Source organism: Chanodichthys erythropterus, chromosome 6, assembly GCF_024489055.1.
Source record: "Chanodichthys erythropterus isolate Z2021 chromosome 6, ASM2448905v1, whole genome shotgun sequence".
Taxonomy (NCBI): Eukaryota; Metazoa; Chordata; class Actinopteri; order Cypriniformes; family Xenocyprididae; genus Chanodichthys; species Chanodichthys erythropterus.
Window position 1 is genome coordinate 31,249,708 of NC_090226.1, and position 70,620 is coordinate 31,320,327.

General features: G+C 39.4%; 6 protein-coding genes across 7 annotated transcripts in view; 4 read left to right on the plus strand and 2 right to left on the minus strand.

The window, feature by feature from the left end:
• LOC137021744 (inter-alpha-trypsin inhibitor heavy chain H3-like) overlaps positions 1-6,988 on the plus strand; it is a 25,190-nt gene extending 18,202 nt beyond the window's left edge. Inside the window, exons 19-22 of the mRNA XM_067388610.1 lie at positions 3,861-4,062; positions 4,567-4,739; positions 5,863-5,974; positions 6,058-6,988. Of these exons, the coding sequence (XP_067244711.1) occupies positions 3,861-4,062; positions 4,567-4,739; positions 5,863-5,974; positions 6,058-6,196 (626 nt within the window). The 3' untranslated portion in view covers positions 6,197-6,988. The remainder of the gene's footprint in view (positions 1-3,860; positions 4,063-4,566; positions 4,740-5,862; positions 5,975-6,057) is intronic.
• Positions 6,989-9,225: 2,237 nt separating this feature from the next.
• On the plus strand, positions 9,226-32,518 carry LOC137021745 (inter-alpha-trypsin inhibitor heavy chain H3-like). The gene is made up of 22 exons (XM_067388611.1): positions 9,226-9,343; positions 9,536-9,568; positions 10,536-10,559; positions 11,897-12,051; positions 12,193-12,297; positions 12,380-12,542; positions 13,155-13,265; positions 13,407-13,535; positions 16,568-16,684; positions 16,779-16,947; positions 18,612-18,737; positions 18,976-19,157; positions 26,046-26,234; positions 26,749-26,888; positions 27,058-27,215; positions 27,376-27,402; positions 27,637-27,693; positions 27,791-27,904; positions 29,095-29,296; positions 29,801-29,973; positions 31,396-31,507; positions 31,593-32,518. The coding sequence occupies exons 1-22, from the start codon at positions 9,248-9,250 to the stop codon at positions 31,729-31,731; spliced, it is 2,721 nt and encodes a 906-aa protein (XP_067244712.1). The 5' UTR covers positions 9,226-9,247; the 3' UTR covers positions 31,732-32,518.
• Positions 32,519-35,313: 2,795 nt separating this feature from the next.
• dnajc16l (DnaJ (Hsp40) homolog, subfamily C, member 16 like) lies at positions 35,314-48,198 on the plus strand. Of its 2 annotated transcripts, XM_067388612.1 has the most exons (16): positions 35,314-35,426; positions 36,088-36,286; positions 36,478-36,544; positions 38,139-38,460; positions 38,812-38,996; positions 39,721-39,825; positions 39,909-40,067; positions 40,177-40,307; positions 40,399-40,576; positions 40,664-40,846; positions 41,013-41,089; positions 42,928-43,008; positions 43,100-43,189; positions 43,323-43,493; positions 45,795-45,848; positions 46,993-48,198. In XM_067388612.1, the coding sequence occupies exons 2-16, from the start codon at positions 36,111-36,113 to the stop codon at positions 47,435-47,437; spliced, it is 2,424 nt and encodes an 807-aa protein (XP_067244713.1). In that variant the 5' UTR covers positions 35,314-35,426; positions 36,088-36,110; the 3' UTR covers positions 47,438-48,198. The 2 variants fall into 2 exon arrangements, with proteins under 2 accessions (XP_067244713.1, XP_067244715.1); XM_067388614.1 differs by lacking the exon at positions 45,795-45,848.
• A 187-nt stretch (positions 48,199-48,385) lies between these two features.
• On the minus strand, positions 48,386-52,464 carry cdab (cytidine deaminase b). Its single transcript, XM_067388615.1, has 4 exons — positions 52,237-52,464; positions 48,958-49,069; positions 48,768-48,825; positions 48,386-48,678 (listed from the first exon to the last, which is right to left on the minus strand). Exons 1-4 carry the CDS (start codon positions 52,406-52,408, stop codon positions 48,541-48,543), a joined length of 480 nt encoding a protein of 159 aa, XP_067244716.1. The 5' UTR covers positions 52,409-52,464; the 3' UTR covers positions 48,386-48,540.
• A 627-nt stretch (positions 52,465-53,091) lies between these two features.
• On the minus strand, positions 53,092-58,428 carry si:dkey-33m11.8 (trypsin-3). Its single transcript, XM_067387490.1, has 5 exons — positions 58,377-58,428; positions 58,052-58,202; positions 57,783-57,924; positions 53,392-53,646; positions 53,092-53,247 (listed from the first exon to the last, which is right to left on the minus strand). The coding sequence occupies exons 1-5, from the start codon at positions 58,426-58,428 to the stop codon at positions 53,092-53,094; spliced, it is 756 nt and encodes a 251-aa protein (XP_067243591.1).
• A 5,546-nt stretch (positions 58,429-63,974) lies between these two features.
• si:dkey-33m11.7 (trypsin) lies at positions 63,975-69,985 on the plus strand. Its single transcript, XM_067387560.1, has 5 exons — positions 63,975-64,023; positions 65,134-65,293; positions 66,422-66,563; positions 69,441-69,707; positions 69,791-69,985. The coding sequence occupies exons 1-5, from the start codon at positions 63,975-63,977 to the stop codon at positions 69,983-69,985; spliced, it is 813 nt and encodes a 270-aa protein (XP_067243661.1).
• Positions 69,986-70,620: the final 635 nt, after the last annotated feature.

Here is a 70,620-nt window from a genome sequence, read left to right on the forward strand (position 1 = left end):
TCCGCTACCCGCTTCCCCTCGTCCCAGCGGCCCTGGAACACTGTGTTCACTAAGCTGGACCTCCGCAGCGCGTACAACCTCATCCGGATACGCGAGGGGGACGTGTGGAAGACCGCCTTTGTCACGCCCACCGACACTACGAGTATCTTGTCATGCCGTATGGCCTGGTCAACGCCCCCTCCGTATTCCAGGACTTTATACACGAGGTGCTCCGGGAGTTTCTACACAAGTTCGTTCTGGTATATATTGATGACATCCTCATCTACTCCCGGAGCTTGGCCGAACATCGCCACCACGTTGCGGAGGTCCTCCAACGCTTACGGCAATTCCACCTCTTCCTCAAAGCTGAAAAGTGCTCCTTTCACCAGCCCTCTGTCCAGTTCCTGGGGTACGTAATAGATCATAGTGGCATCCGGATGGACGAGGGGAAGGTCTCCGCTATTCAGTCCTGGCCCATTCCATCTTCAATCAAAGAACTCCAACACTTCCTAGGTTTCTCCAACTTCTACCGCCGGTTTATCAAGAACTACAGCACCATCGTCAGTCCATTAACCAACCTACTCTGTAATCAGCCCAAGTCTCTGTCCTGGTCCCAACAAGCCACCAACGCCTTCGAGACCCTGAAAAGAGCCTTCACTACCGCTCCCCTCCTCGTCCACCCCGATCCAGAACTCCCATTTGTCGTGGAAGTGGACGCCTCCACCACCGGAGTGGGAGCGGTCCTCTCGCAGCAGCAGGGGACACCAAGTAGGCTCCATCCATGCGCCTTCTTCTCCCGCAAGCTCAACCCGGCGGAGGTCAACTACGACATCGGTGACCGCGAACTCCTGGCCGTCAAGCTTGCCTTCGAGGAGTGGAGGCATTGGTTGGAGGGGGCTACTCATCCTTTCCAAGTCCTCACTGATCATAAGAACCTTGAATATCTGAAGGCTGCCAAGAGACTCAACCCGCGCCAAGCTCGCTGGGCCATGTTTTTCTCAAGGTTTAATTTCTCTATCTCCTACCGTCCTGGTTCAAAAAATACCAAAGCCGACGCCCTGTCTCGCCTCCATTCTCCTGATGAAAAGCCTGAAGATCCTGAAACAATCCTGCCGGAGTCCATCTTCGTGAACCCCATCCAGTGGTCCGAAGAAACCATTCCCTCCTCCAATGCCTCCACACGCACTCCGCCGGGTTGCCCCCAAGGCTTGCAATACATCACACGGGCACGTCGCACTCCACTCCTGCACAATACCCACTCTTCACTTGGCACTGGTCACCCGGGGGTCAATGAGACCCTCTCATTGCTCAAACAACGCTTCTGGTGGCCCAACATGGCCAACGATGTCAGAAGGTACGTGCAGGGCTGCAGGGAGTGCGCCATCTCCAAGAGCCCACGCCATCTTCCCACCGGCAAGCTCCTACCTCTGCCCGTTCCTGAGAGACCCTGGTCACACCTGGGAGTGGACTTCATCACAGATCTCCCTGAGTCTGACGGTAACACATGCATCCTGGTGGTGGTAGACCGCTTCTCGAAGTCCTGCCGTCTGATACCCCTGGAGGGTCTACCTACCGCTATGGCAACTGTTGAGTTAATGTTTAATCATGTCTTTCGTCATTATGGAATACCTGAAGATATAGTCTCCGACAGAGGACCCCAATTCGTCTCCCATGTCTGGAAAGCCTTCTTCTCACTCCTGGGTGTGACCGTCAGCCTGTCATCGGGATACCATCCTCAGTCGAACGGGCAGACGGAACGCAAGATCCAGGAGATAGGCCGCTTCCTGCGTACCTTCAGTCACGGCCACCAGAACTCCTGGAACCAGTACCTGGGTTGGGCCGAGTACGCATACAACTCCCTCCGCCAAGCCACAACTGGACTGACACCCTTCCAGTGCGTACTCGGCTACCAACCCCCACTGTTCCCCTGGGATGGGGAACCTTCCAACGTCCCTGCAGTCGACTACTGGTTCCGGGAGAGCGAGAGGGTTTGGGACTCAGCTCATCACCAACTGCAGAGAGCCCTGCGCAGACGCAAGGCGACAGCCGACCTTCGGCGCTCCGAAGCTCCAGTATACCAACCGGGGCAGAAGGTCTGGCTGTCCACCAGGGACATCAGGATGCGTCTGCCCTGCAAGAAGCTGAGTCCCCGCTTCATTGGCCCGTTCACCATCATCCGGCAGATCAACCCCGTCACCTACCGTCTTCAACTCCCAGCACAGTATAGTCAATCACCCAGACAGACCTGACCCACGCCCTAGAGGAAGACCACCACGACGTCGGGGTCCGTGGCCCTGAGGAGCGGGCCGTGGGAGGGGGGGTACTGTCACAGACACGTCAGGTTCCACCTCACTCCCTTACCCACGCACTCAATCAATCACCAGCTTACTGATCACCGCCACCTGAAGCTCATCAGCACCACAATCAGCACCAGCATAAAGACACCACACTCACACACTCACTGTCCGGTCTCGTTTGCACTACCTCAAATGTATGCTTACCTTAAGGACTTCCAACGCCATATCTACCTGCTCCAGACGTCTCCTCCAGCTCCCTTGTCTCCTGCTCCTCGTGTGTACTTACCTGCTTGTGTGTGTGAGTGTCTCCGCCTGCTCCTTCCTTCATCTGCATCTACAAGACATAATCAGGACAGTATTATATTCTCTTCATCTCTCATCTTCCCATTATCGGCTTATCATCACCCAGTGCTCTGCTAATTGTGAAATAAACTTACCTGGATTGATATTATCTCTGCCTCCGTGTCTCTGTTGTAACACTTACATTATCCCAAATGTTTCCAACAATGTTTATATCCAGAGAAATCAGCTATTTTATCCAGTGTAACATCCCTTCTCATTGCGTCGCCTGTCAATGACATCATATCCGTGTTACCCTCGATTTCCAGTTTTACTTCCATAGAAACCATGGAAACACCAAAGACGCTTTAATATATTGTGTTTTATTAGAAAGGTGAGCAACTGTTTGGATACCTTTATCGGCAGAAAACCAATCATTGTTATATAGTTCAACATGGTTAGTCTTATTGTTTGAATTTCTTGTTTTCGTTATTTACCGCGAGTCACATGTTTGTACCTTGCATCAAGTGGCTAACAGCATAATCAGATTGAGCTTTATTTATAGTAACAGTAATACAACATTTTCTCCACCATATGTTTTAAAAAGATTTGCATGCCGTTTAGCAACACAAGTCATCCAGGTTTTATTAATATGATATTCTAATATCAATCTCTACAGAATACATCAGTAATACCCCCTTGTGACTTTTTAAAAGCTTTTACTTGTTAAACTCAAAACCTTGTTGCAAAATCTAGTGAGAAGCGTTCAAAAGTTCTGTGTTATAAACCACAGATGTCAGAGAATGAATTTCAAGCACTTTAAGGATTTGCACACGCTTCACTCTTTTCCTAGCACTTCAAAGCTCTAAATATTGTCCAATTTAAATGTTATTTTTAATGTGATAATCAAAAACATTATTTGTTCATCATTCAAAGATTGTCTTCTTTTGTAAAACTTAAATTTGGTGGCAAACAAACACTTTGAAAAGACACTTTTAAAAAAGACATGAAATTACCATTATAGCCAGTAGATGGTGGCAGAGGAGTACTTACTGCACTTCCATCACCATTAGGCTAGGGCAAACAAAGTGCACAAATTTATGTTAAAATATTTATTATATGACGTTATATGAAACTTCAAAAAGTTTACAGGCTTTGGACAATAAATAAGAGGCTTAAGCTCCCCAAAGTAGCTACTCACCAATGATAGTTTACAAGAAGACAATACATCTGTTGTTATCTTCTGAGCTATTCTGAAGTTGAACTTTTTAGTGTTTCTTTATTTGGTTCCTTGGTGCTCCACAGGTATTGTGGTCAATGGCCAAACCATTGGCGATAAGAAGGTCATCCCTGGGGAAAAAGTAAACACCTATTTTGGGCGCTTTGGAATCATTCACGAGAAGTTTGGTATCAGATTGATGGTGAGCACAAAAGAGATCTCAGTATCTGATGAGGGAAAACAAGCAAAATTCTTCTGGACTGATACTGCCACGGTTAAAGGGCCCAAGTAAGATCCAGGATCTTCAACGCTTCTCAATCGAATGGCAGCATCCTAGTAAGGCTGCGTATCTCAGCTGTCATCAAGCTCAGTTAAAGAATTTGAAGGACCCTTAGAAGGCAGCCTTCGTTTTGCGTCCTTCATTCAGCTCATTTTTGAAGGATGCATCAAGTGTATCCTTCACGTACTTAAATCACCCACAATCCTTTGCACACATATTTTAATAGTATTTTCGTGCCATGCCTGTGGGGGGTAGAAACATGTGTGGTAGACTTACTTGACCATCTCATTCTAGTGTTTAATGCTGAGGAGGACTCTAGTCTACAAGTCTCCAAAGGACTGGACTAGGAAGGATACAGCCTCACTAGGATACATCTTTCCGTTTGAGAAGCACACATCATCTTTTCATTTCATTCATGTCAAGTCATTGTGAGCTTACTAAAATGTCTACTCTTCAAAAGGAGTTGGGGAAAGACTAATCCTCCTGACACAATTTTGTCTTTCTTTCTCCAGCATGGATCTGCAGGTGATCAAAGATCGCAGTTTAACAGTGACTTTGAGGAACTCAGTCAAGTTTCTTATTATCCTGCACAAAGTCTGGCAGAAGCACCCGTATCATCAAGACTACCTCGGGTTCTACACCTTGGACAGTCACCTCTTTTCAAGCAATGTCCACGGCCTGCTTGGTAAAACATCTAAAGAACTTACTACAATAAGAAAGAAAGAAAGAAAGAAAGAAAGAAAGAAAGAAAGAAAGAAAGAAAGAAAGAAAGAAAGAAAGAAAGAAAGAAAGAAAGAAAGAAAGAAAGAAAGAAAGAAAGAAAGAAAGAAAGAAAGAAAGAAAGAAAGAAAGAAAGAAAAGATAAGGCACTAATAGTGGAAGTGGAAGATTTTGGAAGATTTAAATATATTGTGTCACAATATATCGCAATACAAAAATGCAATGAACATGGTGACAAAACGCGCTCTGTAGAGCAGTTTGTTCGTTTAGGGTTACTGTAGAAACATGCCAGCACAAAATGACAACTTGACATGGAGGGGACCTGTGGTGTATGGTGTATACCTTATTCTAAGGTAATAAATACATAATGGTACGTTATGTAAGGTTTTTATACACCACTCAAAACATATTAGGGGTGCAACTATTCAGTCATGAGCAATGAGTGATTTCCTTGTCTTTTGTTGTTTGATTAACATTAAAAAACACATTCAGACAGCAGGAATATTAGGCTTCTGTCACTTTAAGATATAATGCATGGATACAGTACACTGATACTGAACACATGTGTTCTTTCTCGAGCGTTTAAGTTCACTTAAGACATAACCGACTATACTTGCTGGGATACTCACCAAGAATGGCATGTAGACATAATTCTGTGCGAATTTGTCCATTCAAGAACAAGACTTGAAAGAGACCTCAATATTTGGGCGCTGTACATGTGCTTCCACGTACTTCAGATGAGAGCTCAAATCTACTTGCGCAAGGTCTCTCTCGTGCCTTGCACTCGATGTTTAAATTGGCAAGGCTTAAATGAGTTTAGTTTAAACACAGATAGCAACGTGTGCTGTTCAGGTCTCACCTGTGCTCGTGCGCTATCAACACCCGGTAATGACGGTATAAATGACTGGTCATAGAGCATACGGCATTCGCATTGAATACGACACTCGCATTGGTAACCAACATTATTCCACAAATGCTGTCAACTAAGCTTAACTTCTACTAAGTCCGAAACATACCTTTCTATAGTGCATTATCAAGCAACACAGTCTGTGACAGCTGCACTCTGATCTGTGTTCACGGCTCTTTAGGTCAGTTCTACCACGGATTGGAGTTTGAAGTGAGTGAACCGTTTCCAGGAAAGGATCCAAACAAACCAGATGCCATCATGTTTGTGAAGGGACGAGTGCTTGTAGTTACCAGGTGAATTTAAGACACTGTAGTTTCCACATGCATTGAACATGGAAGGGTCGATGTTATTACACTGCATTATTCTGTGTCAACAGGGGTTGGCAGAGAGATTTCAGACAAGATGTGAAGAACGGAGAACAAGTGCCCTGTTGGTTCATTCACAATAACGGCACCGGACTTCTTGACGGAGTTCACTCAGACTATATCGTCTCTGGCCTCTTCAAGACAATCTAACAATGAGCCTCCAAACCAGACAAAACGATGATTAACAACCGTTACCAAACAGATGATTTAAGAGCTCAAAATATGAACATGTCATCATCAAAATTATCAGGCCATCAGCCTTTAAATGTAACGTTAACAGATAATTTGTACTTGAAACTAGTGTATCAAAATATTGATTTTTCAATATACATCTGTAATGAAATACTCATAAATACTCATTTTTGATACACTAATACTGCCAGGTGAGCTTTCTCACTCTTTCTTCTCTCGGACAGCAAGTTGATACACATTGCAGTGTGTGTATTTTAAAGGACAAGTTTGCCGATTTTCATTCAGCTTTGTAGCAAAATCCATCTCTGCATGTGCTGTGAGTTTAACAAGAGTTTGGGATATTTCACTTTTCTATTTTCACTTTGGCATTATTTCCAATATTTTGTGTTGATTTGTATTGTATCGAAGTTAGAAATTCCAGTACCATTACAACACTGAAATATGAAAATAAAAGATTGAAATGTAAACACGTGTGAAATTTACTGCACATTAAAGTGCCCCTATCATGCTTTTTTGAATATTACCTTTTATGCAGTATGTAATACAGCAATGTAAAAGTTCTGCAAAGTTTCAAATATCAAAGTGACAAATAAAGTCTCCTAAAAGAAAAAAATCAAATCGAAACTAGAAAAAGTATTCCCTACGCTGTTTACGTTGTAGACGCAGTGCAGCGCTTCCAGGTTCTACGTCAGAACGCCGATTCATTATTGGCCGGCTCCTGCGCCAGCATCACATGCATGCGCCGAGGTGCTCATGTGAACAGTGTCGGCCAATAATGAGCTGGCATTCTGACGTACAACATGGAAGCGCTTCAATGCATCTACAACTAGGGTTGGGTACCGAATTATGTACTTTTAAGGGCACCGTCCGAATTATGTCAGTACTACCGAGTACCGATTCACATTAAATCAGGTATTCTCGGTACCTGAGAACACAAGAGGTATGTTAGAGAAAGAGAGAGAGAGACATGCGACTCCCCCCCAGCAACACAGGGCAATGGCTAAATGTTCTGAAGTGTGGTTATAATTCAAAAAACTATATGCAAACTGAGACAACGCAATTTGCATTATGTCCATAAAAACTTGAAATCCAGTCTGTATATGATCTATGATCCGCGTTGTGAGCATTGTTAATCTCATCGCGGCATTCCGCTCAGAAACCGCTGTCATGCGCACTCCGCATGTTGTTATTACATAATATCACAGTCATATTTCCATGCGTTGTTAGTGAAACTCCAGCTCTGACAGCATCATGGGGAAAATAAAACAACATTTTTGTGCTACTGTGCTGAGGAAACATACGGCACGTGTCTGGACGCAATGAACAGCAGAGGTGAAGAACAGCGCAAGAAACGGTCTTTCATGACATTTGAATTCTTCCCTGTTATGCGATCTCATGCAAACTACAGTGCACACATAACAGTTTATTTTGTCTGGTTTGTAAAATTTCTAAATAAATAAAAATGTTGAAATTGAGCTTATTTTTTTTCACTGAAATAAATACTTAAATATTGAGTTCTGAGAAAAGGTACCGTTGGGTACCGGCACCGAATTTCAGGTACAGATACTGGTACCAGTATCGATTCAAATGTGAATGGTACCCAACCCTATCTACAACAGAAACAGCATATGAGAATGACAGGAAAGAGAAGAAATTGTTGAACAAGGTATTTTTGTTTTATTTTTGCGCACAAAAGGTATTCTCGTCGCTTCATAACATTAAAGGTTAAACCACTGCAGTCACGTGGACTATTTTAACGATGACTTTACTACCTTCTGGGTCTTGAAAGTGGTAATTAAATTGCTATGGAGGAGTTGGAGAGCTCTCAGATTTCATCAAAAATATCTTAATTTGTGTTCTGAAGATGAATGAAGGTCTTACGGGTTTGGAATGACATAATTAATGACAGAAATTTCATTTTTGGAGGAAATAACCTTTTAAGAGAACACCAACATGGCCATTAACTCTAAAGTGATGACTTCACTGTGCAAACGATCCAAAAATAGTTGGCACGGGGCAACAAATGGCTGAAAAAGCAAGAAATTTTGAAAAGATTTAGCTGGGAGAACATCTACCAACTAATTAAGTTAATTGATATCAGATCTATTACATGATTAGCTATAAAAAGGATGTCTTAGAGAGGCAGAGTCTCTCAGAAATAAAGATGGGCAAAGCTGTGAAAGTGATTGTGGAATACTTCCAGAAAGCACTGTCGGTAAACACAATCCGCCGTGCCATCTGCAAATGCCAACTAAAGCTCTATCATGCAAAAAGGAAGCCATGTGTGAATATGGTCCAGAAGTGCCGTCGTGTCCTGTGGGCAAAGTCTCATTTAAAATGGACTGTTTCAAAGTGGAAAAGTGTTCTATGGTCAGACGAGTCCAAATTTGACATTCTTGTTTGAAATCACGCAGGCCGTGTCCTCTGGGCTAAAGAGGAGGGAGGCTTCCAGCGTTTCATCAGTGTTCAGTTCAAAAGCCAGCATCTCTGATGGTATCGGGATGCATAAGTGCAATTGGTATGGGCAGCTTGCATGTTTTGGAAGGCACTATGAATGCTGAAAGATATATAAAGGTTTTAGAGCATCATTAAATGAAAAATACATCAAAGACGACCACAAACTCTTCAGCAGCTGGAAACCTATATCAGGCAAGAATGGGACCAGACCTCAAATTTGAAACAAGCTCATTTTGTGCATAAAATTATACAATTTCTCAGTTTAAACATTTGTTATGTTATCTATGTTCTATTAAGAATAAAATATTGGCTCATGTAATTTGAAAGTCTTTTAGTTGTCATTTTATTTAAATTTAAAAAATGTCCCAACTTTTCCCGAATTCGGGTTGTAATACAAAAATACCATATGATCAATACTGCACTCAATTCAAGAATTTAGGGACAAAGATCACAACTTCCCCACTCCCACTCAGCTATTTGCTCTGGTACAAAACATACACAAGGGTTCAAAGTGTTTAAAAGTCCTGAATGCGATTGAGCAGACGGTGCACCATGTATGCAGGGTGGATATTTTGTGTGTTTGTGTGCGTATGTTTTACTTCAGGGTCTTCTGAGACGCTGGTCATCACAAAGGGCACTGAGCAATGGGTAGGTCTGCTTTTGTTAACCTAATGTATGTTTTGTTGCACTAATGAAGTGCCTTATAATCATTAACACGTTGGCGATGATCAAAAACATTCTACAGTATGTCTTCAAAATCAATACAGTATCAAATATGGGAAAACAGTTCAGCCATCATAGTTTATCTGTGCAGTAATGCATCCACTTATTCCCCTCTAGGACAGCGAAACCAGCATGACCAGGCTCTTAAAGGTATTGCAATGATGTTGCTACAAGACAAGTCTACTATGCCAATACATTACATATACAACAGTGGTTCTCAACCAGGAGGCTGGGGACAACTGGAAGGCCTCAGCAATCTTCATTTCAATTCATTACATTTCATTTCAAATATATATTCAATCATGACAAGTATCAGAATTGTTTTAGTATGTTAATGGATATGGATATTTGGTCTGCTACATACATTGCTGCCATTGCTGCTACAGAGCAAATACAGACACGCTGCTTTGTACATGTAAGATATGCTGCTGCTGCATGAATAGGCATACATAAATCCTATAGCAGATATAGATGGAGCTGGGGCAGGTCAAGGTTTTCAGAGAAACTCTTTGGCCAGCTTACAGCAACACTAAACCAAAATGTTGAGCAAGCGATGGCTGCAGAATCAGCAGACACCAATAAGCTGGTTCCAAGTAATAAATGATGTGACTGCTAGCAGATTGCATGTAAAAGACCTATCAGACTGCGCCCTCTAGAGTTTCATGACTAGATATAAAAAATAATTAAAATTTTACTGAAAAGCTAAAAACTCAAAAAATGAATCAAGATGTAAATTGAAATATTATTTTACACTATTTTTCATTAAAAAAAAAACACACACACACACCAAGTTAGAATCTTATAGAAATCACAAAATGTTTAATGTAAAATATCAACAATGTCAGTTTCTGATCAAAAACAAGCAGCACTGAGATAATTACAGCAGAAATACCAGATGAAATATCCAAGCCAATAATGAAAAGCCTATTAGTAAAAAAGTTTGAGAACCATTGATGTGCAGTATTGATGTTACAGTAAGAATTAGGAAGGAGCCAAATAATTCACAATACATGATGTAGGCTGTTTTTTGTGTTTAGCTTGACTATATAAATATTTTACAACTACACACTGTATATTGTTGCCATACAAAATAAATTTTCCAATTGCCTCCTAACAGAAACGAAGTGTGAGCAGTGCTGAGGTGGGAACTTTTCATTATATCTCACACAAGTTTGTCAAGATTTTGAAATGAGAAGTTAATGAGTTACCATTAACTGATCTGACTCTTAAAAAAATACTTTTGTTGGCTAATAATACAGTTAATTTATATATATTTAAAGAATTACATTTTATAACATGGTATTTAATTAATTTATTATTTAAACATTTAAATATATTTCAGTCATTAAAGGGTTAGTTCACCCAAAAATGAAAAAATTGTTCACCCTCATGTCGTTCCAAACAGACTTTTGTTCATCTTCTGAACACAAATAAAGATATTTAAATGAAATCTGAGAGATTTCTGTCCCTCCATTGACAGTCTACGCAACTACCACTTTGACGCTTCAAAAAGTTCATAAAGAGAATGTAAAACTAATCCATATGAATGGAGATGTCTTCAAATTTTCTGAAGAGACTTGGTCACTTTTTATGATCAACAGATTGGATTTAGGCTTTTATTCACAAATAAACATTGATCAGCAAAAATGAACAGAAGCTCAACCACACATACTTGATGTGCGAGAATAACCTTGAGAACAAACCTCATTGGTTCTCGCATGTCAAGCAAGCATTCTTGAGCTTCTGTTTACCACAACTGATGTGTGAGCTGATGAATGTTTATATGCAAATAAAAGCCTAAATTAAATCTGTTCAGCTTATAAAGCGATTGTGTCTCCTCAGAAAATTTGGTCTAAAACACTCAATTCATAATTGACAATATTTTTATTGACTTTCTGAAGCGTCAAAGTGGTAGTTGTGTGGACTGTCAAAGAAGAGACAGAAATCTTTCAATTTTATTAAAAATGTTTTCATTTGTGTTACAAAGATGAATAAAAGTCTTATGGCTATGGAACGACATGAGGGTGAGTAAATGATGATAGCATTTTCTTTTTTGGGTGAGCTAACCCTTTAATATCACTGTGTCCATGTTTCTGCATGCAATTTTACTGTGGTTATTCATAATATTTGACTTGAATAAAATTCATTTACAATAAAGGTCATATTTTGTAGTGTAGCTGACACTGACATCAACAAGCTCAACCTTTGTCCTGAAATGACCACAGTCTAAATAAATAATCGCGGTTGCAACATATGTTTGCAGTTCTGTGATTTGTGGAGTTCAGCTAAATTTTGGAAAGGTTTTTTAAAAAGGACTCCTTAAACTATTCAGAAATAAAATAATTTTGTTGTAAAAGGAAGTTTAAATATCAGTTGCCAAGCAATGTACAGGAAAGATAAGTGACATTGTTGAAATGACAAAGTATATCACTCTTTCTTTTAATGCATTTTTATTCTTCGTATTTATATTCTTTTCAGATAGAGATACAGAGCGTGAAGGTGGACTGTAAGGTGACATCACGTTTCGCCCACACTGTCATGACCACGAAAGCTGTCAATAAGGCCAAAATCTCAAAGGAAGTGTCTTTTGAGGTGGAGTTACCAAAGACCTCCTTCATCACCAACTTCAGCATGTCAGTCTTTTCCCATTTGATTTAGTTAAAAATCCGAGGAACTCAGAATGAGCCAAAAGATCTGCTGCATTACAGTTTTATACATGTTTGCATTTTGAAAAATTATTGCTACATTATTGCTATCATTTTTGGGATTTTCAGGGAGATTGATGGCAAGACATATACAGGTGTGGTGAAGGAAAAAGAGAAGGCCAAGCAGCAGTATGAGAAGGCTGTGTCATCTGGTCAGACTGCTGGTTTAGTCAAGTGAGAAGAAGAAAACAGAAAGTCAATCTGAACTTGCTTGTTGCTCACATAATTCTAACTAACTGGTGTTCTGGTATTGCAGGGCTTCAGGTAGAAAAATGGAGAAGTTTTCTGTTTCGGTGAACGTCGCAGCAGACAGCAGTGTCACATTTATTCTCACCCATGAGGAACTTCTTCAGCGACAGTTTGGCAAATATGAGCTCATGATCAGAGTCAAACCCAAACAGCTGGTCCAGCACTTTGAGGTTCATTATTAACTAACTGCAGCACATTTTAAAACATAATTTGAGGAGCCACATAGTATACTTTTAATAAATTACTTAGTAAGTGAACTGGTGGTATTTTAAAAGTAAAAATGTAAAATCAAAATCTTGATGTTGAAAAACTTTGAAAAAATGTTGAATGTTCATGGCCATGTTACTTGGCATTTACCTGCCTACAAATATGATTACATAGATCTATTATGCATGGTATTGTCTGCCAATCTAACAATCTAAAACATCTTATGATTAACAAAAGCTAATAAATGCTGTAAAATTGTTCATGTTAGGTAATAAAAATGTTCATGTTAGTTCACAGTTAACTAATGTTAACAAATACAACTTTTGATTTTAAAAATGTATTAGTAAATGCTGAGATTTACATTAAGATTAATAAATGATTGTTCGTTGTTAGTTCATGTTAACAAATGTAGTTAACTAGAGTTACAAATAAAACCTTACTATAAAATGTTACCAGAATTTTAGTAGTAATATTTCCTCTCTTAATATGAACACCTGGCATTTGACTAAATTCATATTATGTAATTAATTAAATGCAAACATAAATGAGTAATCAGTCCTCTCTCTCATTCACAGATTGTGGCAGATATCTATGAGCCTCAGGGAATTGCATTTGTGGACGCCTATGGTACATTCATGACCAACGAGCTGCTCCCTCTAGTGGAGAAAACTGTAACTGATAAGAAGGTGACTATTCAAAGATTTTCAGTGGAGGGATGCCACATAGCATAAAGCATAATACTAATAAAATAATACTAAAAGAATCTCTATTAGACAATAATAATGGTAGTAATAATAATAATTATATAAATTTTAATCTTTGTTCAGGCCCATGTGTCTTTCTCTCCAACACTGGATCAACAGAGAAAATGCTCCGAGTGCGACGGCACACTCATTGATGGAGATTTCTTCATTAAGTATGATGTCAAACGTCCTCATGACATTGGTGACATTCAGGTCAGATATCTTTTTTCAAGACATGCATGAAAAAAAGTCAAAATGATAAATGACAATAACATCAAACAGTTAACACGCATGCTCTCATATATTTAAGGTGTAGTAAGCGATTTCTGAGAAACAGGGCTCAAAAATTAACTTTTCTACTTGGTAGCACTGGTGCTCCCAACTTCAAAACGTTAGGAGCACCAGCAAAAATGTAGGAGCACTCACCAAAAATGAAGGAGCACAACAACAATGGTTTATATTAAAAGAATTAGCAGAAAATTTCACATTCAGCTTTGCCAGTCCTCTCATTTCTTGTGCTTAGCACTCTCCCCATGTTTATTCAAGCTCTCATACCTTAAAATGTGTGGATTCAGTGGCGAACGCAGTGTTACCTGCAAACTCTGTCCCACAGGCTTTACAGTGAATTATACTGTATAGGCATTAGGGCTTTGTAAAAATATCGATTTCTCGATTTTAATCGATTCTTATTTTTACGAGGCAATATCGATTCTTCAATCCCAAGAATCATTAGTCTAGTCTGTTTTCAGTTGATGAATGAACAGAACATGTAGCGCACCTCCCATCCAATAAATCACAATAATCTTTGTGCTTGTTTTTCTTATTATGAAAATTATTATCTTATTATGAAATAAATAATACCGTAATAAATACCGTTTTGGCACTGTTAAATGTGGCGTGACAGATCGCTGTAGTGCCTCAGTTAAAGAGAAGCGGCAGTACGAGCGCATGTGAACATCCTCTCCTCCACAATAAACATCTGAAGGTATGTTGAAAGATACAGTACAACTTACTGAAATCCGTATCATTGCTCGTTTAATAGCTCAATCAGTGTTTCAATCGTTGAAAGACGTAGTACCAACTTTGCCAACAAAAATTTGTCATGTACTGTGTCTGATATACATCCAAAATAATCGATATTGAATTGAACCGAAATCGGAATCGAATCAAATCGCAAGCATGTGAATAGAAATCGAATCAAATCGTGAAAATTGTGTCAATACCCAGCCCTAATAGGCATTACATTCAGCCATTTTCATAGCGGAGCCACTCGACAGCTAATATTAACCAATCTAAATTCTGAATTAAAGTAAAGAATGTAAAGATGAAGTTTAATTGGTTATGTAACATTGGATAGAACAGTGGATCGGTCACTGTATGAACGTTTTGTAGAAAAATAAAAACAAGTTGCACCACAACAATCATTTGCTTCCAAATATATTTTGAAGTTGCACAGATAAAATTTTAAGCCTTGAGAAACACTGTTGATATTTGAAATCGACCCAAACACACCCCTCCCTTCATTCCTCCCCAAAGTGCACAAACACACAATGCAAGAGTTGATGTTTCTCCAATCTCCCTCTTGCTCTCTCTCTCTCTTCCCAAATTATGAGTGCTTACAGCCCCTAGTGCTGCTTGGTTACAAGTGTGTTGTGTAGGGCTGTGTATCACCAACAATGTCACGATACGATACGCATCACGATACTAAAGCCACGATACGATACGTATCGCGATATGGTTCAATTTAGAATTTAAATTTCTTTTGAGCAGAGTTTAGTAACAGTAATATGTGTTTATTGAATAACCAGTGTTATAACAGTCGTGATAACTGAAAAACTATTTTGTTTTTGTCATTAAAAAAAAACAATGATTTAAATTAAATATTAAAAAATTGTCACAAAAAAAGCTTCTTTTAAAAGCTTGCTTTTAAAGTCACTCCCTCAGTAACTGAATTGACAATAGTGACACTGAAGCATATCAACAAAGCTCAATGACTAATTTCACTTGCAACAGTAAGTTGACTGTAAGAAAACTAAGTTGGTTAATTATATCGGCTATCATATTATAATAATGTCTATACTGCCTGTTTTTTTTTTTTTTTTCATCTGTGTAAATGATTTTTTTGGATATCAACTCAAAATATGTTCTAGAACAACATACGTTTTTATTAACGTGGTCTACAAAATATGGGCTACATGAGTTTACAATACACACTTAACAATAAGGTTCATTTATTAAACATCAGATAATGTATTAACATGAACTAACCATGAGCAATACATACTGTATTAGTTCATCTTTGTTAATGTTAGTTAAAAAATACAGTTGTTGATTGTTTGTTCATGTTGGTTTACAATGCATTAACTAATGTTAATAAGATTTACATGATGCGATGTGACCGCAAAGGGCACTTTCACTTTCACGATCAAAGTGCATGCCACTGATAAGCATTGTAAATGCAGTTTTACACTATACACATACCAATTAAATGCGCAGGTCTCCTCTCGTGCATCCTCCCCACTGGACGAGGCCAATATCACTTTCGTTTCGCTTTCAGATATCTCTATTATATGTCATCACTGCTTTTACCTTTCTAGATGTAATTACCGAAATCAAAACAGTCCATAAACTATATCCTCACGAAAACTTCAGTCAAGCCAGCTCGCGCGTCAACCTGAGAGGCCTCCAAGTTTCTCAGTTTCTGAATGGACGGTTTGGCTTGATTGACAAATGCTAACATTCGGGCATGATTTATATACCATCGACCTGTCCCAAAACGTTAGCACGCTTTGATCGGTGATTTGGAGATCGCGTGTTTCTCCGTTCGAGAGCGCATTTCCTGTTCACATCTGCGACAAAACAGTCGATTATTTATGAATGAAAGCTCACAGAAACGTGAATGTCTGCTTGCGTTGCCTGCTAGCATCGATTGACGTCACATGATTGGCTAGATTTAAAAGCAAGACAGACTCGATACGGCAGCTGCTGTATCGATACGCGCAATGTCAGGAGTTCATGACGATGTATCGTTGTATCGATATTCTGAGCACAGCCCTAGTGTTGTGGCACTCGGTCCGATCGACTTTCAAGAACATTTTTTTCGAAATTGCATACTGCACCTTTAAAGTTTGAATCCTGATCATGTCATTAGTCCATTCTCCCTTCCATTTCCTTTACTCGTTGTACTTTTCTTATAAATAAAAATGGCCATATATATATATATATAATAAATGTATCATCTACAGATTGTGAATGGATACTTTGTGCATTTTTTTGCACCAGCCAGTCTTCCAAGAGTACCAAAGATGGTTGTTTTTGTGATAGACAACAGCTACTCTATGTTGGGAAATAAAATGAGTCAGGTGAGTTGATGTCAGGTAAATGAGAAAAAACTGTTTTCAATAGATTGTCAGTACTTGGGACAGTTAATTTGTCTGTGTTTGTTGCCGGAACGAGACCAAAGAGGCCCTAGTGACCATACTGGGTGAACTCCCAGAGGACGACTACTTTGCGATCATCGTCTTTTCATCCACCTTTGTTGTATGGCGGCCACATTTAAGTAAAGCAACAAAGGAAAATGTGCATGCAGCCCAGGAATACGTCAAAACAATTGAAGTTATTGGTGGTAAGTAATATGAAATATACATGAAATTAAAATAATCACTGAACAAATTATAAACATGATTAATTGGGTGCAAACCAAAACATTAAATAAAGCACAACAGTACAATGGACAGTGACTAGGAAGGAGCCCTTTGAGGTTTAAAAGCAGAAATGTAAGCTTTTATTTGTTAAAACACATTAATTCTTCCTTTATAAATATCCTAAATGAATTGTAAAGGGGTGGAACTACTGTTTTAGGCAGATTACTTTAATAATTTGTCACCAGTGTGGTTCATGTATTATGTAAATCAAGTACATTCTCAATAATATACAGAGCTTTACTCATATGGAACCTGGATTATTGCTTTAATTTTGCTCTTCCATGTCATATTAACCTGTGGGAATGTCGATATATATGATGTGATGATACAGAATTTCATAATATTTATTTAAATTGGTGAAAGAATTCCTAAAGTTGTCAATGCACTAAGAGCAGCAAAACTCACTCAATGAAGTTTACCTTACATTTAAGGATATTTCACTGTTGGCAAAATGGGCTTTCAATAAAACTTGGCTGCCTATGCAGTAGAAGAAAAATTAAATTGGTGCTACCTGACTAGAGAAAAAGAAAAAAGGGTGTTTTCTTCACTTTTGCCAAATAGGTAGGAGAACGTCAACACTCATATTGCACTGGGCATGTTGCCATCCAAGGCCACTCCCACCAGTCTGCTATAGATAAGCTTGACCAGAGTCAAATACCGCCTTGCTTTAGTATGAAATACTTCTTAGCAAACTTTTAAACATAATGGTGTTGACTTGCATTGTTTCCAAGTGCAAGAATTTAAAGAGTAAACATTTAGCGGGAGTGAGTTACTTTCAGTTTCCACTTTCCAGTGAAGGATCCAGTGAGTTGTAGGTAGTGGCTAAAGCCTGCAAAGTATCATAAATACGGAGAGAACTCCGCAATGAACAATCTGAAAAACCTGTTTGTAGTCAACATTTCAAACTGAATAACAACAAACACAGTGTTTTCCCCTCCAAACGGAAAAACTAAAACTAAAAAGTAACTAACGTTTCATCAGTTCTGCGAAACCACTCAAAGCAAAACAGTCGCTGCTGCCATAGTGTTCCATTTTTATCATAATTCTGTTTAAAGAGTAGACAAAGCAAAACACGATACAATTTTCAATGATAAACCTACCCTTACAATGTTCTCTTAATAACCCTCTGTTGATCCGACTGTCCATGGGCGGGGATACAAAAATGTGGAAGTATAATCTGTAGTTTTCACTAAAGCCAAAAATCCGCCAGATGATGCGTTTTGTGCCATCCAGCGAACTTTTACTGACAAATAAAAATGAATTTCTCGGACCAGATAATGCGGAGAACGAGTAAACATTGTTCATTTACATACTGACACTGTAACAATGCTAAGTGGGTTGAAAATCTGCAGCTAAAAAGTGCTAGTCATTTTTTAGACCTGCAAACGCAAACATCCACACTGAAAATCTAGGTCTCAATGTAAAAAAAGATAAAGATAAAAACGTTAGTTCCAGATTTAAAGTTATGACATAAAATAAAAATACACTTAATATTTTAAAAATAGAATATAGTCTGGACCCTTTCCACATTACTAATCAATTATAAAAATGTGTGAGATTAGCACCTTTTTTTTTTTTGTCTCAGGTACAGAATTGCATGATGCTGTCATTCATGGTGTGGAGATGCTGTATGAAGAACAGCGTAACGGGACAGCCCCAAAGAATATGGTACTGATGATCATTTTGCTGACTGATGGGGTACCACAACAGTGTATGTATGCAAATACCATCAACCATTCACTATTTCCATGATTTTCCTTGAGGAACAACACTGACTAAGAGTACCCCTTAAGAAACATACAGTAAACAGCCCTAGTGTCATTCATTATCTATCAACTCAAAAAAGCACGGCTCAAGAGCAGAACAGATTAACCAATCAGTTATTTGTAGTTGTCATTTTTGTCACTTGTGATGGTAAATTTTATTCATAAATTTTACTCATTTTTCAGGGCCAAGAAGTCTTCCTGAGATCCAAGAGAGCATTCGTAATGCAATTAATGGGACTATCACCCTGTTCAGTTTGGCCTTCGGTAACGATGCAGACTATGGATTTTTGGATACTTTGAGCAAGCAGAACAACGGCATAGTTCGCAGGATTTACGAGGACTCAGATGCTCCGCTTCAGCTAAAGGTATCAAAACTGAGGTCTTTGCAAAATATTAATTCTTTTTAAATGATTAAAAGTAATTTTTTCATTTAATAGCTATCTTCATTCAAACAATCTCATAAATCGCTTTAAGAATGATAAAGTCCTAAAAACTTAAATAACGTCTTTCACACATTAGCAATACTTTCAGCTATGGAATATTTTAATATATTACCATTATTATTATTATTATTAGTAGTAGTAGTAGTAGTAGTAGTAGTAGTAATAAATATGTTATTAATAAAAAATTTACATCAGATTTGCACAAGAAATTTAACCTTATATTTCGGTTATGTTGATTATTATTATATCTGCTAAATAAATAACATTTGTACTGCATATTTTGGACCATGTCATTATTTTGATATCTAATTGTTTGTTTAACTAATTGTTGTATTTTAATTCATTTGTAATTATTTTTTGTAATATACCAACTTAGAGGTTTCTTGAATAATTAACAGAATAGCAGATGATTTAAAAAAGTAAAATGAACATTATAACGTCTCGGTTACATAGGTAACCCTCGTTCCCTGAAGGAGGGAACGGAGACGTACGTCGGACAGACCAACGAATAGGAATCTCGCTAGAGAGGCCAATCTACTTCGAGTGTAACTAAACGAGCCAATGCGCATTGGCATGCAATCATATGCATCAGCTGCTTGCCTCGCAGCGCGGGTATATAATGAGCAGCAGGTGCGTTGCATCTTCAGGTTTTCGCTGAGGAGCCGAACCCAGCAGGCGGCAGCATCAGCAGGACAACGCCTGTGGCGACGGGACGTACGTCTCCGTTCCCTCCTTCAGGGAACGAGGGTTACCTATGTAACCGAGACGTTCCCATTCAGTCGGTCACGTTCGACGTACGTCAGACAGACCGGCGAATAGGAATCCCTACCAAAGCGCCACAGGAGCTGCCCTCTTCCAGCGCTCTGTCGTGAGCCACCTGAACCCCCTTGCCTAAGGACGGTGGGACCAGGCTCACGCAGAGAGGGTCGATCACTGTTTATCCCAAAAGCCACTCAGTGCGACAATTGGATAACGCTGGGAAAGCATAGCCTTACATGCAATAAGGAACGCTGCGGAAGCCATATCCTTCCCCGAAGGAGTTATATGGATAAGTACATACGGACTAACCTTGTAGGTTGTACAACATATGGAAGAACTGGGGTGACTCCACTCGGTGAGAGATGGGTTCTCCCAGAGGGAAAGACACGGGCTTCGTTTAGGAGCAGCCGTGGAAAAAGCCATATGGGATCCCCGTAGGGTCACACATATGGAACCCAGCCTAAATCCGGTTCTCAAGGATACAACGGAGTATAGGCCTGGCGCCAGACGCTCCGCCACGTCGGCTGCCGAAGGGTAACCGGAGGACTCAACAGGGTCTGCCCGTAGGGACTCTCTGGAGAATAGAATGTGCATGTAGCGCAGCAAGCCGACACTAAGCCGGGGCCTCTCCGTGCCTCTGACCTGAGGCGAGAACACGGGAGGAGACCGGCTCGACACGAAGGCTATAGTATCTAGTGAACGTGTTAGGTGTCGCCCAGCCCGCAGCTCTACAAATGTCTGTTAGCGAGGCGCCACGAGCCAGCGCCCAGGAGGAAGCCACACCTCTCGTGGAGTGGGCATGCAACCTGAGCGGGCAGGGCACGCCCTGAGCTTGGTAAGCCAGGGCGATGGCATCCACTATCCAGTGGGCCATCCTCTGCTTGGAGACAGCCTTTCCCTTCTGCTGGCCTCCGTAACAGACAAAGAGCTGGTCTGAAGTCCTGAAGCTTCGAGTTCTGTCTATGTACAGTCGCAAGGCGCGAACTGGACAGAGCAAAGCCAGGGCTGGGTCTGCCTCCTCCGAGGGCAGCGCTTGCAGGCTCACTACCTGGTCCCTGAAGGGAGTGGTAGGAACCTTGGGCACATAGCCAGGCCGGGGTCTCAGTACCACGTGGCTGTCACCCGGCCCGAACTCTAGGCACGATTCGTCGACCGAAAATGACTGCAGGTCCCCTACCCTCTTGATGGAGGCCAATGCCACCAGCAGCAAAGTCTTCATAGAGAGAATCTTTAAGTCTGCTGACAGCAAAGGCTCAAAGGAAGCAATCTGGAGTGCTCTGAGCACCAGAGTAAGGTCCCAAGAGGGTATGGAGGGGGGACGAGGAGGATTTAACCGTCTCGCCCCCCTAAGGAACCTGATGACCAGATCGTGCTGACCAACAGATTTGCCATCTATGTGGTCGTGGTAAGCGGATATGGCAGCAGTATGGACTTTGAGGGTGGAGGGGGACAGCCTACACTCCAACCCTTGCTGCAAGAAGGAAAGCACGACTCCGATCGAGCATCTTCGGGGGTCTTCTCGGTGAGAAGAACACCACTCGACGAACAGGTTCCACTTCGAGGCGTAAGCACGTCTCGTAGACAACACCATCACTTCGGCACGTGCACTAAGTACCTCAGGGGGTAAGTCACCTAGAACCTCCGCGTCCCGTCCAGGGACCAGAGATGGAGTTTCCAGAGGTCTGGACGCGGGTGCCAAAGAGTGCCCCGTCTCTGAGAAAGAAGGTCTTTCCTCAGAGGGATGGGCCAGGGAGGGGCTGTCGCGAGGAGTGAGAGTTCTGGGAACCAGGTCCGGTTGGGCCAGTAAGGCGCAACTAACAAGACCTGCTCCTCGTCCTCCCTGACTTTGCACAGGGTCTGTGCAAGTAGGCTCACTGGGGGAAACGCATATTTGCGCAGGCCCCGGGGCCAGCTGTGAGCCAGTGCATCTGTCCCGAGTGTCCCCTCGGTCAGAGAGTAAAACAACTGGCAGTGGGAGGTTTCTGGTGAGGCAAACAGGTCTACCTGAGCCTCTCCGAATTCTCTCCAGATCAGCTGAACCACCTGGGGGTGGAGTCGCCACTCTCCTGGCAGCGCAGCTCGTGAAAGCTCGTCGGCCACACGGTTGAGCACACCGGAGACATGAATGGCGCGAAGCGACCTCAGATGCTTCCGACTCCACAGGAGGAGATGGCGGGCGAGTTGCGACATGCGACGGGAGCGTAGACCACCTTGAAGGTTGATGTACGCAACGGTCGCAGTGTTGTCCATACGGACCAGTACATGCTTGCCCTGAAGCAGGCCTTTGAGGTGGCTCAGAGCAAGGCGTACTGCCAGCAACTCGAGGCAATTGATGTGCCAATGCAGATGGGGTCCCGTCCAAACCCCTGAGACTGCATGCCCGTATTACGTGGCACCCCAGCCGGTGGCAGAAGCATCTGTGAACACCACAGCATGCCGGGACACCTGTTCTAGGGGCACTCCTGCCCGAAGAAACAAGGGGTCCGACCACGGACTGAAGGTTCGGCGGCACTCCTGAGTGATTGGCACCCGGAATGTGCCGCGCTGCCACACCCATCTCTGGACTCGGCCGTGAAGCCAGTGCTGAAGCGGTCTCATATGAAGCAGACCGAGCGGTGTTACAGCCGCTGCAGCTGCCATATGCCCCAGGAGCCTCTGAAAAAACTTCAGTGGGACCGCTGTCCTGCCATTGAACGTATTCAGGCAGTTCAACACCGACCGAGCACGTTCCTCTGTGAGGCGTGCTACCCGTTCGACCGAATCCAACTCCATACCGAGAAAAGAGATCCTCTGCACTGGGGCGAGTTTGCTCTTCTCCCAGTTGACCTGAAGCTCCAACTGGCTGAGGTGCCTGAGCACTAAGTCCCTGTGTTCGCACAACTGATCCCGAGACTGTGCTAGAATGAGCCAGTCGTCCAAGTAGTTGAGAATGCGAACACCCTGTTCTCTCATGGGAACAAGGGCTCCCTCCACGACTTTCGTGAAGACGCGGGGAGACAGGGCCAGCCCGAAGGGTAAGACTCTGTACTGATATGCTCGACCTTCGAACGCGAATCTCAGGAATGGCCTGTGTCGCGGAAGAATCGAAACATGAAAGTACGCGTCCTTCAGGTCGATCGCTGCAAACCAATCTCGGGGACGGATGCACTCGAAAATGCGTTTCTGCGTAAGCATTTTGAACGGTAGCTTGTGAAGGCTCCGATTCAAAACTCGCAGGTCCAAGATCGGTCGTAACCCGCCGCTTTTCTTGGGTACAATGGAGTAGGGGCTGTAGAACCCTGACCTCAAATCGGCTGGAGGGACCGGCTCTATCGCGTCCTTCGCCAGTAGGACTGCGATCTCCGCACGCAGAACAGGGGCATCGACATCTTTCACTGAAGTGAAGAGGACGCCCCTGAACTTGGGGGGACGCCGGGCGAACTGAATCGCATAGCCGAGCCTGATGGTCCGGAGGAGCCAGCGAGACGGACTGGGGAGCGCTAGCCAGGCTCCCAGAGACCGCACCAGCGGCACCAAGGGGACCACCGGCGTACCCGCCGCGGGGCAGCGAGGTGGAACGCAGGGACGCGGCCCGTGAGGCTCTCTGTGTGAGGCGGCCCTCCCACTGCTCTCCGAGCCCTCTTCGGACCCGGAGATAAAGGAAACTGCTCTTTTATTGAAAATTTGGGTACCGCTGGTCGTTGAGCCAGCGGCGGAACAAAAGGAAACAACAAAAGATTCTCCACCCGGCCCTCCTCCGGGGGAAGGAGCGGTGCAGTCACCACCTCCTGAAGAGCAGTCCCCTCCATCTCCGGGTCGCCCGTCCTAGGGCCGCTTGGACTTGGCCTTGCCACCCTTCTTCTTGGGGGGTGGCTGGACGGGCTGGGCACCCCGCCCGCGACCGGCTCCACGGCGCCGCTTGGATGGAGGCTGCTGCTGCTGGGGCGCGGGAGCGGGGGCGGCTGCAGGGGGGCGCCCTCGGCGACGGGTAGTCTGAGGTGCCGCCGACGGTGGAGGTGCAGCAGCTGACCGCCTCGGCAGGATGTGACTGATGGCCTCAGACTGCCTTTGTACAGCCGAGAACTGTTGGGCAAAGTTCTCGACCGCGTCGCCGAAAAGGCCGGTCTGGGACACGGGGGAATTAAGAAACCTGACCTTGTCGGTATCCCTCATGTCCGCAAGACACAGCCAGAGGTGGCGTTCCTGGACCACCATAGTGGACATCGCATGAGCCACTGACCGCGCCGTAACCTTCGTCGCTCGAAGCGCGAGGTCCGTCGCGGCACGAAGTTCCTGGAGAACTTGTGGATCATGACCACCCTCGTGCAGGTCCCTCAGTGCCTTGGCCTGATGGACCTGCAACAACGCCATAGCGTGTAAGGCAGAGGCAGCTTCCCCACAGGCCTGATAAGCCTTGCCGGTAAGATCCGACGAGTACTTACAGGCCCGGGAAGGGAGAGACGGCTCCCCCCGCCAGGTGGAGTTAGGGCACAGTTGCATAGCAACGGCCCGTTCCACAGAGGGTATGCGCGTGTAACCCTTCGCTGCCCCGCCATCAAGGGTGGTGAGGGAGGAGGACCCACCGACATGGTTTCGGGCAGTAAAAGGTGCCGTCCACGTGCCCGTGAGTTCTTCATGCACCTCCGGGAAGAAGGGCACTGGGGTGTGGGGCTGAGAACCAGCCCTGGCCACCCCGAGATACCAGTCATCAAACCTCGAGGGTTCGGGACACGGTGGAGGATTCCACACGAGCCCGACCCTGTTGGCGGCCCGGGAAAGCATAGCCATCATTTCCGGGTCCGTGTCGGGCACAGTTGTCACCCCCGAAGGAGGCAACTGCGCCGACTCATCCTCCCCAGAAGTATCAGGCTCACCCTCCGATGCAGCGATCGACATCCGGTCGTCTGGGGGAGCTCTGAAGGAAACAGATGGTACACACCTCTGGGGTGGTCCACCACGTTCCGCGGGCAGCTCTACTGGCTGCGGAGCGCACGAGGGGGGAGGGTTCCTAGGGGGTTGGTTCCCCGAAGGAAGCGCGCTCACCGCTATCCTCAAGTCACCAGCCCCGCCGCTCGCAGCAACCCTCTGAGGAGGATTGGAGCGAGGCGTCGGGACCGGGACTCCACCCCTTTGCAGAAAGTGGAGTCTCGACCGCAACTCCGCGATGGTCATCTTCCCACAATGGGTACATGACTCATCCACAAACGCTGCCTCAGCGTGCCTTAAGCCCAAGCACGCGATACAGCGCTGGTGACCATCCCGAGGCGCCAGGTAACGACCGCATCCAGAAACACACAAGTAGAACGACATCTTTAAAAAGACGCGAACTACTCGTGTTAGCTCTTTCAAGGACTGACTCTTTTAGGTGCTGAAGCACGCAGGGGAATAGCCGCTGCAGCACAGACAGGGAATGTGCAGCCTGTCGTGTGCACTCTCCTTGAAGGCGCTCCTCTTACCAGCTGTAACAACAGCTTTTTAGCGCTCTAGGCGCACCGTTTCACCAGCCGTGAGAACGGCCTTCACGCTGATTACAGCTTTGCTCAATCAAACAAAAGGCAAAAACAAAAACAAAAGGATAATCGGCCCCGCTGCTGCGCTATCCGCCTGCACCCCGCAACAAAGAGACGTCTTGAAGAGAGACTCGTTCACCACACTCGCTTTCAGTAGCTGTCTTCATGGAAGGTTTGGCTCCGAAGCGAAAAGCTGAAGATGCAACGCACCTGCTGCTCATTATATACCCGCGCTGCGAGTCAAGCAGCTGATGCATATGATTGTATGCCAATGTGCATTGGCTCGTTTAGTTACACTCGAAGTAGATTGGCCTCTCTAGCGAGATTCCTATTCGTCGGTCTGTCCGACGTACGTCGAACGTGACCGACTGAATGGGAACTAAAATATACCTATTAACTGGAATCTAATCAAAACCTTAGTATGAATAGTATGAAATGTACATCAATACCCAACCCTAGTAACAATATATTGTAATTGTAATTATACTTTAAATGTTGATTACTAGTAATGCTGACTTTCGAGAAAATACTACTAATGGTTTGCTAATGATTTGCTACCCAGGGATTTTATGAAGAAGTGTCAAGTCCTCTACTTTCAGAGGTGAATTTTCACTATCCGGACAACACTGTCAACTCATTGACAAGAAGCTATTTTAAACAGCTATTCAACGGCTCAGAGATCATGGTCGCTGGCCGACTTAACGACTTAAATGACATAAACGACTTTGCAATTGAAGTGTCCGCACAAGGGGTGAGTAAATAATCTATAGTTCCAATCACACATATACATAGTCCATAGCTTCAGTACTTTCTAAAAACTGTATAAATCTGTTATAAATGTGGACATTGGTTGTTGAATGTATATGAGCTTAAAAGCATAATATGTCCTTGCAAGTGTGGAAAAAATGCCTTTCTGATGCAGATAATTAAGGGGCAGTGTGTAATTTCTGTGCCTCTAGCAAAACCATCTCAAAAGGGTTTTGAGAATACTACCCCTGTCAGCCATTGGTTGGACAAACAGATAGCTCCGCTCCAAACTCACACCACTGGTTGAGCCATTGTTGCTATGTCAGGCTTACTTAAAGTTGCTGCTGCATATTAAGCTGGATAGGAGAAAGTATTTTAACAACTGAAAAAATTGCACACACTACCAATGAATCCAAAGATTGTAGCCACATTAATATCTATTATCTTAGTGAACATACATCATTATCAGTCATGAGCTAGTTTGGAGGACTAATCCTGCTTTGTATGTTTTGCAACAGTTTGAAAATAATTTTGAGATGAAAGGTCAAGCGAATGCTCAGAAGTGGGATACCATATTTCCTGATGAAGAGTATATCTTTGGGGACTTCACTGAGCGTCTCTGGGCGTATCTGACCATCCAGGAGCTTCTGGAAAAGAAGTCAGTTTGAGAAAACAAGTCTTCTTACATAGCTAACCCAATGTGACCTAAAATGACGTAATTTGACAGAATTATTTTCACTGATTTTAATTGGGTCTTACTTCATTCATTAATCTTTTAATGAGAAGATTTGAATCAAATCCAATAATACAAAAATATTTTCTAACAGAGACAAAGGTACACCAGAGGAGAAAGGAAATGCCACTGCTGATGCTTTGAGCCTTTCATTAAAGTACAACTTTGTTACACCGCTTACCTCCATGGTCGTCACTAAACCTGAAGATGAAGCCAAAAACAACATGTTCGTTGCAGACAAGCTGACTGAAGGTATTACTAAACTGTCAAATAGCAAACAGAAGTTTGCAAAAAGTCATGGAAATGGTACATAAATCTCAGAGGAGAAGGCCATACATTTAAATACAAACTTGTTCCAGTGTTCTCGATGATTTTGTTAATATGACACTTTTTTCTCAACACTGATTCACAGAGGAACGAGGAAAAGCTGCAAGATATGGTAAGCCATTACACAAGAACTTATTAAATCTGGTTAATACTGACATCACTATCACAGTTTCTGCTCCTTTCGATTCCAAAACACAATCACAGTGCAGCTGTACTACCGAAAACTATCACTATCTCCATGAGCATGGAGACTGTAGTGTGCTAACGCACTTTCTTTTATATTTGACATTATGTGAAACCAAGTAAACTATTTTGATGCATTTATTTTATTTTATTTTATTTGCAGGTTACTCAGCAATACCGGCCAGCTACTCCCATAAGAGCTATGCACCTACATATTATGGTAAATGTAATAAACATGCACTGGCCATGTGAAATGTAGGTAAGGATTCATAAGTCACATTAGCTGTGTTATTCTTACAATTTCTCAAACGTAACAGTTGATGGAGATCCACACTTCATTATTGAGCTGCCAGACCAGAATGATGCTCTGTGCTTCAACATTGATGACAAACCTGGAACCATCTTCAACCTGGTTAGAGACCCACTTACAGGTAAGAACAACTTGCTATGTTAGCAGAAATGTGCATTAACATTCCACAAGGCATAGTTCACAAGAACACAGGTTTTCTAAATGGTTCCCCCTCCTGGCATTATTGATTCATATAAAATCTAACAGGTGTAAACTATTCAACATTTTTATTAGAATTGTGAAAAGCTGTCAGCTTTGCAAGCTCCATTCTTCAGCAAAATGGTGACAACAAAAAGTCCAACATAACAGAAACTCTTCTAATTATCCAACATAACAGTACATTATACACTAACACACCTTTCCCTTTCCCTTTACTCTAAACAAGTAACCCATGCGAAGCATGTTGGGACTGATTCATGTAGGTTTTTTTTTTATTGTTTGAATTTCTTGTTTTCGTTATTTACCGCGAGTCACATGTTTGTACCTTGCATCAAGTGGCTAACAGCATAATCAGATTGAGCTTTATTTATAGTAACAGTAATACAACATTTTCTCCACCATATGTTTTAAAAAGATTTGCATGCCGTTTAGCAACACAAGTCATCCAGGTTTTATTAATATGATATTCTAATATCAATCTCTACAGAATACATCAGTAATACCCCCTTGTGACTTTTTAAAAGCTTTTACTTGTTAAACTCAAAACCTTGTTGCAAAATCTAGTGAGAAGCGTTCAAAAGTTCTGTGTTATAAACCACAGATGTCAGAGAATGAATTTCAAGCACTTTAAGGATTTGCACACGCTTCACTCTTTTCCTAGCACTTCAAAGCTCTAAATATTGTCCAATTTAAATGTTATTTTTAATGTGATAATCAAAAACATTATTTGTTCATCATTCAAAGATTGTCTTCTTTTGTAAAACTTAAATTTGGTGGCAAACAAACACTTTGAAAAGACACTTTTAAAAAAGACATGAAATTACCATTATAGCCAGTAGATGGTGGCAGAGGAGTACTTACTGCACTTCCATCACCATTAGGCTAGGGCAAACAAAGTGCACAAATTTATGTTAAAATATTTATTATATGACGTTATATGAAACTTCAAAAAGTTTACAGGCTTTGGACAATAAATAAGAGGCTTAAGCTCCCCAAAGTAGCTACTCACCAATGATAGTTTACAAGAAGACAATACATCTGTTGTTATCTTCTGAGCTATTCTGAAGTTGAACTTTTTAGTGTTTTTTTATTTGGTTCCTTGGTGCTCCACAGGTATTGTGGTCAATGGCCAAACCATTGGCGATAAGAAGGTCATCCCTGGGGAAAAAGTAAACACCTATTTTGGGCGCTTTGGAATCGTTCACAAGAAGTTTGGTATCAGATTGATGGTGAGCACAAAAGAGATCTCAGTATCTGATGAGGGAAAACAAGCAAAATTCTTCTGGACTGATACTGCCACGGTTAAAGGGCCCAAGTAAGATCCAGGATCTTCAACGCTTCTCAATCGAATGGCAGCATCCTAGTAAGGCTGCGTATCTCAGCTGTCATCAAGCTCAGTTAAAGAATTTGAAGGACCCTTAGAAGGCAGCCTTCGTTTTGCGTCCTTCATTCAGCTCATTTTTGAAGGATGCATCAAGTGTATCATTCACGTACTTAAATCACCCACAATCCTTTGCACACATATTTTAATAGTATTTTCGTGCCATGCCTGTGGGGGGCAGAAACATGTGTGGTAGACTTACTTGACCATCTCATTCTAGTGTTTAATGCTGAGGAGGACTCTAGTCTACAAGTCTCCAAAGGACTGGACTAGGAAGGATACAGCCTCACTAGGATACATCTTTCCGTTTGAGAAGCACACATCATCTTTTCATTTCATTCATGTCAAGTCATTGTGAGCTAACTAAAATGTCTACTCTTCAAAAGGAGTTGGGGAAAGACTAATCCTCCTGACACAATTTTGTCTTTCTTTCTCCAGCATGGATCTGCAGGTGATCAAAGATCGCAGTTTAACAGTGACTTTGAGGAACTCAGTCAAGTTTCTTATTATCCTGCACAAAGTCTGGCAGAAGCACCCGTATCATCAAGACTACCTCGGGTTCTACACCTTGGACAGTCACCTCTTTTCAAGCTATGTGCACGGCCTGCTTGGTAAAACATCTAAAGAACTTACTACAATAAGAAAGAAAGAAAGAAAGAAAGAAAGAAAGAAAGAAAGAAAGAAAGAAAGAAAGAAAGAAAGAAAGAAAGAAAGAAAGAAAGAAAGAAAGAAAGAAAGAAAAGATAAAGAAAGAAAGAAAGAAAGAAAAGATAAGGCACTAACAGTGGAAGTGGAAGATTTTGGAAGATTTAAATATATTGTGTCACAATATATCGCAATACAAAAATGCAATGAACATAGTGACAAAACGTGCTCTGTAGAGCAGTTTGTTCGTTTAGGGTTACTGTAGAAACATGCCAGCACAAAATGACAACTTGACATGGAGGGGACCCGTGGTGTATGGTGTATACCTTATTCTAAGGTAATAAATACATAATGCTACGTTATGTAAGGTTTTTATACACCACTCAAAACATATTAGGGGTGCAACGGTTCAGATTACTCACGGTTCAGTTTGTATCACGGTTTTAGGCTCACGGTTTCGGTACGGTTCGGTATGTGCTATGTTCAGGTAAAAAATTACTACTGTCAAATAAAAATAAAGAAAATAAAAACAAATAATCAAACGGCACAAATAAATACAATAAAGCAAAGATACAAATAAGTAAAGCTTTTCAGGTTCTCATGTATCCAGTTTTCAGGTACAGAAATTGAATAAAGTAGCTAATCAAATGTAAATCAACATTGCATGTAATCTTCACTGTATAAATCAAATAAAGATCAATCATTATTAATTATGAAGTTACCATTCAGTCATGAGCAATGAGTGATTTCCTTGTCTTTTGTTGTTTGATTAACATTAAAAAACACATTCAGACAGCAGGAATATTAGGCTTCTGTCACTTTAAGATATAATGCATGGATACAGTACACTGATACTGAACACATGTGTTCTTTCTCGAGCGTTTAAGTTCACTTAAGACATAACCGACTATACTTGCTGGGATACTCACCAAGAATGGCATGTAGACATAATTCTGTGCGAATTTGTCCATTCAAGAACAAGACTTGAAAGAGACCTCAATATTTGGGCGCTGTACATGTGCTTCCACGTACTTCAGATGAGAGCTCAAATCTACTTGCGCAAGGTCTCTCTCGTGCCTTGCACTCAATGTTAAAATTGGCAAGGCTTAAATGAGTTTAGTTTAAACGCAGATAGCAACGTGTGCTGTTCAGGTCTCACCTGTGCTCGTGCGCTATCAACACCCGGTAATGACGGTATAAATGACTGGTCATAGAGCATACGGCATTCGCATTGAATACGACACTCGCATTGGTAACCAACATTATTCCACAAATGCTGTCAACTAAGCTTAACTTCTACTAAGTCCGAAACATACCTTTCTATAGTGCATTATCAAGCAACACAGTCTGTGACAGCTGCACTCTGATCTGTGTTCACGGCTCTTTAGGTCAGTTCTACCACGGATTGGAGTTTGAAGTGAGTGAACCGTTTCCAGGAAAGGATCCAAACAAACCAGATGCCATCATGTTTGTGAAGGGACGAGAGCTTGTAGTTACCAGGTGAATTTAAGACACTGTACAGTTTCCACATGCATTGAACATGGAAGGGTCGATGTTATTACACTGCATTATTCTGTGTCAACAGGGGTTGGCAGAGAGATTTCAGACAAGATGTGAAGAACGGAGAACAAGTGCCCTGTTGGTTCATTCACAATAACGGCACCGGACTTCTTGACGGAGTTCACTCAGACTATATCGTCTCTGGCCTCTTCAAGACAATCTAACAATGAGCCTCCAAACCAGACAAAACGATGATTAACAACCGTTACCAAACAGATGATTTAAGAGCTCAAAATATGAACATGTCATCATCAAAATTATCAGGCCATCAGCCTTTAAATGTAATGTTAACAGATCATTTGTACTTGAAACTAGCGTTTCAAAATATTGATTTTTCAATATACATCTGTAACGAAATACTCATAAATACTCATTTTTGATACACTAATACTGCCAGGTGAGCTTTCTCACTCTTTCTTCTCTCGGACAGCAAGTTGATACACATTGCAGTGTGTGTATTTTAAAGGACAAGTTTGCCGATTTTCATTCAGCTTTGTAGCAAAATCCATCTCTGCATGTGCTGTGAGTTTAACAAGAGTTTGGGATATTTCACTTTTCTATTTTCACTTTGGCATTATTTCCAATATTTTGTGTTGATTTGTATTGTATCGAAGTTAGAAATTCCAGTACCATTACAACACTGAAATATGAAAATAAAAGATTGAAATGTAAACACGTGTGAAATTTACTGCACATTAAAGTGCCCCTATCATGCTTTTTTGAATATTACCTTTTATGCAGTATGTAATACAGCAATGTAAAAGTTCTGCAAAGTTTCAAATATCAAAGTGACAAATAAAGTCTCCTAAAAGAAAAAAATCAAATCGAAACTAGAAAAAGTATTCCCTACGCTGTTTACGTTGTAGACGCAGTGCAGCGCTTCCAGGTTCTACGTCAGAACGCCGATTCATTATTGGCCGGCTCCTGCGCCAGCATCACATGCATGCGGCGAGGTGCTCATGTGAACAGTGTCGTACAATAATGAGCTGGCATTCTGACGTACAACATGGAAGCGCTTCAATGCATCTACAACTAGGGTTGGGTACCGAACTATGTAACCGTCCGAATTATGTCAGTACTACCGAGTACCGATTCACATTAAATCAGGTATTCTCGGTACCTGAGAACACAAGAGGTATGTTAGAGAAAGAGAGAGAGAGACATGCGACTCCCCCCCAGCAACACAGGGCAATGGCTAAATGTTCTGAAGTGTGGTTATAATTCAAAAAACTATATGCAAACTGAGACAACGCAATTTGCAATATGTCCATAAAAACTTGAAATCCAGTCCGTATATGATCTATGATCCGCGTTGTGAGCATTGTTAATCTCATCGCGGCATTCCGCTCAGAAACCGCTGTCATGCGCACTCCGCATGTTGTTATTACATAATATCACAGTCATATTTCCATGCATTGTTAGTGAAACTCCAGCTCTGACAGCATCATGGGGAAAATAAAACAACATTTTTGTGCTACTGTGCTGAGGAAACATACGGCACGTGTCCGGACGCAATGAACAGCAGAGGTGAAGAACAGCGCAAGAAACGGTCTTTCATGACATTTGAATTCTTCCCTGTTATGAGATCTCATGCAAACTACAGTGCACACACATTTATTTTGTCTGGTTTGTAAAATTTCTAAATAAATAAAAAATGTTGAAATTGAGCTTATTTTTTTCACTGAAATAAATACTTAAATATTAAGTTCTGAGAAAAGGTACCGTTGGGTACCGGCACCGAATTTCAGGTACAGATACTGGTACCAGTATCGATTCAAATGTGAATGGTACCCAACCCTATCTACAACAGAAACAGCATATGAGTATAAAGGTTAAACCACTGCAGTCACGTGGACTATTTTAACGATGACTTTACTACCTTCTGGGTCTTGAAAGTTGCTATGGAGGAGTTGGAGAGCTCTCAGATTTCATCAAAAATATCTTAATTTGTGTTCTGAAGATGAATGAAGGTCTTACGGGTTTGGAATGACATAATTAATGACAGAAATTTCATTTTTGGAGGAAATAACCTTTTAAGAGAACACCAACATGGCCACTAACTCTAAAGTGATGACTTCACTTTGCAAACGATCTAAAGAAAACTTGGTCTGAATGGTTTATACGAATCACTCCTTTCACAAACGTCAGATCTCATCCAGTAAACTTTTTCTTGGCCAAATTTATGAGCAGATGTTCATGTTAGAGAGTGCTTGAACTGTTTGTCGTCAATGGAACGATTCATTCTCTCAACCACATCTGGTTTACAAGCGTGTTAAATCACTGGCTCCCTGTACTTATATTGACCACAGCTTCTCATTAGATAGTCATAATACTACACAGCCTATGATTTTAGTAAGTTTAAATTCTTTGATTGATTAGTCTTCAAATGTCAAAATATTCCATGTACATTAATATGAAATGTGAAAATCTGTGCGCATAATAATCATGACAAAATAAATAAATAAAAGGAGATACTGTGTGACATTTCACAACAACTACAGTGCTCGAGAATGAGATTTGTTGAACAATGTTATAGTACAACTGGCACATGAAAATGCTGACCTTGTGTGTCAGAAAATATTTATAATTTATTTATAGATAAAAATGATTATTGCCGCTTACCTTCTCTTGGTGAAATGGAAATGGGTGGTATTTTTTCACAATTTAGACAAAACCGAGAACGAAGGACAGTCTTAAATCGTATTTATCCACGTCGGTAATGTTACTTCAGTTACGTTACTGTGAACTGTAAACAATGCTGGGGCTATTTGAGGGTGATTTGAGATTAAAAGATTTACATAAAAAGTACAATAAATTAGTTCAGACTGAACTGTTCCTTGATATCCATCCCAGCAGTTGTGTTTTGCTCCTTAGTTGCTGAGCGAATGATTCAATGACTCCTTTTCGCCGCCACTTGTATAGCGACGTAACAGGCAGAAAGAGTCGATGAAAAACCATGTCCAAAAAGGCCTTTGATGTGTCCGAAACCGGTCACGTATTACCTCCTTCACTATGTCCTAGTAGTTTTTAAAACACAACTTTACTAAGCTTCGTAAACATTTCGACTGTTTTGTGTCGAACCTCTGAGTCGGAGAGCGCCGCTATCAACTGGCCAAGTCACGTGATTTTGGCAAACATGAAATTTCGAAAGTTCGACGCTAGGGTGTGCTGATCTCAAGGTGAACCCACCAGTTTCTTAAACGTTTTAACTGATCTCTGATCAGTTTTTTAATTCTATGCATTAAAGTGTCATGTCTAAATAGTTTCATGAAAACATTTGGTTTGTAAAAGGTCTCATCTTATTATGTTAAGACTGTGTTCTCGTTGCATTTACACGGATTTGAACAGCAGGTGCGATGTTTCGAGAGTTTCAAAACAGATTTAGGAAGAAAAAAAGTCATTTCATTCATGCGTTGCTTACACTTGATACTTTGTTTGCTTTGCTTTTTTTTTTTTTTTTTTTTTTTTTTGGGCTGAGAAAATATATAATATCTTCCATCGAAGTCAATGTACTTTAATCATATAGATATTGAAGATCATTTTGTTTATCCTTTTCCCTCTCCCTCTCTAAACCAAAAAAAAAAACTGACCCCTTAAATAAATAAAAAAATACATTAATTTATTAAATATGATTTGAATAATATCAGAAATTAGATGTGTACTGTTAAAATGCGGTAGAAGAAAAAAAGGGTTGAAATCGGTCGGACTTTTATCATAGAAAGTGTTTATCCAGAATCCTTCACTACCGGAAGTGCCGGGCAGGTGAAGGCTTTGGAAACGATCCACCCAATTCCATCAGGAGAACATGGATTGCTGCTAAATTGTGGATAAATACGATTAGAGCAAGAGTCGGGCCTCGGTATTACCATTATTCTGGATTCATGTGTTTAATGAAGTGTTTGCATTACTGCTGTGATAGCGTCATTCCTCTGTAGGGCGTGCAGCTCGCGCTTCTGCTCACTGAATAACGTTACATTAAGGGGAAATGATTTTTTCCCCAATATATCTGTGTTATCAGACGCTGACAGTGTATTTGTTTGCTGCAAATAGTTGCTGTCGTATGCATTTGAAACTGCACTGATCATATGATCTCACCGCGCAGCTGATTTACTTGCATTGATCGTTTTGCTGTGCTGGTTCCCATAGAAACGATTAAATGTATTGTAATACTAGCATTAAAATGATAATAGAGATTTGTTTACTGAGATTTTATTGTCAAAAAAAAAAAAAAAAAACATATTGTGTTGGCCAAAACAATGGTTTGACATCTTTTACGTTTTTGCTCTTGCATGACTAATTTTATGTTTCATAATTGTTTTACAGTTTACATTTAGTCTAAAACGTTGTGATAACATGCCCCGCTATTGGATTCAATGAATTGCGTGTTTTTTTCTTGGGCAGTAACGATTGAAATGTTAAGTGGCCAGGATGATTTTAAGATTTGTGTCTATGAAGTATAGACTCATTTTTCCTGGAGTATAATGTGTGACAACTAGCCCCTGTCTCCTCTATTTGTTTAGCCTGTCAGTTCATAAACCAGAAGATGGGAGGCTGGAGTGTGTTTGTGACCGGCTGTGTGTGGGCCATTCTTCTCCTGGCTCTGTTTGGAGATTCACTGGCATCTGCGCCCGAGTTTGATCCCTACAAAGTTCTTGGAGTGTCCAGACACGCCAGTCAGGCCGAAATCAAGAAAGTGTACAAGAGACTCGCAAGGGAATGGTGAATGTTCATTGCGGCTCCCTAAACAAGAATATGTTCGCTGTGAATGTTTCATTTGTTCCATCCACCATGAGTAGCATCCTTCTCTTTGACTCATAGTGTCCTGTAAAGACATATTGTTTAATAATTTTGTAACTCATGGAGATGTCTGAATGAAAACAGTCACATTTGTTTTTGTACTTCATTTATAGGCATCCAGACAAGAACAAAAGTCCAGGGGCAGAGGACATGTTTATCAAGATCACTAAATCTTATGAGGTATGATGATTGCATTGTGTATATATGAAATAATATAAAGTAAGAACAACAACACTCAGGGTTTTATTATTTTTGCCATTTTTCCTAATGTATATGTTTGTGTCCAAAGTTTGAGGTTGTAATATTTTTGAAAGAAGTCTTCTTTCTTATGCTCACCAAGGCTGATTTTATTTTTATTTTATTTAACACCGATTAAAATATTAATATTATTACAATTTTAAATAACTGTTTTCTATTAAAATTACATTTAAAAAATATATTAAATTAATGGTAAAGCTGAATTTTCAGCAAAATTTCTCCAGTCTTCAGTGTCACATGATCCTTCACAAATCATTCTAATGTGCTGATTGGGTGCTTTTCTTATTAACATTTCTCATTATTATCAATGTTGAAAACAGTTGTGCTGCTTAATATTTTTGTGGAAAACAGTGATACAGTTTTTCAGGATTCTTTGATGAACAAAAAGTTAGAAAAAAACAGCATTTATTGAAAATATAATTTTTATTAAATATTAATTTTTAATTAAAATGCATCTGTGCACTTGCTGAATAAAGGTATTAATTTCTTTTAAAAAATCTTATTGAAACTTTGGTAGAAATTGTATTTTATTTTACATTTATTTATACATAAAAGTTTTTACAAATAATTTATGGCAAATAATTATATTGCATTATACCAGTATTATGTTTCTTTTCTTTTATTTTTATATTTCTTTTTATTTTATTTTATTTTTTATATTTCCTTTCTTTTATTTTTCCAAAGATTTTTATATGCAATGTTTATTTAATTAATGTGGCAAATCACTAGTGTTTTCTGTAGTGTTTAGGTGCAGTACACTAACAACACAACCAAAAGTAGTTATTGAGGTTTTCTTGCTTTTTTATCTACCATGTACACATAAATTAAGCAGGAGATTACAAGACCTTAATTTTTTTTTGTGTTAAAGTCCCTTAAAACTCATCTTTGATCACAAAAATGACATATTTAAATGGTTTTTTTCCTGTGGAAAAAAATGTTTTCGTACCTGCACACCCTTGCTTCATTTAGTATATGCAGATCTATGAATATGCTAATTAGCCCCGCCTCCACTCACTCGCATGAGCTCAGAGATCCACTCGATCAAATTACTGAGGTAAACGCTGCACAATGGTATCGCTTTTTACAATGTCGGACACATAATGGTAATTAATATGATTAACCTTTTGCTTTGCTACATTATCAAACAGCTAATATGTGCTGCTAATGTTGCACGACTCCCCTGCTTCAGAGCGGTCATAGTTGATGATAAGCTAAAGCCTGCCGGCACATTGGCGTGATTGGTTACAAGATAGTTTGTGATGTTTTTGGGTGTCTCTGCAGTGATCACTGCAGTTTTAAAGAGAAAATACTCAGCAATGGTGTTGACTGATGAATTTGCACATGGTTTGTCTTCAAAGCACATTAAAACACCACATAGACATATAAACAACATTAAAAACTTGATTTTCACCACAGGGGGACTTAAAGCAACTGGTTAAAGATTCATGTAAACATTTAAAATATTACTTCAGCAATAATCATGCATATTGAATTGCGTATGATTTACTTTACATAGATTCTGTCCAATGAGGAACGAAGGGCCAACTACGACCGTTTTGGTCAAATGGACGAGAATCAAAACTTCGCACGAGCGCCCCAGGGATTCAGACACTTTCATGACAGTTTCTACTTCGATGAATCTTTCTTTCACTTTCCCCGGACCAGTCGAGATTTCACTGAGAGCAAGCACCTTCTTCACTACAACCAATACATGAATGAGGTGCTGCCAGACAGTTTCAAGAGGCCCTACCTGATCAAGATCACATCAGAGTGGTGCTTCACCTGCATTCACATTGAGCCCGTATGGAAGGACACTGTGCTGGAGCTGGAGCCATTAGGTAGGTTCTTCAGGATCGTCACCCTCACAGTTGATTCCAGTAGAGATGGGTGACATTCTAATACACATGAAGGCTAATTCATTGATTGCCAACCATTACAGATTACAGTACTTTTCCGACAATCAATGAGCCATCATTCCACATGTTCAGTCTGAGAAAACAAGGGCCGACCAAAGCCAACAGATGTAGACAGCAGTATTAACACAATGATCAGACACGCGCGTCTGTTGATTTAGCCTTAAGAATGCATAGCACACAAGTATTGGGTAGAATAGTCCAACAGTCCATTGTAGATGGTAATTTTTTCAATGAAATCACATCAAGTATATAACGTCTTGTTTTGATTTTAAGGGGTTGGTATTGGTGTGGTGGACATTGGATATGAAAGACAGTTGGCTAACCATCTTGGTGCCCACCGCACACCTTCCATACTTGGTGTAATCAATGGCAAAATCACTTTCTTCCACTACTCTGTGGTCAGGGAACACTTGAGACAGTTTGTGGAAAGTCTTCTGCCCCAGAAGCTAGTGGAGAAGGTAGGATTGTACTTTGATCTATATTTTTAATTCTTAATACAAGCATTGGCTCTTGTTGCTACAAATATAGACTGTAAATATCCTTATCCCTCTCTTTTAATTTATTATTTCCTTTTTCTTTCCTTTTCCCTTTCTTTCCCCTTTCCCCTCTTTTTCTTTTCATGTATGTTCCCCATTGCAACTTTTTTCTTTGACCCAATTTTCTTATCTTTTCCTTTTTCTCATATCTGTTTGTTCCATTTCCTTTAATTTCCTTTTCCCTTTCTCTTCCCTTTCTTTTCCCTTTCCTCCTTTTCCTTTTGTCCCCTTTCTTTTCCTTTCTATTTAATTTGCCTTTCCCCATTTCCTTCCTTCTCATTTTCCTTTATTTTTCCCTTTTTCTATTTCCATTTCCCATTCTCTTCCTTTTCCTCTCCATATCTCCTTTTTCCTTCCCTTTTTTACTTTTCCCTTCATGTTCCTTTTCCTCCCTTTCCCTTTCCTGTTCCTTTTCTATTCTCTTTCCCAACTTTCTTTCATCTCTTTGCACTTTCCTTTTTGCCTTGCTTTCTTTTCCTCCCTTTCCATTTCCCTTTACTTCCCACTTTTCCTTATCTTTTTTCCTTTTCCCTTCCCTTTCTTTTCCCCTCCTTTGTCTGTTTCCTTTCCTTGCTTTCCTGTTTTTATTTCTTCTCCTAAACCTCTATCCGTTCAATTTATTTCTTTTTCTATTCTTCTGTTTAAGGTGACGGATAACAGCTACCTTGAGTTTTTAAATAGTTGGCATGAGGAGAATAAACCAAGAGTAATAATGTTTGATGTAGCATCTAATATCCCTATTTTGTATAAGGTGAGTGTTTATTATATTAACTGTTCTTCTAAATCAATTTTCTTGGCACCTTCTTGACACAAGTTATATACTCTTGTTCACAGCTCACTGCTTTTGCCTATAAAGACTACATGAGGTTTGGCTATGTGGATATGGGCCTGACCGAGACCTCCCAAGTTGTGCAGAGGTTCAACATCAACACATATGCTCCCACCATGCTCCTGTTTAAAGAGAATACAGAGAAACCAGCTGATGTTATACAGGTGAAGCCCTGCTGCACATTTGCTAACAGCCAATCGCAAGCTTTCTCACAAACTATGTACCAGTAGTTGTTTTTGTGCTAGACAAGTCCTCTTCTGTTTTTATCCCTAGGCAAGAGGGATGAAAAAGCAAATAATTGATGAGTTTGTGTCCAACAATCGTTTTCTGCTGGTGCCGCGCCTGGTGAATCAGAAACTCTTTGATGAGCTGTGTCCAGTTAAACAGTTCCACCGTCGCAGGAAGTAAGAAATCTGACCTCTAATTGTAGTGTTATGTTGGTGGACTTATGTCTCTGAGAAAACGTCATTAATTGCCTGTCTTTCTGATTGACAGATACTGTGTTCTTCTCGTTACTGGTGAAGGAGAGCAGTTTGTGTCAGTGAATGAGGCGTTCTTTGACTTTGCTTCCTCCAACACTAAAGAAGTTCTCAGGTTTGCCTATGTTTATCAGAGAAAACAGCAGACTCTCTGTGACACCCTGCTCAAAAAGGACGACACAACCCCTCCACAGGTCAGTGACATTAATGCGCTTATACACCCGTTTGGTCACCTTGTTTGATGTCATATGAATTTCGAGTTTTTGTGCGTATGACTTCAGGTGATTCTTCTGGAGAGACGCAGCGCTACCGGAAGAGTGTTGTATCGGACAGTGACGGGTGGATGGAATGGAAGTGATGATGATAAGCACCGCCTCCATGAACAGCTTGAGCTCCTGCAAAGAGACCCCTCCTACCTTACCCATGATGCCATGCTGCCTGAACTAAACAATGAGTTTGCGTCTGTAAGTCATACAGAGTTATGAGGGGATAAGATTGTCTTTGTGACTTTGCAGTTTTGAGATTTAAGGATTTTAATATTGCTTTGAATGTTGTTGAACTTCAAGATCTAATAGCTAGGAATGATGAGAGAAAATAATCAATGCAATAATATTTTTTTTTTTATTCCAGATGTTTCTGATTCAGTGGATAAACACTGCATATGATTACCTTGCTCAATTTTACTTTGATCTTCTGTACTCTAACTGGTGAGAACAACCAAAGAATTCACTGTCTTGTTTTAGATGCAGTTTCTTACCTCTTTTCTAGGCAAACTTAAAGGGATAGTTTACCCAAAAATGAGAATTCTGTCATCATTTAATCACCCTTAAGTTGTTCCAAACCTGTATAAATTGCTTTCTTCTGATGAACACAAAAGAAGATATTTTTGTGTCTCTTCAGAAAATTTGGACTAAACTGCTCATATGGATTAGTTTTACGATCTATGAACTTAAGCGTCAAGGTGATAGTTGCGTAGACTGTCCAGAAATCACTCAGATTTCATTTAAAATGTCTTAATTTGTCTTCCAAAGATGAACAAAAGTCTTGCAGGTGTGGAACGACATGAGGGTGAGCAATTAATGACAGAATTTTCATTTTGGGATGAACTAACCCTTTAAGGGAATTTCTTGACTTAATTTTTTGTTAGAAGATTCCAGCATTTAGTTGAAATGCAAATTGAAGACGCTTAACACAGGAAAAAAAGTGAAGTTATACATTGCATGCAAAAATGTTTTTAAATACAAATGCTACAACAAATAAGAGCAGACTCAACTAACTGATAATGACATTTTTCTAGTCGACTGGTATTCGTGGGGGTATGGGGGTGGAGTTGTCATCACCTATAGAGAGAATTGCATGTTAAGTTAAATGTCATGCAGTAAACGCGGTACTAATTTAGCTTCTGCATGAACAGATAATCGCCTAACAACAGCAGCCATGTAAAGTGGCTAAAGTTAGGCTACTACATGCATGTTTCATATGATTAGCCATGTTTGAGATAGTTGAATAACAGGCAAACATTTGCCTGCAGAGTTTGTATGTCACCTTTTTGGGGTCCTCCTTTACCTCTCGAAATGATCACACTCTTTGGATTTCTCTCCTGACATAATTACCACATGGACGGCCGTGATAACGATGTAACTGCCATGGACTGACCAATTAAAATTTGGTTGACCAAGCCTCTTCTCATCGACTAACTGTGCATTCACACCGCCGTTGCATCAAAATTTGCTCTGACTGCCCTGCAAACAACGCTGTACTGTGTGTTCAGACCGCCATCTGTGGGTGCGTCAAAGTAACCGACAACCAATCAGAATGTAGAAGTCCTCTGCTTGAGAAGATTCCAGAGAACGCAGAGAACAAATTGCTTAGCTGAAGAAAATAATGATAAATGTCATTAGGCTTAAATATATACTGCATACAGCTGTATATTTATATAGTAAATATATAGGCATACAGCAATGCCATTTCAGACATAGCATGCAAACAGTGTCAGACACCTTGATCCACTCTTATTTTTCTTTTTTTTCTTATTTATGCCCCTGTACACATACAGGGACACATGTTGTATATTATTGGGAAATCCCGCCAATGGAAATTATCCACCTCTCCTCCATTTTACTTGGGAACTAATGTTTGATCTGAACCAAAGTTAACACGACTGTGTTCTCTGGAATCCTTTCAAGCAGAGGACCTCTACATTCCGATTGGTTACCGCCGAACCGCGTCATAGCTTATTACCATAAAGCTGACCTGACTTTAACTCTTCTCGATGACCACAACGTCCAAGATGCACCGTGCCGCTGCTCGCCAGAGCTCGCCACCGGCTCACGTTGACAATGAATGACTTCCTGTCACTTTGACGCTCTCACCAGCAGCAGTGTGAATGCACAGTAACGTTTGGTCGATTATTAGGGGGCAGCCCTGCTATTTTCATTGTTTTTTAAATTGAATGAAGTCATTTATTAGTTGTTGCAGCCCTACTATTTTTTTTTTTTTATAAATGAGAAACTCAAGAGCTGACATCTTGTTCTTCTTCCCTCAGGCGTGAGATGATGCCCGTACTGTCTCTGATCTTCTCCGCTCTTTTCATCCTGTTTGGGACTGTAATCATTCAGGCTTTCAGGTAGGACTCCAGATTTGGTTAGTTATATCCCAGTGCCTTTTGTAAAGACATATATGTTATGTTTAACTTTTTATTTTTTTTGGATGAATAGTGACTCTGGGGAAGACAAACCAGCCAAACAAAAGGCCACTGATTCACCAAAGACAGCGGAGAGCTCTCCAGGACCAGAGAGCACTTCAAGGTGAAACTGCTTGTTTGAGAATGGCAAAATTGCACAGTGATATTACATAACAGCATGTTAAATATAGATTTTGAGATCACAGATGTGTTTAGCTGCTCAGACAAATCGCTAAGAGTTGGTTTTCCTGTTACAGTCGTCCACCTAAGAAGAATTTTGTGGAGGTGACGGAGCTGACGGACATCACCTACATGAGTAACCTAGTCAGGTTAAAGCCTGGTCACATCAACGTAGTGCTGATCCTCACTGATGCTTCTAAGCAAGTGCTGCTCAGAAAGTTTGCCAAAGAAGTATATTCATTCTCAGGGTGAGGCCTGTGTATGTTTGTGTGTGTGTGTTTGAGAGAATGCTAAAACCAATTTCTGGAGATCAACCTTCTTGCAGAGTTTATGTTGGGATCCATTCAACACTAACTTCCCAACTTGATGTTTAGCACATCTGCAGAATGAATGCTAGCATTTGTTATCTTCTCTCGAGCTTTAGACAACTGAGCTGAAGTTCGAAAATCAGAGTCACAACATAGGAATATTCCAAATCTGAATTTGAATTGAATGCAGCATTAATTCTGACCCTGCTCTTGCACACTTTGACTGTATTTTTTTAATTAAGGGCTGCACACTAGAAAAATCTCTGCAGCATTTGACGAGTAGGAATGCATAGGGTCCGATTTGAAGGTGTAGAAATAGCCAGGGCTGTATTTCCCAAAAGCATGATGGGCCTTAGTAGATCTTGGAGAACATTGGTGTCAGTGGTTTCTACATTCTACTTAGGCTTGCGATGTTGTTGGGAAATACAGCACAGATAATTTTGAAACCACTTGGATTTTGAAAAAGTACGACTGGACCCATTATTCCAAAATGTAAATTTGTCAACGTATGCCCAATCAAAAGGTGCATTACATTTGTATTTTTCCTCTCCAACGCACAGACACCTTTGTAATTATGGATTTGCAGCATTCACTAAAGCAGTGGTCACCAACCTTTTTAAGCCCAAGATCCCTGACCTCGACCTTTTTGAAAGACAAGATCTACTTGATAGAAAAAGACAGCCCAGATTGTATTTAGTATTTTTTTTGTGGTCATTGTAGATTTTGATTTATTTATTTATTTTTACAAGCAAATTGGCCGATTCCGATACTGGTTGCAGATATTTATTCTTAATATTATTATAATTAACAAAAATACATAGCCATTTCAAATTAGAGGGAACCAATGCTTTTTAATCACAATCCAAACAAAGATGCTATGCACGTTGCATGAGCAGTTGTTTTTTTTATTTGAATTAGATTTAATTTCAAGATTTAAAGCAAAAACAGAATGGTCTGACTTTATCTTTGTGAAATTTTAAATGCTACACACAAAAAAGCATGAAACAAAAACAGCAGGCTGAATGAGACGCAGATTCAGTCTCTGACAGCAGGTGGCGCTTATGGAGCAGCAGTGATACAGCGTTTCCTTGGTTACTGCTGTAAACAAAGCTGAAATGCGCTAATAATTATCCGGAGGTAAGAGGAAAATAAAATGCCATTGCCATCGAAATCTTCCTGAAGACTGATCTCCTTTTAGAGATAAATTCATAATCCCTCACCCCCAATTCAATATTTATATTTTCTTCCTATTTTCGAGCATTGTGAACAGTGAGCTGCTCTGACTGCTACAGAATTGTCTCTTCTTCGCGTCCGTCTTCAGCGTCTCTGGCCTCTTGTTAATGGCCGTTTACAGACTCAGACATAATGTGGGCTATTTACCTTTTATCTGTCTGTCTCCAGAAAATAACATAAAAATAAATACAAAAATACAGTACAAAGACTGGAGAAATGTAATGTATTTTTGTACTCATATTTCTGTTATTTTCGCAAGCTACTTACTGGGACAGTGATAAAGATCGACTGGTCGATCGCAATCAATGGGTTGGCGACCACTTCACTAAAGAATCATAAAATATAGGTCTTTGAAAGGTTGATTAATTTTAGTCATGCTCCTGCAAGATTTGTATCTTGCTCCCAGAAAGTTTTATGTTTTGTCCCGCTCCCATCCACATCTTTCACACTTCGTACCACTTTCAGGCCTCAGGGTGAGGTTTACATTACACCTCCTTCTCCTGTATGATTCTGTCTCGTTCCAGTACCAAAGGCAATTTTTTACAATATCCCCTTTCCCACACACACACACACAATGGTTTAGAGTTCACATTGTTGTCTTTGTAATCTCTCAACCAGTGTTTAAACCACAGAAAGACATCAATAAAACAGCTTGAGAATAATATCTCACATAGCATTACATTTACCTCAGGCAAGTCATTTAGTGTCCACAGCATGTTAGTTCACTAACTCTAGAGGGGAGCATTTCATAAAATATATGCACTATATTAGCTTATATATTAATTATATTTACTTAACCTGTTAGTAATGTCTTATTTAATATATGTTTAAATAAATTTTGTCATGAAAACAAGTTAGGAAAGTAACTGTATAAATGATTATATTTCAAAAATGAATTGGAGTATTGGATTTTTTTATTTTTATTATTTGAATGTAGATTACTATATCTAAAAAATAAATAGCAACTGAATTTTATAGTTTAGGCTCTGTTGTTAATTTTATGTTTAGTTTTCTCTCCCCTGCTGTACTGAACCCATACCGATCCGTGACTTCAATACCGAGGTATGTACCAAACCGTCATGTTTGTGTACTGTTACCCCTAATACTTCCCTCCTGTATTCAGCATTCCTGTTCCGCACTCTACTGCATCGGGTCCAACATATCCTGTGATAGTCTCACGGGATTGCAGACCTCAACCATAAACCCTAGTTATGTAGTTAGGCATCCCAGACAAAATCTGAAATTTTGTTTAAATTACCCACTTCTGACAATACAAATATTCCAGTCATACTTCGTTCCGAACAACAATTCTTGAAATTGTTCTGACCAATGAAACATCATTTAGATATATCAAATTACACGTGTTACTTTACAAGTCAAATGTTTGACCTTGAGTGTCATTCCAGTGGTCATTTTCAAGTAAAAACTTGTAGAATTCCAATTTCCAGTCATGCTGCATTTCAGACAACTTAACCTGGAATTCTCTTAGCTCCACTTGGAACAACCAATAGAATGACATTTAGAAATTGTCAAATGATGCTACCCACTTCACAAATTCAATGTCCAAACTTGAGTAGCGTTCCAGTGGTCGATTTTCAAGTACAGCCCAAAGTATACTTCATTTTTTACGCAAATGCGAGGGTCAGTGTCCAGTGCGTGATGCAAATTTTGTCTTCAGAAGAGTATGCACAGGTCGCACATGCGCATTTAATTGTTTTTGCAATAATTAGTTTATCCACAAGGTGGCAACCGTGCCCTTGGGTAGTCGAAGAAAACCTGCATAAACAGAACATACCGGAACGCATGCAAGCTACAGCAACAATCGAGGCCTACATAGACGAGAGATTGTGTGAAGAGGTTATAAAGTTCCCTCATTTGTACAACTCTAGCATGAATAAATACAAATATATTTACATTGTTTGTAACTCGCGGCAAGAGATTGCTCTAAACCGTGCATGTGCAATGCCTGTGTATACGTACGAGGCGAATAAGGTATACTTTTTGCAAGGTTGTGCGTTTGACAGGGCTTAAAAGGTCTGGAAAGTCCAGGTCTTTTCCAAGTCTAGAAAGTAGCAATAAATACATTACATGGAATTAAATGCTGAAAGAAAGTAGATCTCCAGAATCTGTATTAAGCACCCCTGCTCTAAACTTAATTTTTGCAACAAACAAATCCAAAGAAAACTATCCCTACTTCCTCCCGCAGGTCTCAGACTCTTCACTACTCCTTTTTAAACGTGGACAAGCACAGTCAATGGATGGATTCACTCATGGAGTCGGCTCCTGATGCCAGGCCGTCAGACTGCTTGGACGAAGAGGAAGAGGAGGAGGACACCACCTCCAACAAATCAGACTACACTGGCCACGTCCTGGCGCTCAACGGCCACAAGAAGTACTTCTGCTTATTCAGACCTGTGTTTACAGGGGAGGAAGCCGAATGTAGCAGGTGGTCCGACGAGGACGCGCCGACGGCCGGCCCAAGCAAAGCCTCAAGGTCCCGGTCAAGTTCCCGACAGAAGGCCACCACTCTGGAGATCCACCACAAACTGGACCGGCTGGGTCTGTGGATGGAGAGGCTTATGGAGGGAACTCTACCAAGACACTATGTTCCGGCCTGGCCCGGTCTGGACACTATAACGCCACAGAAATAAGACTCCCGTTTGTCTTCAGGCCTATTGCAGGAGGCATGCTGTAGTGACGTGAAAGATGTTGAATTCTAGCTTTCAGCATCTTTTCTATCCAAATTACTTGGCTATTTTGTAAGATATTAAGTTATTCTGTTAAACGCACTGGTTATGAGTAGAGGTGTTCTTCGTTTAGAGCACCATGTGCTCGTCTGCTGCTTTAGGGGCAAAACTCCTTTCCGTCTGCAACGTACACTGTCTTTTTGCTAGTATGGTTGTTTCATTACTGTATGGATGCCAATATCCAGATAAAGCCACTTTGTGTAGCTTCCAACAGGGCTAATGTGTCTCAACACGGCTGGGTGTATGGCGGCTACGGCCCAACCTTATGATTTTGTCCAGGGCCCTGTGAATTCAAGCGATGGCCCTGGCTTCAGAAGCAGTTTGTAGTAAGGTAACCTTTCTGCCTTTTTTCCAGTCACTATTTGGATTATAGAAATTAGAAATTGTGTGTATGTTTGTGTGTGGGGGAAAGGTTTACCCGTTCTCCTTATGCAAAATCTCTAACTACAAATTTACTAAACTGTGGTGCATGAAAGGTCACTATGTTATTTTTTGAAAACTTGAGAAGATACTTAGGTTTTACTGCCATTTGTGCATGTGCTGCCTTTCCTCAAACCGCATACTTTAATTTTATTTGTTTTGCACTTTGATGACTTGCTTAGGATTATTTAATTCACAAACGTAATAATATTTAAATAGAAGTTCTAACTGTATCTGAAATATCAAAACCAGTTGAATCAGGTTAAGATAGTCTCTAGATCAACAGTTGGCATTTTCTTTTAAGAAAATGACTTTTTTTATGTTGCACTTTTTTTGTGGTTAATTTGCATATCATGTGCATTGTTTAAAAATAATAATAAAGTTTGTACTGTAGCAACATGGGTATACTCCTGTTTGTAACTGTATTGACTGTGTTTATTCAGAAATAATAATAATTTCAAACTTTAAAGTATATACATGACAAATGTACATTCAACATTCCCTAATACATTACACCATTAATCCTCTTTCTAACTACACAGTAAAACTCTTCATTTACAAAGGCTTTCTTGTCTCGAGTCGGCTCCTCAAAACTCATTCCGAATATTCACTTTCTTCATTCTCAAGTCCTCGGGACCAAAAGACGCAGGCAGCAGTTCCTCAACGGTCATCTCCACATAGGAACCATCCGGTTTGGACAAATACACGTCCCAGTTTGCACCAAACTAGGTGAAAACAAAAATAACATGTTTAATGAAATATGAGCAAGCTGCTTGTTTAATTGGTGTGAAATACTGTGGTAAATGACACTTGCCTCCCTCATGAACTGCCTGCAGCCTCCACAGGGGGAAATGAAGTGCTCACACATATCACTGAAAGAGCAGAAGACACTTACACTAATGCTGTATATTATACTAAGAGAGTCATCTTCCAAATATGGTTACAAATGTTATAGCACTTATATGCAGCCACTAGAGGGCCTGCTGAATACAGAAGAAGTTTACCTCGCAATAGCAATGGCTTTGAAATCCCTGTAGCCCTCTGATACTGCTTTTGAGATGGCAATTCTCTCAGCACAGATTCCCAAGTTGAAGCATGCGTTTTCCACATTACAGCCTTAATGAAAATGTCATAGTTGATTTCAGTTTTTATTAACATACAGTGGCCCCTGTTTAAAACTGTAGGAATCTGAGTCCAAATATGTTACATCACACTGTAAACACATGACAAATGTGATATAAGGTACATCTTGTACTCGTGTTTTGTACAGAGTATTATTTCTATTGGCTGGTCAGAAGGGGGCCTGTGAGATCAGGGGCCAAGGTTTTTATTTACTTTCTGTGACGAAAACAACGTCCTCTCACTGTGTTGCTGCACATGGTCATTAAACAACACTAAAAGTGCTGTTTCACAGCAGTTCAAGGCTGTGAGAGAGCGATCAACTGTAATACTTATTTATATTAAAGGAGTAGTCCACTTTCAAATTAAAATTTCCTGATAATTTACTCACCCCTATATCATCCAAAATGTTCAAGTCTTTCTTTATTCAGTCGAAAAGAAATGAAGGTTTTTGATGAAAACATTCCAGGATTTTTCTCCATATAGTAGACTTCAGTGGCCTCCAAACGGTTGAAGGTCAAAATTACAGTTTCAGTGCAGCTTCAAAGCTTTCTTCGTGATTCCAGACGAGGAATAAGAGTCTTAACTAGAGAAACCATCACTCATTTTCTAAAAAAAAAATGTATACATTTTAACCATAAATGCTTTAACCATAAAATTGTATACATTTTAACCATAAATGCTCATCATGAACTAGCTCTCTTCTTCTTTTCTATTAGAATTGTAGACACTGCTAAGTGTATTACTGCCCTCCACAGGTCAAAGTTTGAACTAAATGGTCTTATACAATATGCAAGTGCAAGTATATAACAATTAGTTCAAACTTTGACCTGTGGAGGGCAGTAATACACTTAGTGTCTACACTGCTGGAATTCTAATAGAGAAGAAGAGAGCTAGTTCAAGATGAGCATTTATGGTTAAAACTTATATAATTTTAAAAGTTTTTTAAAAAATGACTGATGGTTTCTCTAGATAAGACCCTTATTCCTCGTCTGCTATCGTTTAAATCCCTTTGAAGCTGCACTGAAACTGTAATGTTGACCTTCAACCATCTGGAGGCCATTGAAGTCCACTATATGGAGAATGATCCTGGAATGTTTTCATCAAAAACCTTAATTTCTTTTCGACTGAAGAAAGAAAGACTTGAACATCTTGGATGATATAGGGGTGAGTAAATTATCAGGAAATTTTAATTTGAAAGTGGACATTGAAATGGAAGCTGTGTTCGAAATCGGCCCCTATATACCTCAATCACTATTCACTACATAACTCCACTAATATAGTCCACTTAAAGGAATGAATGAAATCAACTTTGAAAGGTAAATTCGGACACTGAGTGTGCAGAAGGCCTTGCCGCTTTTTCATAGTTTGAACTAAAGGGTTAGTTCACCCAAAAATGAAAATTCGGTCATTAATTACTCACCCTTATATCATTCCAGAACCTTAGAACACAAATTACGAATTTGATGAAATCCCAGAGCTCCATAGACAGCAATATAATTACCACTTTCAAGGCCCAGAAAAGTAGTAAAAAATGTTAAAATAGTCAACATGACTACAGTGGTTCATCCTAAATTTTATGAATACTCTTTGTAAACAAAACAAAGCAAAAACAACTACTTTATTCAACAAATTCGTCTCTTCCCTGTCATTCTCCTACGCGTTTTACATTCAGCGCTCATCAGAATGCCAAGTCATTAACGGCCGGCTCCTGCATCACACAAATGCGTTGTGCTGCTCACGTGAACAGCGTCGGCCAATAGTGAGCCGGTGTTCTGATGTAGAACCTGGAAGCTCTGAACGTAAACAGCGTAGGAGAATGACAGGGATGTGACAAATCACAAGTCATTCTTTTTTTGTTTTTGCTCACAAAAAGCATTCTTGCTTCAAAACTGGACTATTATAATGACATTTTACTACTTTTCTGGGCCTTGAATGTGGTAATTATGTTGCTGTCTATGGAGGACTCAAAAAGCTCTTGGATTTCATCAAAGTATTGTGTTCTGAAAATGAAAGAAGGTCTTATGGGTTTAGAATGACATGAGGGTGAGTAATTAATGACAGAAATTTCATTTTTGAGTGAACTAATCAATTAAAAATGAATTTACACCTGTATGATATTACGCTGTACCCACGGTACAGTGTGGTAAATGATGGATGGATTAGCTACATAACTCCATCTCTTCAAGATGTGGGAATTCATTCGGCACGACCATCACAGTACATTATGGGTACTCTAACAGAGTCGGTTGTACACTCGTTATTGCAGTGAATTGAATGAGTGCACTTGATAACATCCACTGTGGTATTTGGACACCACTACAACTGGCTGTCCCCTCAAATAGTGCCGTATTTAAGGGTATAGGGGCGATTTCGGACATAGCCATATATTTTTTCCAGCCACCTCATATTATTTCTATGGAGCCCCTAAAGAGATATGATGAAGAAGAAGAAAATATGAAATGGGAGGAAAATTTTCATTTTGTGTTCCCCCAAGAAACTTTGCATTCAAATGCAAAGAACACAAGGTTTTGCAGGCGAACGCAAAGTTTCTTGGGGGAATGAAAAAAAATTTGCGTGACAACGCAAGTTTTTATTTTTTCTCCCATCATATATTTTTTCCCACCACCATGTCCCCTGAGGGCCTTTGCGAACAGAAGTCTCTTCAGGGGATGAGAGCGAATGCAAAAAAGCATTGGAAATTTTCCTCCCATTTCATTTTTTCCCATCTTTGTGCCCCTTTACTGCCTAAAAATCATCAGAAACCCCAAGCAGACATGACATCATAGGCCAATAGTTTAATTTCGCCTGCATAATATCTTAAATTTTCCGCCAAGGAAAAATATTCCATTACAATGTAGGCTACAAAACAAGCGGAATCGGTCCTCTGAGGTATTCTTAACTACAATCAATAACTCAGGCGCAAGACAGCAAAAATTAGGAAATATCTGAATGTCGCAATTGACCAATCAAATTCAAGAGCTGGGTAATACTGACTCAAATATTAAAACGTGTGTATTAAGTTTCATTCATGTGTCAGTGTTATCTGCCATTAGCCGTCCTTCTGTTGCCATGTAATGGTAAAAAAACATAAAAATACGCAACCAGCACTGGTCTGATATTTGTACAACTTAATGGCTTTTATATTTCAGGCATTCCCTCACCTGTGAAAACCGTCCCGTTGTGTGTCAGGAGTGCCGCCCCGACTCGGAACTTGCTGTAGGGGCAGTAGGCAAACTTCTTGGCCTCCAGAGACTTCCGAATCAACTCTTTTATTCCCAACAAGTGCCCATTCAACCCATTAATAAGCTCATGTCTCATCTTTTGGTCTCCCATGTTGCTATGCTGTGTATGTATAGTCTTTCTGTGGCTCAGCAAACTTGATTGTGAATTTGTTTTCCCAGATCGGACATCCAATCCCCTTTTCCCAGATTTCCCACCTCCCTGATTTTCTGTGTTTGATGTGTGTGATGCTGTCATGCTGAAACGTTATGTAATTTCCACTCAGAGTCGACAGCAACCTTTCCCTTAGCCACACCGAGAGACAGTGAGGATGAGGTATAAAGGTCACTGCGCAATAATACAGTGACATTCCCAATGGAATAACGATGAAAAAGCATTGGCTTTTTACAACAGACTGCAGGAGATAAATAGGCCAACAGTGATAGTAAGCTGAGAAAATACTCAATTTATTTATTTTATGGTTTCCTGCCTTGAAATAACATTTAAAAATAGAATAAAAAGAATTTAAGTAACCATTTAAGTTTGTTGGAATTTGTTTTTGCGCCAATACAATCATGAATTTAACCATAAATGAAAGTCTCTGATATCCAAAACCTGTTCTGTTTTGTTCATTCATAAATTGAGCAGTTTTCAAACTCCTCGTTTGTGAACATAAAAGAATAAAACAACTTTTAATGCTGGTATTCATCTTATCTAATAGACATTGACCGGTGTACTCAGTATACTGGGTCTTTTTGATGGCGTGGCAGTTCAACAACCTTTGGAAAAAGAACATTCTAGCTGTTGTCATTGTCGATTATCCAGTTGATCCAGGAGATGTAGTTGCGGACTTTGGTGTAGACTCCTGGGAAATAAGGGTTGGCACAGCTGATGCCCCAGGACACGATCCCCTCGAAATAACCGTTACAGATGAGAGGCCCGCCAGAGTCGCCCTGCAGCCAAACACAGCAGGATGTCACCACAGATCACACAGTGTTAAGCATTATACAAAGCTGTTTGTTTTAGCGAAAATGTATTTTGTATGCGTATTCTCCTTCTTTCTCTCAGAGAGAAAAACCCCTTCTGCTCGGATTCACCTGGCAGGAGTCTTTGCCGCCCAGTGGGGAGCCGGCACACACCATGTTGTCTGTGATTCGGTAGTAGTAGTAGTATTGACACTGAGGGATGATCTGGACATCCACAGCACGCAAGACGGGGGACAGGTAATAGCTGTAGACCTGAGTGACGCCCCAGCCGCTCACCGTGCAAATTGTGCCCCCTGTTATAGGAGCGAGTGAGGTTGGCAGCATGGCTGGCTGAACGTAGGCATTGAGCTCTGCAGGCTTCTCCAACTGATGCACAGATCCAAATGAAAATTGCATATTTAAAGGATTAATTCACTTTAAAATGAAAATTACCCCAAGATTTACTCACCCTCAAGCCATCCTAGGTGTATATGACTTTCTTCTGTCTGATGAACACAACCGGAGTTATATTAATAAATATCCTGACGCATCCAAGCTTTATAATGGCAGTGAACGGGACCAATGAGTTTGAAGCTCAAGAAAGTGCATCCATCCATCATAAATGTACTCCACATGGCTCCGGGGTGTTAACAAAGGCTTTCTGAAGCGAAGCGATGCATTTGTGTAAAAAAAAATATCCATATTTTACATGTTATAAAGTAAAATATCTAGCTTTTGCTAGACCGCCTTCTGTATTTAACTTACAAAAAAAATGTAGAACTCTTGCAGTTCAAAACGCTTACGTTACGTCCTCCTACGCCAGGGATGGACAACTCCGGTCCTGGAGGGCCAGTGTCCTGCAGAGTTTATCTCCATCCCTGATAAAAACTCCCTTGCCTATAACTTTCTACTAATCCTAAAGACCTTGATTAGCTGGTTCAGGTGTGTTTGATTAGGGTTGGAGCTAAACTCTGCTGGACACTGGCCCTCCAGGACCGGAGTTGTCCATCCCTGTCCTACGCCTTCCATATTCAACTTACAAAATAACTTAAATAACTTTATAACTTGTTAAATATGGATATTTTTCTTACACAAATGCATTGCATCGCTTCAGAAGGATTTACGGAGCCCAGCACATGACATGCAAGAAAAAAAATTCATTGTGTGCACAATTTACTAATTTGTTCCCTTGATTTATAAATCATGCGCATGATTCATAAATCGAGGGAACAAAATAGTAAATCGTGCACATGTTTTAGTAAATCAAGGGAAGGAAATAGTAAATCGTGCACATGTTTTAGTAAATCAAGGGAAGGAAATAGTAAATCGTGCACATGTTTTAGTAAATCAAGAGAACAAAATAGTAAATCGTACACATGTTTTAGTAAATCAAGGGAAGGAAATAGTAAATCGTGCACATGTTTTAGTAAATCAAGGGAAGGAAATAGTAAATCGTGCACATGTTTTAGTAAATCAAGAGAACAAAATAGTAAATCGTACACATGTTTTAGTAAATCAAGGGAAGGAAATAGTAAATCGTGCACATGTTTTAGTAAATCAAGGGAACAAAATAGTAAATCGTGCACATGTTTTAGTAAATCAAGGGAAGGAAATAGTAAATCGTGCACATGTTTTAGTAAATCAAGGGAACAAAATAGTAAATCGTACACATGTTTTAGTAAATCAAGGGAAGGAAATAGTAAATCGTGCACATGTTTTAGTAAATCAAGGGAACGAAATAGTAAATCGTGCACATGTTTTAGTAAATCAAGGGAACGAAATAGTAAATCGTGCACATGTTTTAGTAAATCGAGAGAACGACATAGTAAATCGTGCACATGTTTTAGTCAATCAAGAGAACGAAATAGTAAATCGTGCACATGTTTTAGTAAATCAAGGGAACGAAATAGTAAATTGTGCGCATGTTTTAGTAAATCGAGAGAACGACATAGTAAATCGTGCACATGTTTTAGTCAATCAAGAGAACGAAATAGTAAATCGTGCACATGTTTTAGTAAATCGAGAGAACGACATAGTAAATCGTGCACATGTTTTAGTCAATCAAGAGAACGAAATAGTAAATCGTGCACATGTTTTAGTAAATCGAGAGAACGACATAGTAAATCGTGCACGTTTCAGTCAATCAAAGGGAACGAAATAATAAATCGTGCACATGTTTTAGTAAATCAAGGGAACGAAATAGTAAATCGTGCACATGTTTTAGTCAATCAAGGGAACGAAATAGCAAATCGTGCACATGTTTTAGTCAGTCAAGGGAACAAAATAGTAAATCGTGCACATGTTTTAGTAAATCAAGGGAACGAAATGGTAAATCGTGCACATGTTTTAGTAAATCAAGGGAACGAAATAGTAAATCGTGCACATGTTTTAGTAAATCAAGGGAACAAAATAGTAAATCGTGCACATGTTTTAGTAAAGCAAGGGAACGAAATAGTAAATCGTACACGTTTTAGTAAATCAAGGGAACGAAATAGTAAATCATGCACATGTTTTAGTAAATCAAGGGAACAAAATAGTAAATCGTGCACATGTTTTAGTCAATCAAGGGAACGAAATAGCAAATCGTGCACATGTTTTAGTCAATCAAGGGAACAAAATAGTAAATCGTGCACATGTTTTAGTAAATCAAGGGAACGAAATAGTAAATCGTACACGTTTTAGTAAATCAAGGGAACGAAATAGTAAATCATGCACATGTTTTAGTAAATCAAGGGAACAAAATAGTAAATCGTGCACATGTTTTAGTAAAGCAAGGGAACGAAATAGTAAATCGTACACGTTTTAGTAAATCAAGGGAACGAAATAGTAAATTGTGCACATGTTTTAGTAAATCAAGAGAACGAAATAGTAAATTGTGCACATGTTTCAGTAAATCAAGGGAACAAAATAGTAAATTGTGCACATGTTTTAGTAAATCAAGGGAACAAAATAGTAAATCGTACACGTTTTAGTAAATCAAGGGAACGAAATAGTAAATTGTGCACATGTTTTAGTAAATCAAGGGAACAAAATAGTAAATCGTACACGTTTTAGTAAATCAAGGGAACGAAATAGTAAATTGTGCGCATGTTTTAGTAAATCAAGAGAACAAAATAGTAAATCATACACATGTTTTAGTAAATCAAGAGAACGAAATAGTAAATCGTGCACATGTTTTAGTAAATCAAGGGAATGAAATAGTAAATCGTACACATGTTTTAGTAAATCAAGAGAACGAAATAGTAAATCGTGCACATGTTTTAGTAAATCAAGGGAATGAAATAGTAAATCGTACACATGTTTTAGTAAATCAAGAGAACGAAATAGTAAATCGTGCACATGTTTTAGTAAATCAAGAGAACAAAATAGTAAATCGTACATGTTTTAGTAAATCAAGAGAACAAAATAGTAAATTGTGCACATGTTTTAGTAAATCAAGGGAAGGAAATAGTAAATCGTACACGTTTTAGTAAATCAAGGGAACGAAATAGTAAATCGTGCACATGTTTTAGTAAATCAAGGGAACGAAATAGTAAATCATGCACATGTTTTAGTCAATCAAGAGAACAAAATAGTAAATCGTACACATGTTTTAGTAAATCAAGAGAACAAAATAGTAAATTGTGCACATGTTTTAGTAAATCAAGGGAAGGAAATAGTAAATCGTACACGTTTTAGTAAATCAAGGGAACGAAATAGTAAATCGTGCACATGTTTTAGTAAATCAAGGGAACAAAATAGTAAATCGTACACGTTTTAGTAAATCAAGGGAACGAAATAGTAAATTGTGCGCACGTTTTAGTAAATCAAGAAAACGAAATAGTAAATCGTGCACATGTTTTAGAAAATCGAAGGAATGGATTAATAAATTGCACGCACGATTTACCCTACTATTTTTTTCCTGCATGTCATGTCCCGGGCTCCGCATTTATTAACCGCTGGAGCCGTGTGAACTATGTTTATAATGGATGGATGCACTTTCTTGAGCTTCATACTCGTTGGTCCCATTCACTGCCATTATAAAACTTGGATGCATAAGGATATTTATTAATATAACTCAGATGTTTTTCATCAGAAAGAAGAAATTCATATATCTAGGATGGCTTGAGGGAGAGTAAATCTTGGGGTAATTTTCATTTTAAATTGAACTAATCCTTTAACACCTACAAACATATAACATATAATAATAATAAATGTTTCTTGAGCAGCAAATCTGCATATTAGAATGATTTCTGAAGGATCATGTGACACTGAAGACTGAAGTAATGATGCTGAAAATTCAGCTTTGATCACAGGAATAAATTACATTTTTAAATATATTAAATTAGAAAACAATTGTAATATTAGTGTGTGTATATATATATATATATATATATATATATATATATATATATATATATATATATATATATATATATATATATATATATATATATACCCCAAACCAAACCAATGATTAGGATAAACAAACAGACTTTTAACATGAATGCAGTATTTTTTTATTAGATGCTTAATGAACTTACTTTCAAGAGCATAATGTCACTGTCAAATGTCCTGTAATTGTACATGTAATACACCAGGACTCTGGACACATTAAACACCTGCTCAAAGCCCTCTTTTTTGGAGAGGTCATGTTCACTCAGAACCACTTTGATTAAATAGCTCCTGCGAACAGATAAGATAAGCATAACCCAACAATATCACATCAGTAAATGAGTTGTAGATGTGCTGTAGAATGTTTTGTGTGTTTTGTTCCTTGTCAATAAAGGTGAATTGTGATTGAAATACTCACGGCCTCCAGCAGTGGGCAGCAGTAACCACCCACTGCTTGTGTATGAGTGTTCCTCCGCAGTAATGGTAGTTGTTGTACTGCACAGAGGCCTGGTACTTTATGGAATAGGGCTCAACCTCCTGTCCTCCAATGATTCTCTGCTGCAGCGAGCCTGTGGATGAGGAGAATAATGCTAAAGTGAGACCTCATGTGTGCAAGATAAACACTAAATGTGACCACCGACATCTTTCGATAATGTATGCGCAGAAAGCAGCATCCTGTTACATATGTATGAGTATATTTAGATGAGACCAATGTGAGTTACTCAGGTAATGCAGTGCTTTACCGTGAAGCGTCGAGATGAGGAGGAGCAAGGTGTATTCAAGGCATTTCTTCATGTTTGAGGGGTCTAAAACACAAGAGGACGTTTGGAGATAGGAAACAAATACAGATGAAGCACAATGCAGCTGTTGTATGGAAAAAGCATCACGTTTTACAGAATGTCAAAGCAAATGTCAGTTACCCTGCTGAAAAAAAAATTACAAACTAAAAGGTTTAGTTCAGGTTGTTTAAACTGGTTTAGCTCTCCGAGCCTGCTAAGGTGTGGTTTAGCTGGTTTAACTAAACTTTTTTAATAATTCATAAAACTCTCTTTCAAAGCAAAAAGTAATTAAAGAGTAAACATTTTCATCAATCAATCATCATTTTAAAATGTCTATAACTGTTTATATGACATTATGTGTGATACAGGCACTCATTTTATTTAGCAAGGATGCATTAAATTGACCAAAAGTGACAGTAAAGGCATTTCTATTTCAAATAAATGCTGTTCTTTTGAACTTTGTGTTTCTTGAGCAGCAAATCAGCACACTGAAGACTGGAGTAATGATGCTGAAAGTTGACATGAATAAATTACATTTTAACATATATTCAAATAGAAAACCGTTATTTTAAATTATAATGATATTTAAATTAAATAAATGCAGTCTTGGTGAGCATAAGAGACTTCTTATGCATAAAAGATTTCAAGAACATAAAAAAAAATACATCATACCAGCCCCAACTTTTGAATGGTATAATATATATGTATATTTGCATATGGTATAATATATGACAGTGTATATATATATATATATATATATATATATATATATATATACACACACATATGATATTTATGACGTTTCCTTCCTAAAACAGAAATGGACAGCATAAAAACTCACCCCGAGCACCGAAAGCTCAATCCTGAGCAGCTAAATCCCACTAACTTCCTCCCGCACTACCTCATGTGAATATTGTCTTTGCTTTTATAGTGTAACCACATCTGTCCCTTAGGTTTATGGTCTTGTTTGTACACTAACTATTCTCAAGAACAAAAACAGTAACACAGCAGGACTTGGGCTGACCCAAAAGCTCTCAGTATCTGTGATCGCCTCCTCTTGTTTGATGTTATCTTGTCTAAGACCTTGCCTTTAATTCATACACATTGTGCTGCTCTCTAAGGGGAAATCAAATATCTATAGAATCTCTCATTTGACAAAATGGTCTGTCAGAGAATAGGATATCAGGTGACGGCAAAATTGGGTGGAAAGGGCAATAGAGTGGTGGTAACCAAAGCATCTGCGAACAAGGTCTTTCTAATATCCCTTGACTGTATAAATGCACGTCTGTATCCTCAGGGGAGAAGCTCCACCTAGAAGGGAGAGTTTGCCATTTATCTGATGTCCCTCCTTGGATGTAATGAATATGTATTCTGATAGTGCCTCATGAGATTTGATCAGAAAAATAATGTTGATTTCTCTCCTCTCATTGTGTGAAAACCTAATGAGATACCAAATATGAAATTCTTATTATTGGTGCTACATTCTCTTTTATTGTACGTAACTCATAACCTGTTCAGCCAGAGCATGTTATTGTTACTCTCTTTCCCTTGAGATGGGTAGTTACAGAAACATGGTGTGTGTTTCTGAAACAAAATGCTCGTGTCGGCGACTGTGTGCACTGCATCCTAAATAAAAACCGAACGAAAATAGACATCTTCACGGGTAAATCTTTCACCCTCATGCGACATTCCTATTGAAAGGACTGGATTACGACAGACGGCAGAAAATTTGCAGAACAACGATAAATGTGATTGCTACTTTAGACTCTTGTATGTAAGTTAAGACCCTTGCCCCGGGTTTCAAAACTTAAGCTAGTCCTAGACTAAAATGCATGTTTCAGCTGTTTTAACTGAAAGCAACTTGCATTAGCATATCTTATAAAGGGTTAGTTCACCCAAAAATGAAAATTCTGTCATTTATTACTTACCTTCATGTTGTTCCACACCCGTAAGACCTTCATTAATCTTCGGAACACAAATGAAGATATTTTAGTTAAAATCTGATGGCTCAGTGAGGCCTGCATAGGGAGCAATGACACTTCCTCTCTCAAGATCCATAAAGGTACTAAAAACATATCAGTTCATGTGAGTACAGTGGTTCAATATTAATATTATAAAGTGACAGGAATATTTTTGGTGTGCCAAAAAAACAAAATAACTTTATTCAACAATATCTAGTGATGGGTGATTTCAAAACACTGCTTCATGAAGCTTCAAAGCTTTATGAATCATTTGTTTCGAATCAGTGGTTCGGAGCACCAAAATCACATGATTTCAGTAAACGAGGCTTAAGTGTTTTGAAACTTCAATAGTTCACGTGACTTTGGCTGTTTTAATACGCACTCCGAACCACTGATTCGAAACAAAAGATTCATAAAGCTTCATGAAGCAGTGTTTTGAAATCGCCCATCACTAGATATTGTTGAATAAAGTTGTTGTTTTTTGTTTTTTTGCCACACAAAAAGTATTCTTGTCGCATAATGTTAAGGTTGAACCACTGTAGTCAGTTTTTAGTAGCTTTCTGGGCATTTGAAAGTGTTAATTATATCTCAATACAGGCCTCACTGAGCCATCGGATTTTATCAAAAATATCTGAATTTTTGTTCCAAAGATGAACGAAAGTCGTACGGGTGTGGAACGACATGAGAGTGAGTATTTAATGACAGAAATTTCATTTTTGGGTGAACTAAACCTTTTAATGTCCTAATTGAACTAAGTCTTAATCCTGGCTTAATTTAAGCCCTGTCTGTGAAACCAGGACTTAAAGTTGTAGTGATTAAGGGATTAACAACCAAACACTGTAGTTGAAGACTGGAAGAGTTGGTTTGTGTTGTCGACATGTCTAGAAGATGCTGTTTTCTGCTCTGTGAATCCATGCTGACACAATTTCAAAGGACTTGTGCTGGAACTTCTATGGTAAAACCTACACCATCGTTACTGTTGGTATAATCACTGTGTATCAAGCGCTGATGAAGACCCAGAGCTGAAATTCAGATATGGTTATTGGGGTTTAGTTTCCAACACGTGCTGTAAGCAGTCGACTAAACAAAGCAGACTAGGCCATCTTGTCTGACCAATCAGAGTAGACCAATCACAACAGAGTAGGCTCTCAGAAAGGAGGGGTTTAGAGAGACTGTAACTTTGGGGGACAGAATTCTGCAGGGCTATGAACACTAACAAAAACGCTGAACTGTTGCCATTTCTTTTTAGTTTCAGTTTTTTTTTGTTTTTTTTTTGTTGTTTTTTTGAGGTACTAGGAATCCTCCTTAATTGAAATGAGATTAAACTGAAAGTTAATTTTTCAGAATTTCAGTTTGTATCTTGATTCTTAAGGCCTGTCCGACTCCACGCTAAGGATGATAACTGTACCCACATGGAAAGAACCTATATGTGGATATATGCGCATATATGAAACCTATATGCTGCATATATGCACATATATATGCCACATATAAGCAAAATTGAGGTGCATATATGTGCATATACAGGAAATATATTTCTCCTGTATTGCTTCTTCATATCCACATATAAGCCCTATACATACAAGATATGTCTTCTATGGCAGGATCTGGTCATTTTGTAGCTCATATATCATTTTTGACTGTCATACATGATGCCTAGCTCATATTTGCTATTATCAAGGCAAAAACTAAGAATATCAATATATTAACATAATATATTAACTATGATATCTACACGTTTTCCAGAAACATTTACATGGTCAATTCTTTCTTGTATGAAGATAGTGGAAAAGAAGGAAATGTATAACAAAATGGTTTTTAATTTTTATTTTGTCAAACTTTTTTTTCAATTTCAAGTCACTTCCAGATTCACATCACAGCTCATACACATCCAAGATACATTTTTTTCTGTTCATTTTTTTGTCTTATTTAAATAATAAATAATGTACATTTCTATATTTTGGACTTTTATTTATGTTGCCTAGCAGCTATGGATTTTAATTTTACTATTATAGGTGAACATATAGGTGCGTATATGTACCTATATAGGTATATGTATGCACATATATACAGTATGTATACATATATGTACATATATGTGTACATATGTGTACATATATGTGTATATATATGTGTGCATATATATACATATAATATAGGAAAACGGCCAATTTTATATATGTCACATATATTAAAAACCTATATCAAAACCTATATTGAAACATATATGTTTATATAGTTTTTTTCCATGTGGGTATAGCTATAACTATAAAGTTTTAATAATCATAACTCTATGGGAATAATGAAGTCCACAATACAACTGTAATGATAATGACACAGAACAACAAAAACATTGGAATCACTCTAAGAACTACTGTTTCCAGCTTATGAACGGTAAAAACATTGAAAGCCAATCACAGGGTGCACCACATGAACACGTGTTCAAGTCATGCCAGAAATATTTTCACATTTATGAGATTAACGGCTTGAACGAGTTGTAATTATGATTGGAAGACTTGGAACTTTATTTAAACCACAAGTTTTCATGTTGGGGCACAATAGATGCAGTGGAAAGGAAATAGATTATAGTAGCCTATACACAAACTGGACATTGTAACATGTGACGTGAGCACACACACAAAAAAAAAAAAAAAAAAAATGCAGTGTGCATGTGAAAAAGTTGACCATGCTGTTTAGTTTATCGATGTTTAGTTTTGGTTTTTCTTGTTTGGCCTGCCTGTTTGATGTCCTTCTGTTTCCATGGGTTTTCATTGATTAATTAGTTGAACATCTGTTGCTTATTTCTTTGATCAGTTTGGTTTTCAACTAAGTTTTCTCAGTGTGTTCTGCACCGCTGGATGAAGTTGGTCCTCGTCGGCTTTTTTTTTTTTTGGCCGATTCGACATATTGATTGGCGTCGGAGCTCGTCGATCAGTCAGGCCATCTGATCATTCTGATTGGCTGTTCAGCTGCTGCCACCTGCTGGTTCGGAAAGGCATTTCATCTCACGCAGGCACAGAACGGACGTGCTACTTGGCCGTCGGGTGTCGAGCGTCGGTTTGGTGTGTCAGGGCAAATTTGGACCCAGATGCTGCCGACGTGAGCCAACCCCACAGTCTGCTTTCGTCACCACTCGTTTGACAGCTTCGGCTTGGTGTGTTCCTGCCTTAAGAGAATGTTATTTTCCATTGGTGTGGATGCTAATATAGTTATCTTTATAATTATTATTTAGATGATTCTTATTTGAGGCCTAAAGGATTGGATTCATGACATTAGCAACACATTTGCATTTTTAACAAGGGTCTGACTAATTATCACATACAGAGTTGGGGAGATTTACCAGACGTGTTTGAACTCGTCTTAATACATGTCCATTATACTGTGATCCAGTGAGTGCACATTATGTTTTAGGAGAAGGTCAGGAAGGGCAACGTTGCTGAAAGCCCAACAATGTTTGAATTATAGTCCCCCATGAAAACTGAAATCAGAACTTGGGAAACCTGAGGAACAGTGTTGATGTGATCCCCTCACCCTATGTGGAGGGGTTTGGTAGATATAGAGTAGCCGAGAGTCCGTAGCGCTTCGCGTGCTCACATTAGCCATGGCCATGCTGCTCTTTCTGGTTCTGTTGAAAGTCGTCCCAGCCAACTGTAAGTACTGAACACTATCAGGAGCTGACCTTCTTCTTTTTGCCTACAGCTTTAGGTTTCTAACAAGGCAATATTATGACTCTTACAGTGTTTAAACTTAACTTTTACTATTTTAGCATTTAGGTCAACGACATGATGCTCATTTTTGTTTCGAATTGAATACAGCTTTGTTATGATAAGCATGTTTTTACTTTCTGAATTAAATTTCACTTTGATACAGGGGGCATTAAGTAAAAAATGTCAGGCTGATAGACTGACCTAATATTACAATAAAAAGGGCCTCTCTAAATGATGACATTTTTGATATACAGTATAGGAGGCAATATTTCCTAGAAAAACAAAACTGCTTCACTGCTTATTAATATATGACATACTTTTGTAATATTGGAAGATCATGTGACACTGAGAATTGAAGTAATGAAAATCAAATCAAAGGAATAAATGATGTTTTAAAATGTATAAAAATAGAAAAAAAATTAAATTGCAATAATATTTCACAATATTACTGATTTTACTGTATGTTTGATCGATAATGCAGCCTTGATGAGCAGAAGAGACTTCTTTCAAAAACATCAAGGTCTTAAGTCTCTTAAAATATCAGATAATTTTACCTTTTTATATATAAAGGACAAACATCTTCTAAGTATTTAAGTATAAAATATAATTACATTTATTATACACTCACTTTTGTTTAAGGAAATAGTTTGAACGTTACACCAAATGACATCATCACAATCATTACAATTAAACCTTTTTTTGAAAATGGTATAAAAGATTTTCAAAATTACATTTTTTTCTTTTCTTTATCATTCTTGACCCATTTGATATGCATTCATGCCTCTTATCAAATCCTGACTGTTTGAATCAAACATCTTACATCATAAACCAATATTAGATGACTTATTAGACTTCATAGAATATCAGGCTGTATATCCTTTCTTGGAACGAAACTTGACCTTTGTTTAACAGGGATACACAGGGTGTCAAGCTTGATTTTGTCAGCTGTCAATTTGAACTCAATGGAAATGAGATTAGAGTTTTATTTCATTGTCCTTTCGCTGTCATCCTGAGTTCTGTTCTATTTTAAATCTTTGTTGTATTGTTTTCCAGGTCTGGACTTTGTTCAGGGGCGCATTGTTGGTGGATATACCCCCTCGCCAAATTCAATCAAATACATAGTGTCGTTACAGAGCTCAAAAGGACAGCACTTCTGTGGAGGATCTCTGGTCCATAAGTACTGGGTGCTTACAGCCGCACATTGCAATATTGGGTGCGTATTTTCACCTTTTCTTTAAACAGATTCTCTGCCTAAACAGGCTGTTTATGAGACTTACAGGATGTGTAACAGCAGAGCTGATGGCCAAGTCTGAGGGTGAGTTGAAATGCACAGTAAAGCAGACAGGCAGGATGTGCGGTAACCTTGACCCGTCATCACTGTGTGGTACTTAATGAATGCTGGCTTATCTGCTGCTTGGCACGGCTGAGCCTGCTAACAGGGAGAAATACTGTCATTCAACTCACGTCCTCTACAAAGAGTCACTGTGTATAACAAGTCATGTCAAGAAATCAGATTTCAAGCATATGTCTGGTATCAGTTTTATAGTTATAATGTTGCTTTAGTATGCAGTGGTTTTATTTCCTATATAACTTATTACCTCAAAACATTTAACTAACTTGATTTTCTTAAATTAGTAGAACTTAAAATGTTTGTGACAAGTGGGGCGGGACCGAGAGCCTTGGAAGTGGAGCAAGACCAGTGCACAGGTGTCTCTCATTAACAATCATGTCACCGACATCCCTTCACTCCCGCAGTTCTCAACCTCGCCCAACTCATCATAATGTTAATTACATGTACAGTTAATTTACATAAGCATCACATTCAGATCTTGGTTAAATGTTAGATAGCAAATAACACATGCTATTATAACTATGAAAGAGAATGTCATTATATACTTGCTTGTATATAATCAAACAACATGCAGGTCGTAAAAGTTTTGCAGCCCATCCTCAACCTAACCACAGGCTATACTCTCCACCACAAGGGTAACCCTAAAACTAACAAAACAGAACCCCCTGTAAATCCCAACATAACACAACACTAAACACTAACGTATGTCTCCCTATGTTATCTATCTTGTGCCAAAACACAAAATAACACTGAATTTTCAGCATTTATTTATACAGTCTAACTTCTCTAGATTAGAAATCTGCTGCAACTCAACTCAATCATATTAAGTTCAGCTTACTACAATAAAATTTTGAGTTCACACAACTTTTTACAATGAACTTTCATTGTTATTTGAGTGAAACAAACTAATTTCAATTAGTTTAATTTCACTGTTCAGTTTTACAGTGTGTTTTTCAGAGGGTCGCGACTGTATTTTTGCTTGACTTTAAGGAAGGATCAGATGATGGTGGTGGCTGGAGACTATACTCTGGGTGTTTATGAGGGGACAGAGCAGTACTCCAAGCCTCGGTCGCTCATCCTGCACCCTCTGTACAACAGGAGCACCAATAATGCAGATATTATGCTCATAAAGGTACTTTCTCTTTGCCTCTGTATTGAATACATCACTCTTAAGTGAGTGCATTTATAACTATGAGAGTAGAGTTACTCGACACTCAAATGAGAACAAAACTCAAATTTGCATTGTAATGGGCAAATTTTGCAACATCGACACTGTTACTGAACTGGATTGAATCAAATTGTACTGACTTGAGCTGAATAATGACGCTTATCTTGAAGAGCATTTGAGGTTACACTTTATTTTAAGGTGACGTATTAATTATCTACATGTACTTACTGTAGAGTACAGTTATGATTTGGTTTAGGGTTAGTTACTTGTAATTAGAAAAAATTTACTGTTATTACTAGAGTAAGGACATGTAGTAACGTGTAACTATGCCACCTTAAAATAAAGTGTTACTGAATTTGTCCCATATTTGATGATGTTTACATCATTAATTTGATTATTTTCCTGTTTATTACTGTGAAGCTGCTTTGCAACAATCTGTATTGTATGAAGTGCTATATAAATGAAGGTGACTTGGCTTGAATCTGATTGGTCAGTTATGGCATTGCGAATATATATATTATTTATATGCTTGTATATGTTTTTTTTTTTTTTTTTAATAGTCATAATAATTATACAACAGTTAGTTCTGGACCTTGAATTTGGCTAAGAGGCTTTTTTTTTTTTTTCTTTTGCTCATATGACTCCAACAGCACTGGGACTGTTTGTTTCATTCCGCTTGTTTGTGTTTGCATGTTGCATTCGGTGGTGGGGATATTTCAGTTGTTTTTTCGCCAAGTTCCACTAGCAGGTGGCCACAAGTTCCATCATTGAGTCATTAACTGAGGCTGAGTGTGAAATCGCAGAGTAGGTACTTCTTTTAAATAAGTAATTACTTTGTGACCAATAAAAAAGTGAGTTCTATAAACTATGAATGTGTGTAGTGTGAATGAGATCTGGACATACTACATTCGTTACTAACCATTCCTGTTCGAACCACCCGCTCTTAGTGGGACTCGAACCCGGGTCCACTGGCATGGGAGTCAGCACTCTAACAAGAAGGTTAAAGAACACAGTCTCTAGAACGCCTCTTGGGATCTGGGGAGTGAGATTTACACAGACAGCTCTTATTGGCCTACATCCATTACACTCACCCCCTTAAACCTCACTCCCATCCGGGTCACGGCACCAATTTAACCCCTCCCACTCAAACCAGGGCTCGAACCCAGGTCCGCCAGCATGGGAGTCAGGCACTCTAACAAAGACGCTAAAGACCATAGTCTCTGTGAGGTATAGTTCTGAGTGAGGGTTTACATGCACAGTTCTTTCCAGCCTACATCCGTTACATAGGCATCAGTTACGTCGCTTCTCTGTCATTCACAAATCATCTCCAGTGGCCTCATGGGATAGAATCAGTATGTTCAGAATCTTGGCAAAAGAGGTAGTCACAGTCACCGTCTTATTCAGTTTGTTTTGATTGTCTTGTGCTTCTTTGTTCTCAGTACAATAATCACCCTTACAGCTGTTTGTCATTTGCATTGTGTATTTAAGTTCCTTCCTGCCTTCAGTTTATTGTCCGGTATTGTTTAATGTTACATGTGTTTGCTGTCGCCTGTTCTTCCATTCCTTGAGATTAAACTTCGTTGTGTTACTTGTATCTACTGTCTTCGTCTTCCTTGGAGCCAACCCATAGCAAGTAGGTCATCCAGGTACTTTTTTCATCTACTGTTTTATGAATGCTGTGAATTTAGACATACTACTTTTTCACATATTGTTTTTCACCTATAGTAGGGAAGTAAGCGATTTTGGGTGCAGAATCTTGATTCATCCCATCATCCATTCAACCAATTTGTTCAAAATCACTGATTCATTCAGGAATAAAACTGGCTGCATCTGAATATGTCTACTTAAACTGTATGTGAAAAGAGTATTATTTCCAAATTTGTAGTATTAATAAAACATTAGGCAAAAACTACCAAGATGAACTATTACTTCCATCGAGATTCTGAAGGAGCATCTGATAGACACTTTACTATCCCATGATGCCACGGAGGTGAAGATTGAATGTGAGATTCGAATGTGAAGCAACTCATTCATATTATATAAAACATCCTTTTTTTTTAAGGGTTGTGAAGTAAGAATTAAGTCAAAAGAAGTAACTACTCACACAGTACAATATTTCTTTAAAATCGGCATGAAATGGAAGTCTTTTCTCCCCTATTGTGACATATATATATATATGAAATGAAATGGCCTCTCAAACAAGAAAAAATGTAGGACGGGACTTGATTTTGTCCATGGGGAATTGATTGGATGAATGGATGGTTTGCTATTAGCGAATCTCATGTGAGTGACAGATCGTCCCGCCCTCGTGCCAGTAAACACATCGTCAGAGAAGAGAAGAGATGTCGCTGAATGAGGGAGGGGAAGTTTTTTTGATTAAAGAGTACGAGGTACATGAATTAAAAAAATAATGCTGTGCACAGATAAATCATTTATGGTAATATTCCATTTAAAAAGATAAATTTTGATTTCATGGTGACTTTAAGAAATTTTAAGAGTCATTGAATCATTCACTTAACCAATTTGTTCAAAATAACAATTCATTCAGGAATTAAATGCCACTGTTGCTGTGTGTTGCAGGCAAATACTGTAGCTATATTCTGCTTCAACATTGTTTGGAAAGATATTCTTTGACAGATCAAAAATAGATATTATGTCTAAAATCTTACTTAATGTTGAGTTCTTGTTTAATGAATTGAAAAAAGTTCAATATTTACATTATTACCAAGCTTGTCACCTTTGTTATGCTTTGTAATGTATGGTAAACAGTTTGACGGTGTAAGTTGTGCTTTTATACCAACTCTGATCTGTATATCTGTCTCTGGATGTGGGTTCTTTCAGCTTAGTGCGCCTATAGCGCTGAACAGGTATGTGTCGCTCGCCCCACTCCCCAAACAGAACACAGGGCTGTTGGCGGGCAGGATGTGCCGGGTGTCTGGATGGGGCTCCACCAGCCACAGTGGAGGTCTGAACTCTCTCACCCTGCGTACGGTCAAGCTCCCCATCGTCTCCACCTCCAAGTGCAACAGCAGTGACTCCTTCAGCGGAAACATCACAACAAACATGATCTGCGCGGGCTCCAGAATGGGAGGAAAAGATGCGTGTAAGGTACTTGCTATAACGACCAGCTGACGTACTTCATTATCCATGATTCAATGCTTTACAGAGATGTTGGCATTGTGATGTTCCAGGGGGACTCCGGAGGGCCGCTGGTGTGTGATGGACGTGTCTACGGCCTGGTCTCTTGGGGAAATGGCTGTGGAGATCCAAGGTTTCCAGGGGTGTATACGGCCGTGTCCCGGTTCCGCCGGTGGATTGACCAGACCATATACAGCCCATACTCACGGTGCCTTAAGTCAGCTGGTCTTTTCAGCAGGGAAGACTAGACTTCTGTGTATTTGCATTCATGCAATGTGAAAACAATATTCTTTAATTATAGGCACCTTTATCCATGTCGACTTTTTGAAAATAAAGTCTCCTAAAACATGCATCACATTCTCACTATAGGTTCATCTGTTCCACAATTTTTTGTCATGAACATTTCCACTACATCTCAAATGAGCATTCTGGAAATTATATTTTAAATATTTTTTTTTTGAATAAAATATCTATTTTGTCTTGCTAAAACTAAATTCTAGCATTCATGTATCCTTAATACCTATATAGTTTTTGCATAATTTGACAAAATAACAGCTTGCTTGGAAATGATGAACAATAGATGCACACAGTTTATAAAATGTAATTATCTTGGATTTTCTTTCTTTATTAGAGAAAGAATTGTTAATTGCAGTGGTAATGCTGGAACTGCATTAATTTTTATTGAAAAATATTTATAATTAATTTACACACACAATATATATATATATATATATATATATATATATATATATATATATATATATATATATATATATATATATATATATACAGCTATGGAAATAATTAAGAGACCACTCCAAGTTCAGAAATCAATGTTAAGTGGTCTCTTAATTTTTTCCATAGCTGTATATATATATATATA

What these genes read in the sequence shown, in the direction of transcription:
- cdab (XM_067388615.1), bottom strand. Translation starts at nt 52,408, where the DNA reads ATGGGAGACCAAAAGATGAGACATGAGCTTATTAATGGGTTGAATGGG. An exon ending in CAACGGGACGGTTTTCACAG is followed by an intron (nt 49,070 to 52,236) that starts GTGAGGGAATGC and finishes ATTTTCATTAAG; the next exon opens with GCTGTAATGTGGAAAACGCA. An exon ending in GCAGGCAGTTCATGAGGGAG is followed by an intron (nt 48,679 to 48,767) that starts GCAAGTGTCATT and finishes GTTTTCACCTAG; the next exon opens with TTTGGTGCAAACTGGGACGT.
- LOC137021745 (XM_067388611.1), top strand. Translation starts at nt 9,248, where the DNA reads ATGTATGCAGGGTGGATATTTTGTGTGTTTGTGTGCGTATGTTTTACT. An exon ending in AACAATTGAAGTTATTGGTG is followed by an intron (nt 16,948 to 18,611) that starts GTAAGTAATATG and finishes TTTTTGTCTCAG; the next exon opens with GTACAGAATTGCATGATGCT. An exon ending in CGAGAGCTTGTAGTTACCAG is followed by an intron (nt 31,508 to 31,592) that starts GTGAATTTAAGA and finishes CTGTGTCAACAG; the next exon opens with GGGTTGGCAGAGAGATTTCA.
- si:dkey-33m11.8 (XM_067387490.1), bottom strand. Translation starts at nt 58,428, where the DNA reads ATGAAGAAATGCCTTGAATACACCTTGCTCCTCCTCATCTCGACGCTT. An exon ending in CCTCATCTCGACGCTTCACG is followed by an intron (nt 58,203 to 58,376) that starts GTAAAGCACTGC and finishes CCTCATCCACAG; the next exon opens with GCTCGCTGCAGCAGAGAATC. An exon ending in GTGACATTATGCTCTTGAAA is followed by an intron (nt 53,647 to 57,782) that starts GTAAGTTCATTA and finishes TCTGTGCATCAG; the next exon opens with TTGGAGAAGCCTGCAGAGCT.
- dnajc16l (XM_067388612.1), top strand. Translation starts at nt 36,111, where the DNA reads ATGGGAGGCTGGAGTGTGTTTGTGACCGGCTGTGTGTGGGCCATTCTT. An exon ending in GCTGGAGCTGGAGCCATTAG is followed by an intron (nt 38,461 to 38,811) that starts GTAGGTTCTTCA and finishes TTTGATTTTAAG; the next exon opens with GGGTTGGTATTGGTGTGGTG. An exon ending in GAAGTATATTCATTCTCAGG is followed by an intron (nt 43,494 to 45,794) that starts GTGAGGCCTGTG and finishes TTTTATGTTTAG; the next exon opens with TTTTCTCTCCCCTGCTGTAC.
- si:dkey-33m11.7 (XM_067387560.1), top strand. Translation starts at nt 63,975, where the DNA reads ATGGCCATGCTGCTCTTTCTGGTTCTGTTGAAAGTCGTCCCAGCCAAC. An exon ending in GAAAGTCGTCCCAGCCAACT is followed by an intron (nt 64,024 to 65,133) that starts GTAAGTACTGAA and finishes ATTGTTTTCCAG; the next exon opens with GTCTGGACTTTGTTCAGGGG. An exon ending in GCCGCACATTGCAATATTGG is followed by an intron (nt 65,294 to 66,421) that starts GTGCGTATTTTC and finishes CTTGACTTTAAG; the next exon opens with GAAGGATCAGATGATGGTGG.